General features: G+C 33.8%; 1 pseudogene; it reads left to right on the top strand.

The window, feature by feature from the left end:
- The first annotated feature begins 27,059 nt into the window (after positions 1-27,059).
- On the top strand, positions 27,060-49,508 carry LOC149561169 (DNA-directed RNA polymerase II subunit RPB1-like; annotated as a pseudogene).
- Positions 49,509-72,089: the final 22,581 nt, after the last annotated feature.

The following is a 72,089-nucleotide window of genomic DNA, read 5'->3' on the forward strand; positions in this document are numbered from 1 at the left end:
TTCCATTGAATTTTTATTTTCCATTTCTCCAACATTTGTTTGATGTATGTCATGTGTTTCTACAATGATTACATGTAGGCCTTTTGTTCTTTTGAGCTCGTTGTTGAGATGATTCACCTTCTTCTATGTATCCTAATTCAACTTTCCCTTTGTGTCTAAATTGAGTTTTCTTGTCCAACTGATTCATGCTTTCTTGAAATTTCATTATCCTCTCATTGGTTTGTCTTTCTATGTTGAGTTCATTCTATAATCTTTCATTCTCTATCCTCAAGTTGATGAGCTCTTTATTTGCATCATTGAGTTGATCAATCAGATCTTCTTATTAAAGAATTAGTTCATTAATTTCATTGTCCTTTTCTTCTATCCTTTTAGTTAGCAATATTTCCTCTCTTTTTTATTTGTCATTTTGTTCCATGTATTCACACATTATAATTAATTGAATTTCATTTTCTCTTCTTAGTTTTCTAACATCTTCATGAAGAGTAAGATTATTTTCAATTAGATCTTTGATTGCTACATCAACTTCATCTGAACTTTTATCTTGGCAAATGTCTTTAGTTCTTTTTTCATTGTAGAGTTTTTCATTTATTTGTGTTGGTAGATCTTTTCCTCTTTTCAAAGTTTGAAAGGGATGCTCCTTTATTTCCTTCATTTGATCCATGACTAATTGTAGATCTAACTTTTCATTCTCAGTAGCTTTCTCTAGTCTATATACTTCCATTAGATTTGATCTTTTCTCAAGCTACTAAACTTCTAATGTGAGAACAAAAAACTCTCATACGTACAAGTAGAAATGTAGTATATACTAGGTGATTGAGAGGGGGGGGTGGTGGTGGCTGAATTAGGAACCAATAAAACCTATACTTTACTTCACCAATTAAACCTTCACAATATAATCTAATCTAATTTGCTAGCATGAAAGATTAAAAGAAATAAAACATTCATAACACTTGACACAATATTTCATAACCTAGAAACCTTTCAAATAGAAAGTAAAATTTCAGTAGGGATGATACCCACAAGCTTTAGTGTTGAATTATAAAGTTATCCTATTAAATCTTACAATTAATCACTTCTAGTGATTTTCCCTGTTAGGAGGAATAAGGACTATTCAGTCCACCTTGTGAAAGGATTTACAACACACAATGAAGTATGCACTTAGTTAGGAGATTTAGAATAAGATTGTAAAGTCCACCTTGTTAGAAAATTTCAAGTTGATACACCTGTTAGGATGAATGAGTGGTTGATCTATGATCTGCAACTTAGTTTGCTCAATGAGATTCCTTTGAAGTATAATGATCAACTTATTGTAATAGATAAGGCTCTTCTTTTCCCTATACTTCTTGTAGCCTTCTTCTAATTCATACTCATTCTTCTTCTTACTTGTTACTCATACTCATTTGGATAATAAAATATGTATTACATATATACAAATCCAATTCATTACCTTCTAGAGTTGGTTACAACACTAAATTCAATAATCTTCACTATGTCAGCTCACTACTAGAACTTGGGTTTAGAAGACCACTCAAGTGATAACCTAACACTTGTCAACATTGTCAACTCAACAAGTTCTAGCATTCGGTTGATGTTGCTACATGGTTTATATTGATCACTCACGAGTATTTTGAACTTGGTTGGCACTTGGTGAATTGGTGAATATTGAAGAACTTGGTAGAGACGAGAGGGCTCGGTTGACACTACAATTCAATCAACACTACCTTCATTATGCTTCATTAACACTGCCAGCTTTGTAGACATTGATAAGCTCGATTAACACAATAGAGCATGGTTAACACTACTTCCTACAAGGTCTATACTAATGAGCTTGATAGACTGTGTTAAGCTTGGTGGACTCTGTTAAGCTTGGCATGCACTACTTTCTAAATGTAAGGTTTGGTAGTAACTAAAACATTTGGTGTACACTGCTCTGTATGAGAAGCTTAGTAGGAAATGTAGAGCTTGATAGTAATATAATCAATCAATCTAATTAGGTGTTTAATCACTAACTAACAAATGATTTGACCTTAAGGTTAATGGAAAAATCAATATTGTCCATTTCATATGGAAATTTTTGCAACTCATAACAATTTGTACATGCATTTTTTATGAATTTTACGTTAAATTCATCTAACTCTTCAGAATTATCACATAACAAAGACTTGAAAAATTGTGTTATGCTTCTAGGAATTATAACATTTGGCCTAAGTGTTACCATAACTTTTCTAGAAGATTGCAAATAAAAATGAATCTCAACATGGTTTCAACAACAACAAGTTTCATGTACCTTATTTATGCATACAAAACATGGTCACAACCTCTCAAACTTTCCCTGGAAAATTTTCTCATTTGCAAATTCTATTTTCAAAGCTTCAAATAATTCAAACTATGTGTTGTTTCTACAAAGTTTTTTGCATGTGCTATTTTCATACCCGTCTTTTCATCTTTGAACTATATAGTGTCTCTTCTATTGGAAGAAATACATGACTAGTTGGTCCAATATTCAACAAGCTATCTTCTAACATCTTTAGAAATTCTATCCTTTCAAGGAAGCCAACAAATATTAACCCAGTTCTTTTCAATATTCTCATCAAGAAGATTTCTCCTTTTTATGTATCCTTGAATAGTTCTTCTAAATACATTGAACATTTTAGAATTTGCTCAAACTTTTTTTTTCTTTATGAAAAGTCCTTTTTTTGGTCATAGTCATCAATTCTCTCCATGAAACACTTAAATCAACTACTTGACTTATGTTATCAATAGCATTTAATAAATCTATCAAATTTTGAACTATTGCTTCCTTGAAATTATGTTTAGAGCTTTTCTTATTGTTCACACCTAGCAACTCTAGAATGAGACTCATAAATAATCTGACAAATAATTGTGCTTTAGCAATCAGAGATATATTTTCAAAAAAATGCTCTTATATATTTTTAGATTTATCTTAACTATACTTTTAGGCATCATGTGTTTGGATGATTCAATTTCTCTAAAAAGAGAGTCTTTGTCCATCTCTAAAAAAATTTCAAATCCTAAACCATATTTTTGAAATGTCAAACTACTTTCTATAACTTCAACATGATCTTCATCAACTTGAATCAATGGATCTTCAATTGGTGCCTCTATATTACACGTTGTCCATACTATCCTTTGGTTATCTCTTACTTGATCATATATTTTTTCTCTTTTCACTTTATTTCACATTGCACAAAAACCTGAATAGAAATCTTGAAATCACCTACATACAAAAGACTTTCAAATTCAATTACATAAATTATAGTAGATCATAGACAATTTAGAAAAAAATTTATGTTTAGAAGGTTATTATATTTGACTATCTGTAAGGCTAGAAAATGTTAAGACAACTAGTTCCATTAAAGCATTGCTAAATTTAGATTAAGAAAATTATTAAATATATTAAATAATTTAACTATTTAATAATTTTAATAGTTTTCATAATGTTTAAAAATAATTAAATTAATTCTAATAATTGATTTAAATCAAATTAAGTAATAAATTTAATTAATCAATTTTAATACACAAATAATTAGAAAAATCTAATTTCCAAATATTTCTACAATAAAAATGATTTAATTCAATAAAATTTAATAAAACTTAACTTTTTTAATAGTACAAATGCAACTATGAATAAAATATACATGTTTTAAAGATTATACTTTACGTATAAAATAATAAATTATTTTAATATTTAAACCAAATAAAATATTTAGGTTGGCACATGTGACCTTGTGCGTGCGACTTTTTGTTCAGGTTCCTTTGGTCGAGTCCAATCCAGCCGAAACTGTCTATGTCATCTAATGTAGTATTTTCTCTCATGCTTTTTGCAATTATGAAGAACTTAACACTTCAAAGACTAATTTTATTGTCAAAATTAGGGTTTAAAAGAAACAAAAATACCACTGGATAGAGCTTGTAGTTAGAATTATGCAAATATTTTTCTTTTAAGAGTTACACAATATCATTTACAATAATTACAAAATAATCCAAGTTGGTATTTCAACATTGAAGATGATGCACATTTGAAAAAATATAAAAATTTGTAGATGGTATTGAAAAAATTTAAAAATGATGAATTGATCTAGAGGAGAGTCATCTTTAACAATATATAACATTTGTAAGGGTTAACATGGATTTTCTAGGAAATAGATGGTGGGAATGAAAAAATCAGTAAATTATGAAAAGTTCAACTTAAAATAGCTATAACATGCAAAATATACAATATTTTTTAATATTTGATTTTGATAGTTCTAGGTACATATGTCGTCAACAACATACATCAAATTTAGATGGGAAAACATTTATTTGTAGTTATTTTTGTGGTGGGAACTATAACCCCTAATTTGCTAGATTTTTTACATTGTCAAAAAAGGTCATTTCAAATTATAAAAAAAGCACACTATTTTTATTTTTAAAATTTTTTGAAAAATAATAGACATAAACTTCATCCTTTTATATATATATTCCATCGGTTTACACCAACTTAAAATTCAAGATAGAAATGTAACTTTTACATTGTTGAAGTTTAATATTTTTTTTGATGTTAGCCTTTTCCTTTGTAAAAAGGTGACATAGGTTTGTACTTTTATATTACTGCATGAGCTCACAAAGGTCATTAGTCATTTCCTTCTTTCACTATTTGGTAATATACAAATAGTGGTAGAAATTAAAGATTGTTATCTATTTGTATAACATAATTTGTATGTAATTCTCATCATGGCATATCAATTCCCTAGATTAATATTATTTACCACAAAAAGGGATCTCTTGTTAAATTTTATTTTGACAAGTCACACAACTTCATCACTCTTCATAATTTTTTTGCATAACTTCCACTAAAAATGGACTGATCTTTATAATGTTACCCTGAAAGAGACTAAATAAGAGCAATGGTGATCTAATCAAACTAAAAATATAATTTATAAAATGCGAAATGAGAATTATTTGAATTTACCTATAAATAAAATAAGAGTGTTAAAACTTTAGATGTAAATTCCCAATAACTAGAATACCAAAATGACTTGTAACTATAGATCTATGAACTAGATATGTGTAACTCTCCATATCTAAAACTTCACTTCCATTAGGGTTAGATTTAATATCAAGGATATCTTCTACCTCAGATTTTATGATTGAAGAAGCTATAGATAGATTATCTCTTTCCCAAGATACCTAGACCCAAATATAGACACTTTAATGGTATTCACGAATACTAACCTTCATTTTGTTGGAAATACAATAGGGAAAGTAAACTCTGGGAAGGTTGTGAATCAATCCTTCAAAATTTTAACCTTAAAATCATTCACCACACATCAAGCTCACAAATTTCTTGTAAATTGAAATAGCTAGCTAAACATATTCATCCATAGCATGAAAGAAAATAACATTCAAACATATATGACACAAGATATTTGGTAACCTAGAAACCCTCCAATTAGAAGGTAAAACTAGGGTAGGGATGATACCCACAAATTTTTAATAGTGTAGCTGTAAAACGTATCCAATGAACGTTACAATGTTTGATCACAAACTATGATCTACCCTATAAAAGGTCTGCCCTATTAAAGGCTTACAAGATTGTTAGATCTTACCCTATTAAAGGATTTCAACACCCTATTAGAAGTGTGCCTTATTAAGGGACTTAAAACTTACAATGAAGTAAGAACCCTGTTAAAGGATTTACAATATCCTATTAGGACTAATCTGTTAAGAGATTTAATTGATTCACCTACTAGAATATTTCTGAAATGATCCTACGGTTATCACTCTACTGCTAGATAATAGATCACCTCTTTGTAGGTATCCTTAATCCTCTCTAATTAGATGTATCACTTTCTTCCTCTCACTTCATTCCTTTTTTCTCCTTTTACTAATTTTGCAATGTATAACTTCATTCACAACTCCTTAGCCACCATGAATGCTCTATTTGCACATGCAAACTTCTCTCTTCGGACATCTAATGTTTAGGGTTTGTCTTCCTGTCATGACCCCTCCTAAAAAGAAATTCTACAATTATAACAAAATAAAATTATACAATAATAATTAATTATATGATTAAAACATACTATTTTGACAATATAATAATATTTATAGTCTATTTATTATTACTAATTATAAATTTATATTATTCATATTAATTATAAATTTGTCCCTAAAACTATAAAAATAGCGAAGTAATATAATTTATTAATTATTCATAATATTAGAATTACTCATATTAGTTATAAGTAATATTATTTATATTACTTAACCTTATTTTAATACATAGACAATTAATCCCTAAAATCTAATAAATATTACATAAACAAAATATCATTACATAAGATCAAATATAACATATTTGATCAGGACATGACCAAGTGGCACGTCGGGTCAAGGGACATGACTGGTCAAAGATTCAAAGACACATATTTATATGAGTCATCATCATCGAGTTTTGGGAATAACACATCGATGAGCAGTGGAGACGTCAAGCGTACTAAAGACTGCAACTATAAACACATAAAGGATGGTATGAGCATCCCATTGAGGAAAGTTGCGACAAATATAGAGAATAGTGACATTTAATCCTCCACTCGCAAGTGCAGACGTGGAACAAGGACAGAGCAGACGCACAAAGATAACTAGGACAAGTGTGAATGAAAGTTGATCTACATCTGCAAAGATTAAAATACATTTACAAATATCGAAACATATTTAAGAAAACCCAATAAGCATTTCAAAGCCGAATTGCATTGGGTGAAGCATAGTCCCAATAAGGGGGTACGAGAATTTTGGATTTCACATTGATATTGTAACAAGTGTGTTAAACTTGGGATATTTGGTTACAACCTATCAAGCCTTAAGAAGCATCACCCTTAGTAAGAGCACATGAATAGATGTGTTGACACAACATTAATGTAAAAGGGTCAATGTACTAAGAAGGACCACAGATAAAGAAGGAACCAATAATTAATTTAAAAGTAAATCACCAATACAGTAAAGGGAACATTAAGTAATAAATAAAGGGAAGGGATACAAGTTGATCTACTATTAGGAGGGATTTCTAATTCCAAACATATTCTTTATATGTATATATATTAGTTCAAGAATTTTGGTCTTATTTTAGAAATAAATACAAACTCAGTATATATATATATAGAACAATTACTTGAAGTTATTCATAAGTCCTTAAATTAAGAAACTAGGAGCAATTTGTGGTATATTCAAAACAGGACATTACAAGTGGTACCAGAGCATCTTTCTTCCCAACCTTTGGAAAGTAGTTAATGAAAAAACACCAAAGGGATCATAGAGAATTAGAAAGGGAAGGAAGGAAGTAGTCCACCAAAATGAACAATCAAATAAGTAATGAATTGAGAGCCTTCATGGAACAAAAAAATTGGACTACTCAAGCACTCATGGAACAAACTAAAAGAAATGTTTGAGCTATAACTGAGAAAAGAGAAACAAATTGACTCCTCTTAGAAGCTATATGTAATATATAAAAAAATGAGAGATACAAATTCTCACCAATTTGAAGATGACAATAATCAATTGCATACACCAAAATCACAACATCAACCCATAAGACCCACTTTTCTATCTAGAGAAGAACAAGGAGATGAGGACATGTTAAATAAAGTAAATAATATAAATGACATTATAAATGAGTACTTAAAAATTGATCCTGAACTTAGAAGGGAGATACTGTTTAAAGATTATTGTGATGCCTAGATGAAGTCACTATCTAATAAAAAGAGATGGACACACCAATAGAAGGGACTAAGAGAAGAGATAAATAAAGTAAATCTTCCAAAATTTGACAGATTAGAAAGAACTACAGCATGCTCATGGGTATGAATGTTGGATACATATCTTTCCTTAAATCCTATGATAGAAAAAGGTTCTATTCAATTTGTTGTCCTTCATTTGAGAGGAGTAGAACAAGATTGGTGGTAACATGGCCTTAGGAACCAAGGACATAAACAAATTAAGAGCTATGATGAATCTACCCAAAAAATCATAAAGCAATTTGATCGAATAAACTTGGAATTGGACTTCGAAAGATTAACCCAACTTAGACAAGAAGGATCAGTGATGGAATTCTCTAGGGAATTTGAAAGGTTATCAGCCATGGTACTTGAAATATCACAAAAGAGACCCAACTATTTATTTATAGATGGACTGAAGGAATCAATCAAGAGTGTAGTGGGAGCACATGAACCAAAAACTTTAGAAGATGCAATATAAAAGGCATTAAAATTTGATACACAACCATCAAAGAAAGAAAGCACTCCAAGGAATTTTAGAAAAATGAGTAATGTTATCATTGCAAGGAACCATGGGAATGTGGCCATAAATGCAAAAAAGAGCTCAAAAGCTATCAGGGTGAACTAAAAAGAAAAAAATTATGCTTTCATTGCAAGGAAAGTTGGGAACTAGGACACATGTGGAAATAGAGGCCAAGTTCGAAAAATAGATGCCACACCTGATGAGGAAGTAAAGGGAAGGATAAACAATAGACCTAAATATAATCAAGGGAATAATGAAGAAATGAAGGGCCGACAAGAACTAGATGAGCTGCAACTTTAGTGGTGATCCAATGATGAAAGTAAACTTTGAAAAGATGAATGTGTGTATGTGTGTGTGTGTGTGTAATAAAAGGGATTATAATTAATGAATCAAATTACCTCCTAAGTAGACCACCTTGATGGATGCCAAGTGTTGCCATCAAGGCCAAGAGGGCCAAAGTTTCACTCTTGGGCTTAGGTAGGATATTTAAGAAGGAAAATAATCTAAGCAGATCACCTTGTTGGATTACAAAGTGTTGTTGTTAAGGCCAAGAGAGCCAAAGTTTCACTCTTGGGCATAGATTGGAAAAATAATGTTAGAGATGTACATCTAAGTAGACCACCTTGATGGAATAATAGATTATTCCCATCAGGGCCAAGGGGGCCAAAGTTTCACTCTTGGGCTTAGATTGGTTAAATTAAGAAAAAATTGACATCATGTCAACTTAATTCAGTTAAGAATCTGCCAAGTAGACCACCTCATTGGATGATTGATATCTTCTAGTGAGGCCAAAGGGGCCAAATTTTTGCTCTTGGGCTTGTTAGGATATAGATTTAGAACTAATTTATCATGACTCATCTTTAGGCTATTATATACATGTCCATGCTAATAATTATTTATGTTGCATGATCCACGGTCAAAGGTGTATTGGAGAAGTATATTTTAAAAATCATTCCCTTTACTCTACCCCCTTGTGAGAAATAAATTATACAAAATCAATAAAGAATGTATGATGTGTTCGCATCATGTATGCTTCATGTCTTCATCAGTCTGCATCGTGTTTTAATTAAATATGTATATCTCATAAATTTTCTAGGCCTTTTGTATTAAATATGTTTTGTGCCCATGAAGAAGCCTATGTATGAGTGATATTTCTCGAGGACAAGCTATTTTGAGAAGGGGAGACTATCATGACCCCTACTAAAAGGGAATCCCACAATTATAACAAAATAAAATTATATAATAATAGTTTATTATATGATTAAAACATACTATTCTGACAAACTATATAGAGAAATATTTATAGTTTATTTATTATTACTAATTATAAATTTATATTATTCATCTTAATTATAAATTTGTCCCTAAAACTATAGGGATAACAAAGTAATATTACTTATAAGTACTATTAATTAAAAGTAATATAATTTGTTAAATATTCATAATATTATAATTACTCATATTAGTTATGTAAGAATTTTCTTAAGGGAAAAAATCACCTAGGAACTAAGAACTCAAACACAAGCACAACTGTAGGCTAGAAAGAGAGAGTATGATCAGAATGATGATATATTCATTCAATATACCATGTGAAAGTACACAAGGAGTGCTTGTATATAAAGGCCTTTGAGATACATCTAGAATGCCTCAAAATTAGCACCATGATATGTCATACAACCAAGTACATGTCCACTAGATATGGGTTATCCTCCATTAAGCATGAAAGTATGTGCGGTGATGAGAGGATAAGCCTACAAGGGTGTGACATGAAAATCAGTGTTGTAGACACCATGTTCTAAAATAGAGTTGTGTATTCCTATGTTGTCAACATGATAACTTAAAAAGGTGCACAAACTCCTAAGTGTATCACAAAATAAAATAATAAAATAATGCAAAATAATAAAAAAATGCATTCACCTAAGTAAACTGAAGTGTAAATAGTAAATATGTATTCACACCAACACCCCCCCTTAAGTGCAACTTAGGGAAATGCCCTTAAGCTTATGAAAACTAGGATGAAGATGCATAATGGGTCCTAGCTACTAGGCCATGTTAGGTACCCATGTACATAATGAAATGCAATCTCTCATAAAGCAAAGAAAGAGGGAAAACCTCATGGGAAAAACCCTCCCCCAAAAAGAGAGATAAATAGGGATGCATGGATGGATGGAGTAATCAAGACCCCACCCCCCCCTCTCCATTATGACATACATCCAGTATATATATAAGTTAAGAATGAGAAGAACAAGAACCTCATAAGAGGAAAAAGGTCCCCCCATAAGAAAGAAGAGGAAGTGAGACAAGGTAGTCCCCCCCCCTCCCCAAAATGAAGAGTGCCGACAAGTGAAAGCTGCTCTGAGGAAGAAGCTAGTCTAAGAATGCAGGATGATGTTCCTCCCCTTAGGAAGAAACAAAGGCAAATGTATAATCCTAAAGATGTATGTTGAAACATGCTCAAGTATCCCTATGCTGATGCTAATGTTTGCCCCATTCAACTCTGCTGAAAAGAACAAATGCAGATTTTGCAATGATGTCTGTTGAACCTATTCCACTAAACCATTTGTCTCCTCTACTAACAAAGAGACCTCCAAAAACTATTGTTCATAAGTATCCACAATCATGCCAACCTGAGAAGATTGATCATGCAGAGAATGGACATGAGGGCCAGAGCGAGCCCTCACAACAACTATAGAAGGATCACCTTCATCAATGAGAAGATGCAAGTCCTCAAGGCTATCTCCCAAGTCAACTAAAGCTGGAGCTAGAAGACTTCTACCATGCTATGTTGGACCTTTCATTGTGGCAATATAAGCATTTGGACTGGATTGATGATGTGACCTCTTACTGTAATTATCGATAGAACCCCATGTATCTGAATCTGTTGAAGTACTATCGCCGGTGTCATTATCAGTTTCCACTGTATATGATGTGCAGAGAGGAGTAGAGTATAAGCTAGGTGAACTTTCCTCAAAGTGAACATCCTCCCCTACAAAGATCTTGTGAGTCTCTGGATCCATAAGTCTATATGCCTTTGCATTGTCTTTATATTTGATGAAAGTACAAGGCCTAAGTGCTAGTGCCTTCCAACTCCTAGAAGATAGGTTTGCCCATGTTGGACAACTGAATGCTTGGAAGTGACTCACAACTAGTTTTCTATCGCCCCATGCCTCAAAGGGAGTCTTACCATCTAAGCCATTATGATGAGATCTATTAAGTATGTGAGTAGCAATGCTAAAGGCTTGAAACATCTAATGTTGAATCAAGAGACTTGGCTTTTATCATGCAACTTGCCATAGTTTTGAGAGTCCTTATCCTCATAGCTACAACATCTATCTTGTGTGGACTAAATGCTAGTAAATTTTGAAGATCAATCCCCTCAACTCTAAAAAAGTCCTTAAGTCTTCTGTCTACATATATGTACTGATTGTCCACCCTTAGTACCTTGATGGCTTTTCTTGATTTGTGTTCAACATGAGTCTTGAGGTCTTGAAGCTTATGAACCACTTCATTCTTATGATGAAGGAAGTAGACCCAAGTGAATCTTGAAAAGTCATCAACAAATGTGAGCATGTAGTGGCCTTCGCTAACTGAAGTCATTGCAAAGGGTTGAGCTAAAACCATGTGAACCAACTAGAGAGCAACTGGTGCTTTGGAGGACTTCCTTCTATCATAATTCTCCTTGAGATGCATATCCATTCAACATGATGAACATTCTCCCTTAGAAAAGTTGATGTTAGGTAGACCTTTGACCATGTGTTTTAAGCAAAGTTTCTGAAGAGACTGAAAGTCAAAGTTACCAAACCACTCATGCCATAAGTTGATGTGTGGATGTGACCGAGTCAAAAAGGCTTGAGAAGGAGACTTAGGCACAAAGCAGGAGAAGGAATAAAGCCTCTTGTTATCATTGACTTTCCCAACTACAACCAATGAAACATCTTTTAGACTTTGCACTATCACTGAATTAGGAAGGAACTCAACTTCATGACCATCTCCAAGGTGAGTGATTTGGTAAACTAATTGGAGATTGGAGCTAAGGTTTGAAATGTAGAGAACATCTTTGAATTCCCCATTTTCCATTTCCACATGTCCTTTCCCTTCAACTTCTATTTTAGTATCATCTCCCACAAAGATGTGTGGTACCTTTGACTGCTTCAATGAAGAAAAGTCTCCCTTTGAAGAACCCATATGGAAAGAGGCACCTGAGTCAAGTATCCATTCTGAAGAAGAACTTGTGTTTGCTATAAGTGCTTGACCTTTACCTTTTGAAGAGGTAGGAGTTGAATCCTTGGAGGTACCTAGCACTTGAATCTTATTCTTCCTTAGTAGGTTTTCTAACTCATCAATTCTTTTAGTCTTGCAATGATGCTCATTATGATTTGAATTTTTATAGTATGCACAAAAGAGTTTTTCCTTCTTTTCATTACTTCCCTTCTAGTTGGAAGAAGAACCACCTTGTTGTAAGTAGGATTGTTGTGTCTTAGATTGTGATTTCTACTTCCACTGCATTTTCTTCTTGTTGCTTTTCCCTCCTTGACTTGATTGGTGCTCATCACCAGCCACCAAGGCTTTGGTCTTTGATGACTTGAGAAGTCCTAAATCTATCAAGTGAGATTGTTCAATGATCAACATTTCTAAGAATGCATCAAATGAAGGCTTCTAGTAAGTAGATCCCATGGTCAACATATGAGTATTGAAAGTCAAAACAAGGGAAGCATACTCTAAAGGTAGCCTCTTTAGGATGTGATGAATCAACTTGTCATCTTTCATGGGATTTCCATAATCTTTAAGAAGTGCCCTATACTCATTGCCTTTGATGATATAATCTTGAATTGTGTCAAAAATATTTGGATCCAAGAGAAGTAGATCATCTTCAATCTAAAATCCCTTTTCTAGATTCTCCTTACCATACAATGATTCAAATTTGTCCAAAGCTTCTTTGGATTCTAAACAATTGGTAATGTGAAAGAGGAGATCCCTATGTACACAACTCTTGATAACTCCTAAAGCCTATCGATCTTGAGTTTTCCAATTAATGAGTTCTTTAGCATTAGTAGGTTTGGTTATTGTACCATCAATATAAAGACTATATCCTTTTTCCATTAATCTACTCCATGCAATATCTTTCTAAGTAGAATAGTTGTGTGAAGTTAGAGGAGGATATCTAAACCCCATGCTGCAAAAATGAAAAGAGCACAATAGAGAGACACAAAAAACATAGTACACATTCCCCCTTTTCAATCAATCAAAAGACCCCCCCAAAAAAATGCTTCTGGCACTTTATAAGTAGTGCATGTACAATGGGCCACTTATAAAAATGAATAAAGTGAACTTTCTAATTTTTCCTTTACAACTGCCTTATGAGGGCCAAATCTATCACTACACACTATAGCTCACATTTACAACAATTCTAAAAAGTAATCAAAGCATTACAATGCCGAAAAGGGCCTAATTTTGAAATTGAGAATTTTGTCCACACAACCCTAGAATCTAACTACATATCTAGAAAGTGGACAAAAAAAAATGCACTTTAAAAAAAAAAAAAACTTGAAAAGGTGACCAAATGTGCCTGTACGGAGCATTTGAAGTTGCAAAATGTAGGATTATGTAGGTACAATTGCCAAAAAAATACAATTTCTACAAAATCTTTGCACCAAAACTAGAATAAAACACAACCACTAGAAAATTTAGGAAATTTTACCCAATTTCAAAAAAAAATTGCACCTGAATCGGAGTCTGGATGTCCAAGTTATGGGCTTGGACAGTCAGACTGCCAAATTGAAAAGCAGTCTAGAGAGGGGTCTAGTAGGAAAATTGCAATATTAAATTTGACACTCAAATGACCATCATAGTAGTTGTAAAATGACTAGGTTTGACGGTCAAACGACTGTCAAATTTAACCTAGTGTCTGGTTGACGTTAGTGAAAAAATAATCCCCTACTGATGTGTTAGATAATGTGGCCATACGGTCGTACTAACAGTTACACATGGCAAAAATCTATACTATTGATGTGGCACAAAAATTTGCCATCAAAGATTATGTGCATGCTAACATGTCAGTGGTATGATGTGTCGTTGTTGGTGTAAGTCTATCGTGTGTAGGGAAGGATACTGATGTGGGCAGGAGCAATCAAAATACACTATGTGGTGTGGACTAGTGATTGCATTGCATGGCTACATGGAACTCCTTCTTTGGACACATGTCACCTATGCACCAGTGGACAATTCATGTAGGTAGCATGCAGTCATCAGAGGGATGCATGTCTTTGTATGGATTGTCGGAGATAGTGTTTTAATCCATGCCAAATTCCCTTTTAACGGTGCCAAAAAATGGAAACCGTGCATGTTGGGAAATTAGTGTTATTGCCACTGATGACAATCCATTCACTAGGTTTTGAAAACAAAATCCCACATTCAACAGATGGTGGTGGAGTGGGTTATTTAAAAGGATGCCGCTCAGGATGTAAAACAAATGCCACCGAGCTTAGTTGAAGTGGCCAGAATGTGAACCAAATATGACCGCCATTAGATTGTACAATGCCAAAATCTCAAAAATATCCACTACAAATTTGTGGCTAATGAATGTGTAGTATGACCTTCTACACTAAGGCTGAAATAATGTGTTTGTTTGTATAATGAATAATTTCCTACACCAAATAAAATATTCCACACTATAGAGCCAGGATCTGACAGCCTGGGTTTGCAAAAAAAATATTCTTTGCTTAGTGCCCGAAGGGCAAATTTTTTTTTTGATAATTCTAACGAAAAATTATAAAGAAATAAAAAATGCAGATTCAAAAATTAATTAAATATACAAAAAATGACCATGGCTATTTGATGAAAAAATCTCCACGCTCTTACACCATGTAAGAATTTGCCTTAGGAAAATTCTTACAAGTTATAAGTAATATTATTTATATTACTTACCTTATTATAATACATAGACAATTAATCCCTAAAATCTAATAAATATTACATAAACAAAATATCATTACATGAAATCAAATATAACATATTTGATCAAGATGCAACCAAGTGGCACGTCAGGTCAAGGGACACAACTAGTCAAAGATTCAAAGACCCATATTTATATGAGTCATCATGATTGAGTTTTGAAAATAACACATCGATGGGTAGTGGAGACGTGAAGCGTACTGAAGACTGCAACCATAAACACATCATCGTATTGGTATAGAGGAAGACCCAAAACACATAAAGGGTGGTATGAACATCCCATCAATGGAAGTTATGACAAGTACAAAGAATAGCAACATTTAATACTCCACTGACAACTACAAACGTGGAACGAGGATGGATTAGAAGCACAAAGACAAGTAGGATGAGTGTGAATGAAAGTCAATCTACATCTGCAAAGATTAAAATACACATACAAATACCAAAACATATTTAACGAAACCAAATAAGAATTTCAAAGTTGAATTATGTTGGGTGAAGGATAGTCCCAATAAGAGGGTATGAACATTCTGGATTTCACATCGATATTGGAAGAAGTGTATTAAACTTAGGATATTGGATTACAACGCATCAACCCTTAAGAAGCGTCACCCTTAGTAAGAGCACATGAATAGATGTGTTGACACAACATTTATGTAAAAGGATCAATGTAATAAGAAGGACCGCAAGTAAAGAAGGAACTAATAATTAATTTAAAAGTAAATCACCAATAGAGTAAAGGGATACAAGTTGATCTAGTATTAAGAGGGATTTCTAATTCTAGACATTATATATATATATATATATATATATATAGAATGACTGGTTGAAGTTATTCATAAGTCCTTAAATTAAGAAACTAAGAGCAATTTGTGGTATATTTGAAACAAGACATTACACTTTCCTAAATAGACCTAGGTGACTTAGGGTTAGGTATGAATCAACGATTGTGATTCTTCCATTTTTTTGCTTAATCCATTCCTTTAGTTGATTGGTTGTATGTACTACATAGGGATCCTCAACATATATTCATCCTTATCATCTAGAATCATGAAATAATCCTTATGTTGGCTCAAAGATGGTTTACATAGAGGTTTGTGCCATTACAAACAACTATGTCCAAAACTATTTTACTGCACACTTGAAGTCTTTGATGCTCAACATCTACTACATCTTCAATGTTGTAACTCAACCTCTAAATCACTCAACATCCATTGATCACTTAGCATTTGATTCACTCAGCATCAACTATTTCCTTAGCACTTGAGTGACTTAGCACTTACTACGTATTCGACACATACTGTATATCTCATTCGACATATAGTATTTGAACACTTATGCTTGGCATACATTACTTGATTGACATGAACTAAGTTCTATCTTGTAAATGACTTAAGTGTATTATCACTCATATGTCAAAACCAATATGGGATTAACAATATCCCCCTTTGCTCGATGAGTGGCAAAAACACTTGGTCATGCATGAACAACCTTAACTTATGAGCATAACTTAGATGATCTCCATTTAGTACTTGGCTTACATAAAAAAATTCAAAACATCAAAATTTCGTAAAACTTGTGACTTATTAGTTATACCTCAAAATTGCATAACCCCCCCTGAGTTGATTATGCTTTGTTGAATCTGACCGAATACTCCTACTAAGTAAATCTACAATACTACTATCCTAGTTATGTTTTTGTACTGACTTCCCCCTTGGTTTGGACTCCCCCAAAACTTATGCATTATCCCCTTGTGTCTTTTTCAAAATTCATTCTCCCCCTTTTTGACACTTATGTCATGGGTGGTACACAAATAGAATTTTTGTCCAAGAATGATTTATAGACCTCCATTATGAGCTTTAGTGTTGCATCCTTGTCACACACTACCTCTAAAGACTTGATTTGAATAGCTATTTGGAAGCAAGGTTAACTAGGCCTTCATGAATAGAAAGATAGGAATATTTCTTCATCAATGTTTTTACAAAGGCTAGTTCCTTGTGTAACACCTCCATGTGAGGGGTCAACATGGACTAGATGTTGATTTGTGTAGGCTGAATGTTGGCATCTTGAGCTTGCAATGCTGCTAACTGACCTTGTACTGACAAAAAATTTCTGAAATGAGACTAACATTGACTAGGGGATTGTTGTAATATTTTACCTATTGACTTCAAATCTCCCTCCAGGTGGTCAATGTGTCTCTGCACTTCTTGTGTGAACAAAGTTACATTACATGACTTGTTGTAAAGAGAGAAAATATTTTACAACACTTTCTTCACACCATCAATTTTGGTTGCTAACTCAACCTGCCTAAGTGGAATGGCACTTGATATCTTTTCATTTACCTTAGCATGAAATTCCTTCTTAGATCATTCTAGTAATTTGATATTTGTGTCTAGGTTCATCATTTACCTTCTCCAAAATGTTTGCCAACCACTCAATGATTGGCTTTGTTTCATCAGGTGTAGGTAGGTTGAATGAATAAAGAAATATTTCCTTGATGTCATGTAGTGCTTGTTTTTTCCTATGCTCCCTTTTCAATGGTTCTTCATGTTTCTTTCTAGCTAGAGCATCCTACAATATGCCCATTTCCTCTATGTTGATTGATGTAAGATAACACTTTGGGAGTTCAATCACCTCATCTAAGTTGATATCACCATAATATGTAACTTCATCAAACTTAGATGTGCTAGGACTAGGCCTTGATGATTACAAAGGTGTAGCTTCCATACTTGGCCTATGAAGTGCTTGACTAGGTGTTAGTGAATAGAGTGTATTCCAAGAAACACATAAAAATTAACTCTAAATGCTTAGATAAGAAGACTAAATCATCACTAACAGTTGGGTCACTTGACTACTAAAAAGCATAGGCACTGTCTGAATTTATCTAGGTATAGATTCCCATGTAGAATGTACAATGAATTCACAGAAATCTAAATACAAATAATTTTAACACTAAAGCACAAAAGGTATACAAATATCTATCTATAAACACAAGATAGATGTGGAAAGACTAAGTAACTGAAAAGAAATGAATAGAAAATGACACAAAGTTCATTTTCCTGATTGCTGTATTATGAAGAGAATGAAAACAAAGAATGTTTCTTCCATTCTGCTAACAAAACGAAGAATTGCAGCTTCAAAGATATCTTGAAATCAAAATGTATTCAGGAAACTGCAACATATCAATGCATTTAAAGAAAACTAAAAGTTGTACAAAGATGACAATCAGTGGGAAGAAATTTATCCAAACCCCAAGTTTTGATGTACAGTTATCTTCCAAATCTCCCTTCTCTAAAGTGTAAAAGATAACAAAGATCTTATTACACATTGCATCAAAAATCACAATCTAAAGGAAACATAAATCCTTCCCCTGCATTACATGTAAAATCAAGATTTTCCCTCTTTTTCTAACACATGGTTCAGAAAAATGAATAAAAGCTCTAGTCTTCTATAGCCCCAAAGTTTTCTTTGTTAGAAAAGAAGAAGAACTAAAAAACTCGAAAACTCTTCTCTCTTGCTGTAGCATAGAGTCTCTCCTTTAGAAAGAAAAGTGGAACCCATGATATGTTTTGTCCTCTTGGTTAAATAGAATTCTGAATAGCCCCCTTTCAGTTTCTGTACCTATTTCATGAATATTCTTGTCTTTTTACATTCCTACGAAATTTTTACTTTTTCTCTTATTTTCATACCTTTATGAAACAAACTTTATTACAAGTTTATATTTATCAACAACCTATTAAACATTATTTCCATGGGACTCCTTATAATTATAATGTTATCACAATGTTAGATGGCTTTCAAGACTTATTACCAATTTTTTAATATATCTATGTGGTTGCATCTAGCTTGGATAGATATATAAAGTTTCACTATTAGGCTTGATTCCCTTTTCAAATAATTAAAAATAATAATCTTTGCTAAGGCAGGCAGGTCCAAAAGGCGAAGTTTTAGCAAAAGGGGATAATATTTGGACGCGAATGGACTAATAAATGAAAATTATTATTAAAATGTGTTTTATTAACCCCTCTTGGACCTGAGTTAGGGTTATGCCCTCTTTTAAGCGGTTTCGAGGCATTTTGGGCTGATTCTAGAACTTGATTTTTGCTCATTTCTTTGTTGTTCTTCAGAGGCTGCCAAACCTGTAGAGAAGGAGACCCAAGAATGGGAGTTTGCAGGTTTTTAGGAAGGTTAAGGATGCTAGTTTTAAGCCATTCCATGTGCATGCTCATGCAGAGTTTGTCTTTGTGTTGAACAGTGCAGATTTGTGGGTTTTCAGGTGTGTTTTTTTTGTAAGAGTTTGGTGTTTCTGGTTGAGTATTTCATATCAGTTTGAGTTGCTGTTTTATATTAGACATAAAGATGTTAAAATAGAGCTAAATATATGTATTTGACTATGATTATACTTCTGTGATAGATTATTAGTGTTTTTGTGATGTTTTCGGCTATTTTGTGTTGTTTTCGGGAGGTCAATGAGCATTGTTTTTGTCTTTCGTTTGGGAGCTGTTTTGTAAATGTTATATAGATCTAGAAATGTCATTTTTTAGGCTGTTATTCTGCTAAAATTTCTATAAAAATGTCCACTTTCAGATTTATTAATAATATGTGAAGCTGTGAAGTTTTTGGCACTATTTTGGGCATACGCAATTTGGGATTTATTGACAAATTGGTGGATCTTTGAAATATTAGTTGTTTGATCTTAAAGATCTGATTAGAGGCTTGAAATATCATATAAAATAATTAAAGGGATATTTAGTGGTATTAGAGCTATGATCTTGCCAGCTTGAGGGTTTGTAGAAGTTTGCATGTCAGTTTTGACAACTACCCAAATCTTGCATGTCATAATTTATGGTTGCATGTTGCTTCTAATCAGCTGCATGTCAAAATTTATGGTTGCATGCTACTTCTAATCATTTGCATGTTAGTTCTTGGTGAATTTGGTGGTTGCATGTTGCTTCTAATCAGTTGCATGTCAAAATTTATGGTTGCATGTAACTGAGTGAAAGAGAAAAGGGATATTTGTAGCGAGAAAAGAATAAAGAAATTTTGATCAAACCTCCAGTTGGAAGTAAAAGTACAAAATACAAGGAAGGAAAAAGTATGGATGATCCAGATGAGATGGCAAAGAAATTCTTCCAAGACATCCAAAGTATTTGTCATAATTACTAGTTGATGTAGCTGCATATTGCGAGTAGTTTAAGTCTCATATTTGTATTGAATATTGCCAAATTAGTTGCACATTCATGTTAAGTTATTGTTTAGAAAATATGGAGTCTTTTTTTAAGCATTCTCTTTGATGCAAATCGAAACAAGAGTCCTTGCAGCAATCTGAAAAATTATATCAGTCATACGACCCCTTGCTTGCAAAGTTTGTGACAAAATGTCAAACAACTGAAGTATAAAGATTCTTGGTGTTTGAAGAAGTTATAACATATTGGGGTTACACTCTACTTTATCTAAAATGGATAGGTATAGTACAGAGTCTTAGAGGACATGATCTTGGACAATTGATATCCAAAGTCAGAACAGTAGAAAGGATGGTTATTTAGACATTCAAGATAAACTTAGGAAAATAACCCATGACATGTCTGAATAGTTGTTTAAGCACCATCGTATGATGAATGACATGTTGTCTGACCCAGCTAAGGTGGATAAGTTGACTGGATTTCTATTTGGCGGTTTTTCTCATAGGGCATATGACACACTTACCAAGAACTTGTATCAGGAGTTTGAGAAACTAGCTTATAGCTAGGTAGAGGTCTCAGACTCTACTCTGCCACAGGAGGTAGTGAGAAAGGATATTACGCAGATTGATAGTAGTGGTCAACTTGATACTCAAATTGAGACAATTGTATATAGGTCATCAAAGGGTGATGTCACATGTATTCAGGATGGTATAGTTATAACAGGCAGTGACTACAGCATAGTGGGTTCAGATGATGATTATGAGGATGTTGTTGTGCATGATGGTGAGATACCTGGTGGAGATGAGCAGACATTGAGCATTCATGAATTTTTTGAGAAAGAGTAATAGGCACAGTTAGATGCTTCATCACATGAGGTTGAGGCTGGTAGTACTTCACATGATTTGTCTAGCGAGCTGAAAGTGAACAAAGATAGTATTGTGACTTCATTATCTCATCATGACAGGTATGTGGAGTTAGTTGGTATTGGTCATATTACTTAGGTGAGGAGTTTGCTTGAGTTACCAGCTGATTCTAGTTTACGTATATGGACTCGAGATTGTTATATTAGCGTTTGGGATTTAGTTGACTAGAGATCTTTAACACTTTTTGGTTGCAATGTTTGGGTGCTATCATGGATTTGATTAGTAGATTGCACGATGTTGTCTTTTCTTGTGTCAGCAGCTTGTCCAATGTTGGTATTAGTTTTTATACACCGGTGTTGGGCTTTGTTCATATATCTAGTCGACCATACTTGCTGGAATGTGTTAATGATCTTTCATATTTGGCAGTGTGTACAGATGAGTCCCAAGATCATATTGGCATTGATGACATCCAGGAGGATGTAGTGGGCAGTTTTGAAGACTTAGTTTCCTTGGCAATTTCTTTTGGTACAGAGGAGTTGGATAGCAGTGCTACAATTTTTGATACTCCATATGTTGATATGAGCTTTGGAGTTGATTCATAGGATATGGATGGTAATACTCTAGAGACTAGTAACTTTGAGGATACTTCTTTAGACAGTGCATCAGAGGAAGTTTTTAGGAGACAATCTAGCCAGTGTCATCATGTGTCTAATCAGTTGAGAGTTAGTGAACGAGACATTGCTATCACTTGCCAGCATTTCGATGCTGCTCGTCAGTTGTTAGCAGTTTATGGATGGGGTTCTCCTACTAGTGATGAGTAGGAAGGTAGTTATCTTTCCTTGATAGAGATCCACTCTTTATGGGAGGCTATTTGGATTTTGAGATAGAATTATATGCAGTTGGTAGCTGACAGAGATTATCTTACGGAGTGGGGGAGTATAGCATATGACACATTATTGGCCAAGGAAGATGAGGTGAGTGAGCTTACTCAACAACTCGAGGTGACTTTTGAGATTCTTGAGAGTACATAGTTGGCTTTCGAGGAGTCACAGTTTTATTTGACTAAGGTGACCATGGAGTTGGAGTGACTGCAATCTTTACCAGATTCTGTACAGTCACAAGCTGTGGTGTCTAGTGATCTGAGGATGTCCATGGTCGAGATTGTCAGAGACAGTGGAGATGGGGATGCATCCATCCATGATACTAACATTGGCATATCGGGTTTAGTTGAGTTGGGTACTGCAACAAATTTTTGTGGTATGCCAGACATGGTGGTGGCCTCTAGTACTAATGGCACAAAGACTAGAGATGTTGTATCGAAGATCATGTGTGATGTTGGTGAGCTGACAGTTGGCATGGTTCCTGCTAGTAATATTACTCCCTTGGCAATGTCTTCGAAGGTAGTAGTCAATTCCAACTTGTTTAGTGATCGATTGCAGTTAGTTTCATCTGGATTGCAGTTTGAGCCATTGACTGAGATTGGCACATTCTATCAACACTACACTGTGAGGTATGCTCATCAATTTACCTTTGATGACCATGTTGATGAGATGATGATACAGAGATGTACTTTGGTTCTTAGTGCTTGTCATCAGTTATGGGACGGTTTGATGCCTCGGGATGAGAGTTGTGATGGGCATGACATGGCAATAGGTTCTATACATGACAACTTGATAATACATGACTTAGAGCAGGAGTTTGGGAGTGATGCTTTAGCAGTTGTTCTTACTAATTCTACTCCTTTTGCTATGACATCTCCTGACTTAGCTAGTGGTCAGTCACAATGGGCTATATCACTTGTTCATGGCAAATTTGGTTTAGGTTCCATTTCTTGCTCTTTATCTTGTAATATCTTTTCACCATCAGCAGTGCATGGGAGCTATGGTTATGAGACAGTGGCCAGTGATTTACAAAGTTGTGTTGACTATAGAACTTGTATAGTGTGTGGATTCTCCATACTTGGTACAGTTTTATTCAAGAGTGTTCACCATTGTTGCAGAGTTGGATTGTGCATTCCATATAGGCCAGTGGGATGCGTTGATGGTATTTACTGTGTTGGCAATTTGATTTGTCCACTGTACTTGGGTTTTGATGTTCTAAGATTTTGTTTCTCGTGGGTTTCTAACTGTGGCAGTGGTGATTTTGGAGTTTTGTTGAGCTGTAATTGTCAGTTTGATTATGGATTTCTCTTGGTCATATTGCAGAGGATATTGCAGGAGCCCGTGTTAATTAGCAATAGTATAATTCATGACTCCATTTGGGATCCAGTTGGATTGATTGGTTTATTGTTCAGCCATTTCTTGAGGACAAGCAATATTTGGGAGGGGAGGACTTGTATGTCCCCTTTTCAAATAATTAAAAATAATAATCTTTGCTAAGGTACGCAGGCCCAAAAAGGAGAAGTTTCAAAAAAAGGGGATAATCTTTGGAAGTGAATGGACTAATAAATGAAAATTATTATTAAAATATGTTTTGTTAACCCCTCTTGGACGTGAGTTAGGGTTATGCCCTCTTTTAAGGGGTTTGGAGGCATTTTGGGTTGATTCCAGAACTTGATTTTTGCTCATTTCATTGTTGTTCTTCAGAGGCTGCCAAACCTATGGAGAAGGAGATCCAAGAACAGGAGTTTTCAGTTTTCTAGGAAGGCTAAGGATGGGATTTTGAAGCCATTCCATGTGCATGCTCATGCAGAGTTTGCCTTTGTGCTGAACAGTGCAGATTTGTGGGTTTTCGGGTGTGTTTTTTTGTAAGAGTTTGGTGTTTTTGGTTGAGTATTTCATATCAGTTTGGGTTGCTATTGTATATTAGACATTAAGATGTTAAAATAGACCTAAATATATGTATTTGGCTATGATTATACTTCTGTGATAGATTATTAGTGTTTTTGTGGTGTTTCCAACTATTTTGTGTTGTTTTCGGGAGCTCGATGAGCATTATTTTTGTCCTCCATTTGGGAGTTGTTGTGTAAATGTTATACAGATCTAGAAATTTCATTTTGTAGGCTGTTATGCTGCTGAAATTTCTATAAAAATTTCCACTTTCAGATTTATTAATAATATGTGAAGCTGTGAAGTTTTTGGCACTATTTCGGGCATACCTGATTTGGGATTTATTGACAAATTGGTGGATCTTTGAAATATTAGTTGTTTGATCTTAAAGATCTGATTAGAGGCTTGAAATATCATATAAAATCAGTAAAGGGACATTTCAGTCTTATTTGTTGTAAATTCCATACTGCACCTTGCCACTCCTAATGTGGAACACAGGCATTTAAAAGACCATTGTATATTACCAAGTCAAGTTGTAAACAAGGATTCTAATGTCTAAGACAAACATTTTCCAGCTTCTTATTTGGCCCAGATTATATGCAATTCATCAGATCCAAAAGCTCCTTGATATAACTAGCTTGACCAAGAGTTATAGCGATACGTTTTAAACTCTTCCCGCATTGCATAGAACAAATTCAAGAATGGAAAGAATAGTAGTATAAATATATCTACTACCAATGTAATTTTACTACTCATAGCTGCAAAGCCACTCAATTACATGCAATGCACAGTTACAATTACCCTTACACCCTAGGATTTGGACAAGATGGTTAAATAAATTATCTGTGAACTTTACCTTTGCAATGAATATCAAGTTGGAAAACTTCCACTTTTCCATAGTTATGTGGATCATTAAACAACATTTATTATTATATCTCCAAGAATGAAGACTTTATCTACCCCTCAGGATGGACCCCGATGCAGGAGAAAAGATGCACATTCTATTTTATTTGACTTATATGCACTCTCTCAGTGCTCAATTTGAGAAACTGACCCCATTTCATATCATCAAGAGCTTAGAACATAATAGATCTGATGCATGAGGTTGAACATTGTGGCTCCCCTCTACAAATTTCATCATCATATTTTTAGTTTGATTTCTATGCCCCCGATTTAACTTGGTATGTGATATCTGTCTATAAAGAGTTAATATTTGAGCTCTATGTCTTTTCTCAGGCTTGAGCATACCATTAAACCTTTTATGTAAAGAAGGATGTGTGATCCAAACTATTGGCTTTCATAAGAGATAATCTTGACATAAAATAATAGGAAGCTAACCTTGCGAACCGCTTTTTGATAGGTCATCATAAAGGCTAAGTGATATTGTCTAGATGATGCCAATGATATTATCATTTGCTAGACATTTTATGGCTTTGAGTTAATGGATGGAATTGTTCACGTTGACCATGGATTAGAGCATGTGATATGAATAGAGAAATACTCTATATTGCTACCAAGAGTTATTTAATACTGGGAGAATTATCAACTACCCATGTTGTCTTATAGACTTGGCCCGACCCCTATGCTTTTTCATTAGATGCTTGAAGTGTATTTTGGCAAATGTATCATAGACTTCCTTTACTATCAACATTTATTCAAACCCTTGATATGTACTGTCGGTGCTCCAATTTCCTTCACTTTCCTATCGGTGTTGGAAATTAATGTTAGTGACTGCTGGTTGTCCTCGAGCCCCACTCCCATCTACCCTGTCAGGTCACTCCAGGCATTCATGGACGATAGGCATTCATTTTGGTAGGTGAGATTTTGAATTTGAATGTTGAGAGGGAAAATAGAATGTGACAAAAAGGAATGTTATTCATTCATTCAGTAGATTCAAGTGCAGATCAAGAAGATCAAAAAGAAGTTGCAGAGAAGAGCAATGAAGAAGATCAGCAGATCCAATCATCAGAGTGCAGAGAAAGAAGTTTGTTTATTTCATGCCTACAGTTGCACATCTTCTCTCTAATCATTCTGTAAGTTTATTTTTCATTGGATTCGACCTGTGAAGCAATGATTGCTCCAGGCATTTTTGTATGCAGCCATTAGAGCTACAAGTTTAAAGTTTGAATTATTGAAGTCATTTGAAGTTTTAAGGTAAATTTAGGGTTTTCTGGTTGAAGCCAAATGCTCGCAGATTTTGTATCAGTTTAGTGAAAGATTGAGTAGAAAGCAAGCAGGCATACTTGAATCTATTGATCTTCCCTTGTATGTTGCATTTGAGAAATTTTTTTGAAAGCTTGAAGCTTTGACTCTCTGGTTTTAATGGTGAATGCATTCACGTTGAAATTTTCTAAGTTATAATCTTTCTTAGTTGGAGCCGAGCTCACTCGGCATCCATTGGTGCCGAGTATTTCTTGAGCAAGTGTTGAGCTCCTCTTTGTGCCAAGTTCACTCAGCACCTATTGCCTGTCACTCGGCACCTTCATGTGCTGAGCAAGTGCCGAGTAATTTCTGGCACTCGGCACCTTTCCTGTGCTGAGCACTTTTTCTTAAGTGCCGAGCAACTTGCCACTTGGCACATTCACGTGTCGAGCAAAACTTGCACTTGGCAATTGTGAGTGCCGAGAAAAATTTTAGGGTTAGGGTTGCAGTTTTAAGTTGTGAGTTTGATTTTAATCTTATATTTCTCACATGGTATTAGAGCTTTGAGGCCCCACATCCATAGTGAGTTAGGGCATTTATTTTCTGGGATACTTGCAATGGCAGGAGATGCAGGAAAGATATGGCAGCAACCACCATCATTCAATGGACATAATTATAATATATTTGCAAAGAAGATGAAGACCATAATGGTTGTAAATGATTTGTGGGAGTTTGTGGTTAATGGATTCAATGATGTGACTAACCCAACTCAGTATGCTGCTCTCACAAATGCATAGAAGACTCATTTGAAAGAGTCAAGGAGGAAGGATGCTAAGGCATTAAGTTTGATTGAAGCACGAATGACAGAGACTATTTTTCCCAAGATTGGAGCAGAAAATTATGCAAAGGAAGCATGGGTTATCCTTGAGATGTACTTCAAGAGGACTGAAAAAGTTCGTACTGTAAAGCTATAGAACATCAGGAAGGAGTTTGAGAATCTTCAGATGAAGGAGAATGAATCAGTTGCAGACTTTAGTTCAAGGACCTCCAATGTCATTAACCAATTGAGGTCAAATGGAGAAGACTATCAAGAGCAGAGGATAGTGGAAAAGATATTGAGGAGTCTACTTCATAAATATGACAACTTGGTCATGACCATAGAAGAGGCAAAAGACCTCACTACTTTGACAATGGATGAGTTGATGGCTTCTCTTCAAACCCATGAGTATAGGATCAATAGATCCACATCTTCTTCTACCCAAGACCAAGAATTCAAGGCTCAGTCAAATCCAAGAGGAAGGGGGAGAGGAAGAAATGGCTCAGGCAGGAACTGTAGAGGTAGAGGCCGTGGAAATGGAGGACAAAGAGATGCCGCAGTAGAAAGCTCAGGAAGAGCAGATGGAGCAAGTACCTCACAAAATACTTCAAAAGGAGGTAAGAAAAACTACAAATCTAATAAGAGTAATGTAGAATGCTACTACTATCATAAATTTGGGCATTATGCAAATGAATGCTGAAAGAAGCAAAAAGATCAGTCAGGACAAGCAAATGTGGCTGATGTTAATATGGGAAGTGAAAACACTGCCTTCATCATGTGTAATGTTGGTGAAGAAGGAAGCCCTGAGGTTTGGTACCTCGACAGTAGATGTAGCAACCACATGAGTGGTAATGAAACCTTGTTTTCATTCATTGACAAGAGTTTCAAATCATAAATTAAGATGGGTAACAATGGAACCCTACCAGTTGTGGGCAAAGGATCTATTATGGTCTGCACCAAGAAAGGTGAAAAGAAGAAAATACAGAATGTGTATTTCGCCCCTGGTATGAAGCACAATTTGATGAGCATTGGGCAGCTCATTCAAAATGGATACAAAGTGTTGATGGAGAATGATAGGTGTATCATTCAAGAAAAGGATGGGAGCAAGAACCTACTTGCAGCAGTTCAAATGACCAAGAACAGAATATTTTTCTTAAGGATTGAGACATGTTTCTCATCTCAAGTTAGTGTTGCACCTCCCACACAATTAGCTCTAAGGAGTGTGATTAAAGACCCCTCATGGCTATGGCACCTCAGGTATGGTCATCTTGGCTATGCTGGTTTAAATTTATTGTCAAATAAAAGAATGGTAGATGGTTTGCCAATAGTAGGAAATTCATGTGACAAGTGTGAGGCTTGTATTTTGGGTAAGCAACATAGGCTTCCCTTTAATTCTGGAAATTCTAGGAGGGCTAGATATCTATTAGAATTAGTGCATACTGACCTAGTCGGTCCTATGCAAATTACTTCCATTGGGGGGAGTACTTATTTCATGACATTCATTGATGATTTTAGTCATAGAACATGGGTGTATTTCTTAAAGAATAAATCTGAAGCATTTAATAAATTTTTAGAATTCAAAGCCCAGGCTAAAAGAGAATGTGGACACTATATCAAGGTCCTTAGATCAGATAGAGGAGGGGAGTATACCTCCAATTTTTTTGTAAATTTTTGCAAGAAACATGGCATTAAGAAAGAGCTCACAGCCAGCTATACACCACAGCAGAATGGAGTGGCTGAAAGAAAGAACAGGACCATTGTTGAAATGGCAAGGAGCATGATGAAAGAGAAAGGTCTCCCAACTGAATTTTGGGGAGAGGCTGTGGCAACAACAGTTTACCTAATTAATACGTGTCCCACAAAGGCAGTCCGTGACAGAATTCCAATGGAAGCATGGTCATGAATAAGATGGATAGTTGAAGACTTAAGAGTGTTTGGTTGTGTTGCATATGCACATGTGCCTAAATAGCAAAGGCAAAAATTTGATGACAAAGGTGTGAAATGCATTTTCACAGGGTACAACCAAGAATCAAAGGCATACAGATTGTATGACCCACTAAACAACAAGATGATGCTTTCAAGAGATGTGGAATTTCTTGAAAATCAGTCTTGGTATGGACAAATTGATGAGTCACCAAGCACTTCAAGTAAAGTGCCAATTATGAGTGAAGAAGATGTTGATGAACAATAAGAAGAAGGAGCAGATAGAAGAAAAGGAAAGCAGATTTAGACAATGTCAGGCTCCTCTAGGCATGACCGAGTGTCAATGTCGAGTACCAGTGAAGACTGACCAAGTCGGCAATGTAGCAACAATGAAGATTCTAATCCCACACTCTCCTCCCTGTTACCAACAAAGACCAAGAGTCTTAGGGAGATATACCAAGATGATAGGTATGAAGATTATGATGAGAGTGTTAATTTTGCATTATTTTCTCATAGCGATCCAATATATTTTGAAGAAGCTATTAAGGAGAAGAAGTGCTATAATGCCATGGATGAGGAAATAGATGTTATAGAAAGGAATGAGACATGGGAACTAACTAGATTGCCTCCCAAGAAGCAAGTGATTGGAGTGAAATGGGTCTACAAGACCAAATGCAATGCTGAAGGCAAGATTGATAGGCATAAGGCAAGGTTTGTAGTCAAGGGCTACAAATAGCAGTATGGAAGAGATTATGATGAGACTTATGCCCCAATTGCAAGAATGGAAACCATGTGTGTTGTCATAGCAATTGCAGCTCAGCATAAGTGGAAGGTATTTCAAATGGATTTGAAGTCCGCCTTCCCAATTGGTGTATTGAAGGAAGAAGTGTATGTGGAGCAGCCACCTGGTTATGAAGTTGCAGATGAAGAAAATAAAGTATATAGATTAAAGAGGGCTCTCTATGGACTCAAGCAAGCTCCAAGAGCATGGTACAGTAGGATTGACTCATATTTGATGAGAAATGGCTTTAGCAAAAGCAATGGTGAGCCCACTCTTTACATCAAGGTAGCAGATGATAATGTATTGATTGTTGTCTTGTATGTAGATGATTTGATTTTTACTGGTAATGATAAGGCTCTAATTGGTGATTTCAAAGAGGTCATGAAAAGTGAATTTGAAATGACAGACCTAGGTCTCTTGAAATACTTTCTAGGCATATAAGTAAAATAAATGCATGATGGCATCTTCATCTCTCAAGAAAAGTATGGAAGGTAGATCTTGGAGAGATTTAAAATGCAGAATAGTAAGGTAGCCCCCACACCAACAGCAGTAGGTCTGAAGTTGAGCAAGGAAGACTCTAGCAAGAGAGTAGATCCAACATTATACAAGAGTATGGTTGGAAGTCTAATGTATTTGACTGCAACTCGGCCTGACCTAATGCATGCAGTAAGTCTAATTTCCATATTTATAGAAACACCAAGGGATTCCCATTAGCAAGCGGGAAAGAGGATCCTAAGGTATGTGAAAGGTACCAAGGGATTTGGGATTTTGTATACTGCATGAAATGAATTCAAGTTGGTGGGTTACACTGATAGTGATTGGGCTGGAAGTATAGATGATAGGAAGAGCACTTCTGGATACATGTTTCATATAGGATCGGGTGCAATTTCATGGGCATCCAAGAAGCAACCTATTGTTGCTCAATCTACAGAAAAGGGTGAATACATAGCAGCAAATGCAGTAGCATGTTAAGCAATTTGGTTGAGGAGGATCTTAACAGATTTGAATGAAAGGCAAGAGGATGGAACAACAATTTATTGTGGCAACATCTCATCAATTGCATTGCCCAAGAATCCAATCTTCCATGGGAGAAGCAAACACATTGAGATCAGATATCACTTCATCAGAGAGTTGGTGGAGAATGGGGACATCAAGATGAATTTCTGCAAGTCAGAGCAACAGCTAGCAGATATCTTCACCAAGCCATTAGGCATTGGAACTTTTGTGCACCTAAGATAGAGTCTTGGTGTACTTGATTTGGATCAGTAGTGATCTTTGTTTGTGGGTATCAGGACAAAGGGGGAGTGTTGGAAATTAACATCAATGACTGTTGGTTGTCCTGGAGCCCCACGCCCATCTACCCTGTCAGGTCACCACAGGCATTCATGGATGGCAAGCATTCATTTTGGTAGGTGAGATTTTGAATTTAAACGTTGAGAGGGAAAATGGAATGTGACAAAAAAGAATGTTATTCATTCATTCAATAGATTCAAGTGTAGATCAAGCAGATCAAAAAGAAGTTGCAGAGAAGAGCAGTGAAGAAGATCAGCAGATCCAGTCATCAGAGTGCAGAGAAAGAAGTTTGTTTATTTTGTGCCTACAGTTGTACGTCTTCTCTCTGATCATTCTATAAGTTTATTGTTCATTGGATTCGACCTATGTAGCAGTGATTGCTCCAAGCATTTTTGTATGCAGCCATTAGAGCTGCAAGTTTAAAGTTTGAAGTATTGAAGTTGTTTGAAGTTTTAGGGTAAATTTAGGGTTTTCTGGTTGAAGCCTAATGCTCCCCAATTTTGTATCAGTTTAGTGAAAGATTGAATAGAAAGCAAGAAGGCATACTTGAATCTATTGATCTTCCCTTGTATGTTGCATTTGAGAAATTTTTTTGAAAGCTTGAAGCTTTGACTCTCTAGTTTTAATGGTTAATGCATTCACGTTGAAATTTTCTAAGTTATAATCTTTCTTAGTTGGAGCCGAGCTCACTCAGCATCCATTGGTGCCGAGTATTTCCTAAGCAAGTTTCAAGCTCCTCTTTGTGCCGAGTTCACTCGGCACCTATTGCCTGTCACTCGACACCTTCATGTGTCGAGCAAGTGGCAAGTAATTTCTGGCACTCGACACCTTTCCTGTGCCGAGCACTTTTTCTTAAGTGCCAAGCAACCTACCACTCAGCACATTCATGTGCCGAGGAAAACTGGCACTTGGAAATTGTGAGTGCGGAGAAAAATTTTAGGGTTAGGGTTGCAATTTTAAGTTGTGAGTTTGATTTTAATCTTATATTTATCACAATCGGCAGGGGATGAGACTCGATTTATTTCCTTGTTATTGAATTATTCATCATAGACAAGAATTTGGCTTCAATGGTGATACATGACTTCATAATGCAGATTTGGCCATCTTTAGTGTTTCTAAAGCTTGGGCATGGTTTCCTTTAATGGTACCGAGCCATTGTCTCTAGATACAACTAATGCAAAATGGAGGGTGAATTGATCTGGAGAGATTTAATCATGTCTTATTTAGAACTTGATCTTTGATTCTTTAAATACATGGTGTGATTGTATGGATTCCTCCACTTTAAAACATGTACGGACATACACACTTGATATGAGAGGTCCAATGTTCTCTTTGGATTTATGTGATTACATAGGCTTCAATATGAATTCTTCAACTCATCTTGACAAAACCTTCTCATTTATGACTTAGATTCTTTTAAGACATGGTCACCGTGGGGATATCCTTCACTGTTGATTTCTTGATTCTCTCCTGAATAGATAATAATTGGGTAGCACTTGTAGCAAAGTGCCTCTAATTAAACTAGATTCTAAAACTAAACTTCTGAAGCCATCTCTTTGAATTATTGCTTCTGCATGGAATATTTGAATTGAAACATCTTGAATCTGAAACAATAAATCTACATCTTGAATTTCCATTCTACACTTTTTGAGTAGAATACTAACCTAGAACAAGGGTGTATCTAAACCAAACTCTAAATTAGTAAATCTGAGGTTCTAGCCATAGCTTTGCACATTCTAGGCACAATCCTTTGAATACATATGACCTGTCACATCGAATGACTAATTTTTCTTGGAATGCAAGATGAGCTTTTAGAACTATTGAACCACATAAATCATTGAACCACTTAGAACAGCTCTAAGCCTTAGTTCAAGGAATTTCATAATCATAAATTGAAAATTTTAAATATCGTGTCTATATTGAGTATGAACAGGGGCTCCAACTGTGAGAGTGATTTTGACTGCAAAAATAGAGAACTCCAGCAATCTTTGGCAAAAGACAAGTTCCTTATCCATTGGGAAAGAGAGTCGGCGAGAAGAGAAAATTGGGAGCTACTTGCAGAGAGGGCAGAGGGGAGTAAATCAAAGCCAACCAACCAAAAACTCCTAAAACTACCAGCAAGCATGAAGTTTGTACATTATTCAAGCTAACACTATGCACACCAAAAGAATATTTAAAAAATATATACATAGGTAGAAAGAGACCCTACCACAAGAAATAGAAGAAAGAAAAAGAATCACATGAATCCATTTATTGATTAGGAGAAGTAGGAGGCTTTTTGCATCTACAAACCATGCCTCATTTGAGCAGCTCCACACCATTGCTAGCCAGTGACTTCTTCAATGCCAAACCTCAAACTAAAAGCATACATGTATATGTTGACCAAGCACTTCTTCCCAAACAGCCATAACTCATCATATCACTCCTTTTCATCCAAGAAATGATCTTTCACATTCATTAGATTAGATATCATTTCAAAGTAAAAAAAAATGAAAAGTAGAAACCTCATCAGGAGGAGGTGTATAATGTCTGAAATTGTTGTCGTCAAAAGTCACCTTTCACATATGGATTTTAGCATTATGATCATTTTGCAGGCAAAGGGATGCTTCCTCTAATATAGGATCAATCCTTGGGTATGTGATTTTTGAGTCATCATCTAAATGATGATCAGGTTTGAGAGATGATAGAAATTTGTTTATAATTTCCTCTTCCTTATTGAGAAGGGCATTCCTCGACACACCAACCGAGTCATATTTAGGCTGGAAGTCAACTTCATACATCTTTTTCTCAACAAGAAATTTAGCAAGGAGACTTTCATCCAACGAAATCTCTACCTTATCTCTATGAAGGATTAGACTGTCATGAAATGAGCTAACTTGAGAAAGCTTTTCTGGCTGAAGAGACAATAAGAACTTGCTTATGATTTATTCTTCCTGCTCAAGTAGTGTCTCCCTCCCTATTTCAACTAGGTAATCTATGGGTTGAGTGCTAGCTTCAACACCTTTTTCTTTAGATAGATTTTTAGCATGTACTTTCACCTTGTCATCTTTAGAAACTTCATCTTTAAACTAACCAGATCTTTCTATGGTTTGATTATGGATTTTCAAGCATGAGGGATCATTTTCATTTTCCATGAAAGTGTAAGATTCAATCTCAAACTATAGGTTATTCTAAAAAAATTCACAAAGAAGACTCTTCAAAGAAAGATGACCAATATCATTTTCATCCATTTCATTAAAAGTGAAAGATTGATATTATGATATCATGTTGTTATCAAGTTTTTCAAAAATAGGAACTTCTAAAATGAGATGATTGTCATCACTTCCAAATCTAAAACTTTCAAAACATGGAGAGAAAAAGGATTCAGGACAACCTTTATATATATTTTCCTAAGTGTCAGCATGATCAACATGAATAGAAGGGTTGTGAGAAGTGGAGTAAGATGGTATCACCAAAGATTCTTCCTCTTCAACTAACAACTCTTTTTTATATTCATTGTCACTGCTACCATGATTTTCACTTTCAACTTGAAAATCATTGTGTACCCTTATCTGATCTTCATGAGGCTATAAAATTTCTTGAAGTAAGAAAGCTTGTTCCTATGATTTTGTTTCCACATTCAGCCCTTTGGTCAAGTATTCAGTCCCAACAGAATCTCTTCCAAGACAAATTTCAGCACCATCTTTAAAATCAACATTAACAATAAGATTTACTATTGCATTATTTCCAAAATGAAAGGATTCCAATATAGGGTCTTTTTTAGCATTCACATATAAAGAGTCACTATTCTCACAATCTCTTATGATATTTAAAGATTCTTTTTCTGATAAGGAATTGCTAGAAAGCATTTCAATAGAATCTTTAAGAAAAGAATGATCATCATGATCCTCAACTGTAAAACTTTCTACATGAGGTGAAGAAGAAACTCGAGGCAAGATTTCATTATCAGTGCTTACCCTTTCTCCATTGTCAGCTATTTGGAATCCTTTCTCACTCAGGACTAAATAATTGCATGAAATGAAATCTAAAGATATAACTGGGGCTTCATCATCATCCACCTCTAAATCTGTCATCAATAGAGACATTTTCTTGTCAAGCTCTTGCAAGTCTTTCAACTTATGAATTCTCATTTAGAGGCTTTTCCATAGCAGCCAAGATGAGGCATCATCTTCAAGACTTATATTGTTCTAGACACCCCGAGAAAAACTTTCTTTGTAGCTATCCATTAATTCACGCAATACTTTATCATCCATTTGATAAAGTTCTAGGATCTTTTCATGATTTTATTATTTGGCAAGGTCTTTCTACAGTCGCCAATCTCCTACACATGGAGATAATTAGAAAATTGAGAAAATAAATATAAATACTGATTTTCATTTCTATATCCCTAGTAGAGTCACTTAAAAATCTATTAGTGAATAGATTGTCTTCCAATAAACACATACAAATTAACTCTGAATGCCTAGATAAGAAGACTAAATTAGCACTAACAGTTGGGTCACTTCACTACTGAAAAGCATAAGTGTCATTTGAATTTATCTAGGTATAGCTCCCCGTGTAAGATATACAATAAATTCATAGAAATGTAAATACAAATGCTTTTAACTCGAAAGTAGAAAAGGTATATAAACATCTATCTGTAAACACAACATAGATGTGGAAAGACTAAGTAACTGAAAAGAAATGAACAACAAATGACACAAACTTCATTTTCCCAATTGCTGCATTATGAAGAGAATGAAAACAAAGAATGTATCTTCCATTCTCCTAAGAAAATGAAGAATTAGAGCTTCAAAGATATCTTGAAATCAAAATGTATTTAGGAAACTGCAACAATTAAATGCATTTAGAGAAAACTAAAAGTCATACAAAGATTACAATCACTGGGAAGAAAATTGTCCAAACCCAAAGTTTTGATGTACAGTTATCTTCCAAATCTCCCTTCTCTAAAGCATAAAAGATAACAAAGATCTTATTACACATTGCATCAAAAATCACAATATAAAGGAAACATAAATCCCTCCCCTGCATTACATTTAAAATCAAGATTTTTCCTCTTTTTCTAACACATAGTTTAGAAAAATGAATAAAAGCTCTAGTCTTCTACATCCCCGAAGTCCGCTTTCTTAGAAAAGAAGAAGAACTGAAACTGGTCTTCTACATCCCCAAAGTTTGCTTTCTTAGAAAAGAAGAAGAACTGAAAAACTAGAAAACTCTTCTCTCCTGCTGTAGCATACAGTCTCTCCTTGAGAAAGAAGAGTGGAACCCCTATTACATTTTGTCTTCTTGGTTAAATAGAATTCTGAATAGCCCCTTTTTAGTTTCTATAACTGTTTCTTGAATATCCTTGTCCTTTTATATTCTCAGGAAGTTTTTACTTTTTCTCTTATTTGCCTACCTTTATGAAATAAACTTTACTACAAGTTTATATTTGTCAAAAATCTATTAAACATTATTTCCATGGGACTCCTTAAATTTATAATGTTATCGCAATGTTAAATGGCTTTCTAGACTTATTGCCAATTTTTAATATATATTAAGTTGCACTATTAGGCTTGATTCCCTTTTGTCTCATTTGTTGTAAAGCCCATATTGCACCTTGCCACTCCTTATGTGGAACGCAGGCATTTAAATGAGCATTGTAGATCACCAAGTCAGGTTGCAGACAAGGATTCTAATGTCTAAGAGGAACATTTTCTAGTTTCTTATCTGGCTCAGATTACATGCAATCCATCAGATCTAAAAGCTCCTTGATATAACCAGGTTGACCAAGAGTTACAATGATGCTATGATAGGTAGGCATATCGGGATATGTTTTAAACTCTTCCCGCATTGCATAGAACAAATTCAATGTCTCAGTAGGTGCCCAAGCTTTTTCAAGAATGGAAAGAATGATAGTATAAATATATCTCCTACCAATGGACTTGTACTGCTCATGGCTGCGAAGCCACTCAATTACATGCGATGCACATTTCCAATTACCCTTATACCCCAGGATTTAGACAAGATGGTTAAATAAATTGTCTGTGAACTTTACCTTTGCACTGAACATCAAGTTGAAAAACTTCCACTTTGTCATAGTTATGTGTGGATCATTCAACAACATTTATTACGATATCCAAGAATGAAGACTTTATCTATCCCCTTGGTATGGACCATGATGCAGGAGAAAAGATGCACAATTTGTTTTATTTCACTTATATGTACTCTGTCGATGCTGGATTTGAGAAACTGACCCCATTTCATGTCTTCAGTTGCTTATAACATGAAAAACGCAATGCATAAGGATGAACATTGCGGCTCCCCTCTGAAAATGTCGTCATCATATTTGTAGATTGATTGCTATGCCACCGATTTTGCACTTGGTATGTGATATCTGTCTATAAAGAGTTATTATTTAAGCTCTATGTCTTTTGTCAGGCTCGGGCATACCATTAAACCTTTTATGTAAATCTTGACGTATGACCAGAACTGTCGGCTATTGTAAGAGACAATCCCGACATAAAAGAATGGGAAGCCAACCCCGCGAACCGCTTTTTTATAGGTCTTCATAAAGGCTAAGGGATATTGTCTAGATTATGGCAATGATATTATCGTTTACTGGACATTCTATGGCTTTGAGTTAATGGATGGAATTGTTCATATTGACGACGGTTCAGAGCATGTGATGATAATAGAGAAATACCCTATATTGCTACCAAGAGTTATTGAATACTGGGAGAATTATCAATTGCCCGTGTTGTCTTATAGACTTGGCCTGAGCCCTATGCTTTTTCATTTGATGCTTGAAGTGTACTTTGGTGGATGTATCATACACTTCCTTTACTATTGTTGGTATTTAGTCAAACCCTTGATATCTACTGTCGGTGCTCCAATTTCATTCACTTTCCCGTCGGCAGGGGATGAGGCTGGGTTTATTTCCTTGTGATTGAATTATTCATCACAGACAAGAATTCGGCTTCAATGGTGATACACAACTTCACAATGCAGATTTGGCCATCTTTAGTGTTTCTAAAGCTCGGGCATGGTTTCCTTTGATGGTGCCAAACCATTGTCTCTAGATACCAGTGATGCAGAATGGACGGCGAATTGATCTTGAGAGATTTAAGCATGTCTTATTTAGAACTCGAGCTTCTATTCTTTAAATACGTGGTGTGATTGTATGGACTCCTCCATTTTAAAACACGTATGGACATACACACTCGATATGAGAGAGGTCCCGTGTTCTCTTTGGATTTATGTGATTACATAGGCTTCAATATGAATTCTTCAACTCATCTTCACAAAACTTTCTCATTTATGACTTCGCATTCTCTAAAGACATGATCACAGTGGGGATATCCTTCACTATTGATTTTTTGACTCTCTCCGGAATAGAAAATAATTGGGTAGCGCTTGTAGCTGAGTGCCTCTAACGAAAGCAAATTCTAAAACTAAAATTCTCAAGCTGTCTCTTTGAGTTATTGCTTCTGCATGGAATCTTTGAATTGAAAAATCTTGAATTTGAAAAACTAAATCTGCATCTTGAAATTCCATTCTACACTTTTCAATTGGAACACTAACCTAGACCAAGGGTGTTTCTAGACCAAACTCTGAATTACTGAACCTAAGTTTCTAACCATAGCCTCACACATTCTGGGCACAATCCTCTCAATACATGTCTTGTCACATTGAACCACTAATTTTTCTTGGAATGTGGGATGAACTTTCAAAACTATTGAACCATTAGAACTATTGAACCACTTCGAACTGCTTTGAACTTTAGTTTAAGGAGGTTCGTAACCATAAATTGAAAATTTTAAATACCGGGTCTATATTGAGTACTGGCTTCAATGGTGATACACGACTTCACTATGTGGATTTGGCCATCTTTAGTGTTTCTAAAGCTCAAGCATGGTTTCCTTTAATGGTGCCAAACCATTATCTCTAGATACCATTGATGCATAATGGAGGGTGAATTGATCTTGAGAGATTTAAGCATGTCTTATTTAGAACTCGAGCTTCCATTCTTTAAATACATGGTGTGATTTTATGGACTCGTCCATTTTAAAATACATATGGACATACACACTCGATATGAGAGAGGTCTTATGTTCTCTTTGGGTTTATGTGATTGCATAAGCTTCAATATGAATTCTTTAGCTCATCTTGACAAAACCTTCTCATTTATGACTTCACAATCTCTGAAGACATAATCACAGTGGGGATATCCTTCATGATTGATTTCTTGACTCTCTCCTAAATAGATAATAATTGGGTAGCACTTGTAGTCGAGTGCCTCTAATGGAATTAGATTCTGAAACTAAACTTTTAAATTTGTCTCTTTGAATTATTACTTTTGCATGGAATCTTTGAATTGAAAAATCTTGAATTTCAAAAAAAAAAATTATATCTTGAAATTCCATTCTACACTTTTCAATAGGAACACTAACTTGGAATAATGGTGTTTCTAGATCAAACTCTGAATTACTGAACCTAAGGTTCTAACCATAGCTTCACACATTCTAGGCACAATCCTCTGAATACATATGTCTTGTCACATCGAGCCACTGATTTTTCTTGGAATGTGGGATGAACTTTCAGAACTATTGAACCACTTCGAACTGCTTTGAACCTTAGTTCAAGGAGGTTCATAACCATAAATTGAAAATTTTAAATATCGGGTCTATATTGAGTAGCTACACCAAGAATAGGAGTAGCAGTATTAGGTAGGGTGACCAGTCTCTGAATAGCTATCACTTCCTCTGGTTTCATATTCAAGAATGAATCTTCAATCCTATCATTCTCATTTTCTATGATCTTTTTATCACCTTGTGCTTGTGTTGTAGGTGCAAGACTAGTTTCCCGACCTAATTGGATTGGTGTCCCATTTTCTCTACTATTGAAATTGAATATTCTAAAACATTTGACACCAATGTGCTAACATGTGTTGACATTGTGTCCTTACTTTGATATAATACCATAGGTATGGTAGATTTCACTTCTATATATTGAGGGGGGGACAATGGATAGTTCTTGAGTTTTCTCCCCTACAGATGCCAATTCATCCTTCTCAATCTTGTCCACACTTACCAATACAAGATGAATGCATAGTTATGCCTTGGTGGTGGTATCAATCAATATCTTCTTCATATCCTCCTCTGTTAAGGGTTGATGTTAGGAGTGGACTTGTTAGAGACATCCCTAATCTTTACTATTTCTGCTTGCTGATATGCTTTGTTCACATGAGGGGGGCTGGCACTCAGCATATGTACCTCTAGTACATTTTGTTCTTTTTGTTTCTCCTCATCAATTGTAGCCTTTTTATCTACTTCTTTTATTGTGCCTTCCTCATGTCCCTCCCTTATCAATTCATCCTTTGTTATCTGACGAACTTGTTCTTCTTTGTCTTCACCTACTTCCACAGGTGTTTATTTGATTGGCTCATTTGTTGTCAACCCATATATCAATTTCCATAGCTAGGTGGTTTTTTGGACAAAATCCTCAATATTGTTTTGTAAAATGATAAAGGATCTATATTTTGGAGAAAATTTACCTTTATGCTTATTAATTGCCTTTTCCATTAAATATGTGTCCAAGTCTGGCATCACTCTTTCTAGAGTATTCTCTCTGACGGTCCTTTTAGCTGAGAGACTATATTTCCACCTTTGCTCAACTCTATCACATAGACTTTTAGCTAAAGTGTTGGAAATCTCAATTGGAGTGGTCTTAAAAGTTTCCATCATGGCACACACATATTCTTCTACTTTATTCATTTCTATTTTTCCAAGTTTATCAAATTCAACATGTGTGAACTTTGATAAATCAAGATTATTCTTGATATTATCACAAAAATTGTCCAAATCAAAAGAGGGACTATGACTTACCACTTTGAATTGGTTGTTGTCATCCAACTCTATCCTCTCCTCATCTAGTTTAGCTGGAGTTATATATTTCATCCTTTGCTTCTACTTAGGTTCATCTTCCTTAGTAGTTGTACTAGCTCTCTTGCCTTTCGGCTTCTCAACCTCCTGAGTCTTCTTCACAGTAGATCTTGTGCTATCCCTAGTGACTAGAATTGTAGGCTTTTGTTGCCAAGGTTTCACAACATTCTTGAGTTTTCTTTCTACTAGCTTCTCTTATTTTATCTTCTTCTTTTATGTAGCAATAAGTGCTTCATTGGCTTCTTCTCCCTTAGCACCTTCATTAAATTCTACTTCATCTTGTCCTTGGTCCTCACCTTGACCTTGTGTGAGAGAAAGTGGTGTTTAGGCAAGTGTATCTCCTTCATCATCTTCATTATCCTCTTCTTCGTCATCTCCTTCTGTCTCTTCACCAAATTGTTCTTTGAGTTTTTTCACAATTTTGTTCTTTTTCATCATCATAGAAGTTGTCTTCAAGTCCATTGTGATTTTAGACTTGGCTACACCATAATTTACAAATACAATGGTCTTCTTATCTACTTCTTCTTCTAGTAAAGCAATGATGGATACAGATGCCTCATCCACATTAATTTCATAAGGCAATGGCCTAAGCCACCTAGCCCTTTGAACAATAGCTTGAACATAAGTGAAATCAACATCAACTAAAAACCAAACACCATTGAAATGTTTCTTTACTAGTGATACTGGTATTCTTAGTTGTTATTTCATTGACTTCTTGAAGTCTTTAAAATAACTTGTCATCACAATCTCAAAATTTTCTCCAAGTTGCTCTATGTATTCTCCAATTTGCACTTCAATAGACCTATTGGTCTTCGAAGGAACTTTGCCAAATGAGGGGAAAAATTTTTTCACATAGAAAAATATACAAACAAGTATTGAACAAAATTTGCATTGCTCAATATTTTTCTTTCTCATCGCTCCCAAGTTTTCTGATAACTATTGGAGTTGTAACTCGACAAGGTCATAAGAATGGTCATTCTTTACTATCTTATAGCCTAAATTCACAACAATACATGGTACATTGTTTAGTCTACTAGATTGAAAGAACTTATATTCAATGACCACTAGTAGAATTTTGGCAAACAAATCACTATGTAACCAAAAAATTTAGTCATGAGGCTAATATTTTTGGCCATGTGACTAAATCGATCAAATTCTAGTAATTTTTTCAATTTATGAGTATAAGTGATTAAATAAATGACTAATTTGATCGTTAGATAAAATCACAAGGTTTAAAAAAAAAAGCAACTAAATGAATGACTAAACAATTGGTCTCTAATAATTAGTCACCCAAAGAAATGATTGACTAATTGATCAATGATTTTTTTTAATCATTTGAATACAATTTTTAACTTTTTAAAAACTTTTATTACTTACTAATAGAGTTTTTGACCTATAAATACATCATTATCAATTAAATTCCTTGAAGGCCCTATCAACTAATATTTAACTAGAAATAAACTCAAAACCACCCCAATCTGCACTTAGACTCCTCAAAATCTATCTGTGAGCTCATAAAAATTTAAAATTAGTTTGGAATAAAGAAATAATATACATTGAAAGAGCATGACAAAAAACATATTATTAAAGAAAATGTGACTTAAAATTATTCAAATAATGATAAAATCTATGTACTTTACATGTATTTTAATTTATGATGAGTAATAGATTGAAGCAAAGATTAACTGTCACAAGTAAATGTTACATTTTGGCTAAGTCTAATTGGTCATTATTGGTCAAAATTTTGACCAATTCTAGTCCATCCCATGACTAGGATGCCATGGTTATGACCAAAGGGTTGGTCAAAATTTTGACCAGGTCTTGGTGGAAAACTTTCAAGAATTGGTCACAATTTTGACCAATTCTAGTCCATCCCATGACCAGGATGCCATGGTCATGACCAAAGGGTTGGTCAAAATTTTGACCAATTCTTGACTGAAAGCCTTCAAGAGTTGATTTGTTTATTTTTTTAAATATAGCGAGTTGTAGTGGATATTGATTGCCATCAATATGAAATGTAGCTACTATAGAAATTTGATACGTATGTGAATACCCCAACAAATGCCTACTAGTGGAATCTCTCTTAGATCATCTTCTTCAATCATTTGACTAGCTTAATTTTGCAAGAGGCTTGGTAGCATCTGCCATTCTATAGTGCATCTATTGAATGATTTTTAAGCTGATCTAATGGTGAGCCCTCATCTAGCATTAGGTGGCTACTTTCCAGATTTTAAATATTGGCATTGGCATCCTTTCTCTTGGAGGGTCATGAAGCATCTTGATTTCTATGCGAGGGCTCCCCAAAGTCATCTCTATGCAACTTCATTGGTAAAATTTGAGGAATGGTTCAGTAGAAGTTTTCATTCCAACGTTTCATTGTGGTTTCTTCGAAAGTGATCTAAAGGGTGAGTTGTCATCTAGCAGTTGGGCTACTTATAATGAGTGACAAGGGAGCTTTTGTTATTGGAAGCTACCCATGGCCATCAAATGGAGTCATTGTTTGTGTGAGAAAAGGTTGAATACAGTCACAAATTCCAAATTAAATCAATGACATCGGATCTATAAGAGTGGAATGAAGTAGCAACTTGTTTTCTATGCATGGCTCCCTAAAGTTTCCTTTCTTTCTCACTCCATTGCCACAAATTTGATAGTGTGGTTCGATAGTGGTTGTTATTCTAGTGTGTCATTGCAGTGATCTGGAAAGTGATGCTAAGGGCAGAGCTTGTCTCTAATAGTTGGGATGTTTGTGCAAGCAAGTATGGGAGCTTCTATTATGCAAGCCTAGTTAGACAGAGTAGAGCTATTGATACCATTAGCAACCATAAAAAAATCATTAAGAGTAGAGTTTGAATCTATGAACCATTAGGGGTGTCAAGTTTGATCTTCTTAGGAAGGTCCTTCAAAGAATCTACCACTATGAGTATGCATATGAAGATCTTCCATGACAACAAGGTTTCAACATAAATGCAATAACCTGGCATGTGCTGAAGATAACATGGCATTCTCAAAAGGCTCAAAAGATTTCATATAATTGAATTCAACAGCAATTTCCACACCTGTTAGATAAATTAAAGTTGAATGCTTCTTGGACTAAATTTGACTCAAGATACATCTACATACATTTGATAGATGTAGTCATTTATTAATAATATATCAATTTTCCCATGATTCCCCTTTAATTAAAAATAAATCAATTTGTCAACAACTTCCCTTTGACTAATTTGTCAATATTGTTTTTCCTTTCATCAATTCAAATTCATGCTAGACCACTAAATTTAGATGTCACATTTCTCCATTGTGCTAATGTTTTTGTTAGATATGCATCTTCATGGAATTATTGTTATGACAATTGCCAAAATTCAAACTCTCATTGGATTACTGCATCCATAGGTTAGGTATCTTCATTAGGCTAACATATCTATAAGAGATGTGTCTTCATGGGACTATTATTCTCATAGGTTGTAGGCTTTCATTTGATTGCAATAAGAGCTCATCTTTTTGACACATGTGCATTACAATGGTCAAGTCATAACATTGTTATATTAGTCATGGACCCTCATCAGACTATAGAGTTCATAGGTCACGTGTACCATGGGAAATGAGGCCCTCAAATTCATATTATAGATCAATTATGTTTATGGATTAAATAAGGATCAAGTACGTAATATGTTCATGCCAGCACAATGTCCCTTCTTGTTCTTTGATTGTAAAGTTTTATGTAAAAATTTTCCCCAGTATAATGGGACATTGTGTTATGTACAAAGGTCCATATACCCAACATTATTTTAACTACTTCACCCCATCCTTGCAATAATCACAAATAATTAAATCTCAACAGAAGATCTATCTCATGTTCATAAAAATAAAAATAATGAGGACATGGTTAGTATAATTTGTAGCATAGTATTTTTGTAATTACTAGTGAAGAGTCACATTATAGGGCCTATTTTTGTTCACATCAATGATAATATTATCACCTTCATGAACATATATAGTGGGGCCAAGAAACTTTCCATTCACTATCATAAATGTTTATGTGTTGTACAATCTAGTCATATTTTGTGTTCCAATCTATAACACATTGTAAACAACATAATTACATTAAACTCATGGATATTACATTGTAAACTACCATAAAATAATATTCAAATTATTTTATTGAGCCTTATTTTCCTAAGAAAACATAAAAAATTAAATTCCTTTATTTATTTGTCAAACATCTTAACCATACAAGAGGTGGACTTCATCATAATGTTGATTTCATCCTCTAAATATTTTATATCAAATTAGCCTTTCAAGTTAACTTTCGTGTTCTTGTGCTCTTTTCTTTTCAAAATGTGTGCATAATAAAAAGAAATCTATGCCTTCCAAACTTTTCTTTAGTATTTTATTTCACAGTGTCGAGAAATTCTCATAGTATTTCCATTTTAAGTTAAGGCTAGTTGAAAATAAAAATTACATCAAAGGATGAATGGATTTTTATTTTTATTTCATTCAAATTGTTAAAAAGCTATCCAAAACCCATATTTGTGATTAAGGTCAAATCATATACTCATACTTGGATCCTTCAATGGGAGAAATTTCTAAACCATCAGAAACAAAAGAGAAGATGTGTTTGTTAATGGTGGCCATCTTTAAGGAAAAGTAAAATAGGTGTAAAAGAAATTCTAGATTTTTGAGAAAGAAACTACTAAGTCACAAGAAATAGAAATCCATTTGATAGAGATATGTAGATAATTAAATGTAAATGGAAGTTGTCATAAAGGAACACAAATTAGTGAACTAGTGACACCTTCTCAACTCTTTTTATTTTCAATAGAAATTATAAATTCATTCGAGCTTTGTGTTCTTTAGTTAGGATAAAAATCTTGTGGATTTGATATCCTAGAATAACTAGTCTTAGTAAGCTAGCACATCAAGGGATAAAGTGAAGACACTAGACAAGCATTTTATTTTCCTTTCAGAAGAAACTCTAAAAAAACTTAAGGGAAAAAAAAAACTACTACATGATAGAACATGTACAACCCTATGATGGTGTGCACATTACAGAAGTACGCACACGTAACATAAATAATGCCAAGAAATATAAGAATATGAGCACTATAGTAATGGTGAGAAATATAAGATTACAAAATAATTCTAAAAGAATATAATTATATTTTGATACTTGTTGTTCTAGATGTATTCCATAGCTACACTAATATATTTGCATTTTGCAAGGAGGAAGTTGGTCCAGATGTTGCTCGTAAGTTTTTAGGTCACACACAGTGGGTTGTAAACTACTGGTTGCTACAACAAGGTTTTAGTATTGGTATAGGATACTCAATTTTTGATGCTACAACCAGAAAAGTCATCAATGAAATGATTTCGAATGAAAACAATGAAGTCATGCAACTTATTAAAGTTGCTTAGGACAATCAATTAGAGGCAAAACCTAGCCAAACAATGATAGAGTCCTTTGAAAATAGACTAAATTAGATATTTTTAATCAATTAGATATAAACAATTTCCATTAAAAATCACAACTTGAATCATAGTTCATTGAAGTCACAATTTTTAGAAGTACATTTTTTAAACATTTAAAATTGAATTAATTTACAAACTTATGATAAATTTTGAACATATAGCTCATTTGAAAAATAGTAGAAACTTAGCAACTTATAACATATTAAACGTTAAGATTAAAGTAATTAAAAGAATCATAATATTTATATTAAATGTATATATATAGTATATCAAATATTTACTTAATTCACTGCCTTGTACTTGTGTGTCTTCTATTTTCTTTTTTAGGTGTTAAATAAGGATCGTGATGATGCAGGAAGTAGTGCAAAAAATATTTTATCTGAGAGTAACAATTTGATGCCTATGGTTACTGTTGGGTCTAAAAGAAGTTTCATTAGCATATCTTAAATGACCGCTTGTGTTGAACAACAAAATGTAGAAGGGAAGTGAATTCCTTATGGATTTGATGGAAGAACTCTACCACATTTTATAAAGGATGATAAAGGCCCAAAAAGTCAAGGATTTTTGTAGAATTCCTATCTGCATGGTTTCACTCCTGGGGAGTTGTTTTTCCATGCAATGGGAGAACATGAAGGTTTGATAGATACTACAATGAAAACATCAGAAACAGGGTATATACACCATCATCTTGTGAAAGCTATAGAAGAAATCATTGTTAAATATGACGGGACTGTTAGGAATTCACTTAGTGATGTCATCCAATTTTTGTATGGAAAGGATGGTATGAGTGTCATCTGGATTGAGTCACAAAAAATTCATCCTCTAAAGATGAAAAAAGAAAGAGTTTGAAAATGTTTATAGATATGAAATTGATCAAGAAAACTACAATCCTAGCAACATGTTACTAGAACATGTAGATGGTTTGAAAACCATCAGGGAGTTCCAAAATGTTTTTGATGAAAAATTGTAGAAACTCGGGTTAGATAGATGTCAGTGAGACATTAAGATTGATCTTAGTGGTGATAACTCATAGCCAATGCTTGTAAATATGAAAAGGCTCATCTAGAATGCCTAGAAAACATTCAAAATTGATCATAGGAAATGATCAGATATGCATCCTATGGAGATTGTAGAAGAAATTGACTACCTAACCAAGGAAGCATTTGAATGGGTAATTGGTGAGATTGAATCACATTTCCTTCTGTCTCTAGTAGCCCCAGGGGAGATGATTGAATGTTTGGTAGCGTAATCTATTGGTGAACCAGCTACTTAGACAATGTTGAATACTTTCTATTATGCTAGTGTTAGTACCAAAAAGGTTACTTTGGGTGTTTTGTAGCATAGAGAAATTATAAATGTGGCAAAGAAAATAAGAAAAACCATCAATTTCAGTGTATCTAAAGCTAGAGGTTAACAAGACAAAAGAAAGAGCATAGAATGTCCAATGTGCTTTAGAGTACACAACCTTATGGATTGTTATAAAGGCTACTAAAGGGTGGTACGATCCAAATCCAATAAGCACTATCATAGAGGAGTATGTTGATTTTTTCTAATCTTATTATGAAATGCCAAATGAGGATATTGCACCTAAAAAAATATCTATGTGGCTGTTGCATATCGAATTAAATAGAGAGATGATGATTGATAAGATGCTAAGTATTGCAAACATTGTAGAAAAAAAAAAGCTTGAGTTTGACGATGATTTGACATAAATTTTTAATGATGATAATGTAGAAAAAATTATTATACATTTATGTATTATGTATGATGAGGCTCCTAAAGGTGAAGTACAAGATCAAATTTCTAAAGATGATGTTTTCCTAAAGAAAATTGAGAGTAATATGCTCATAGAAATGGCTCTTTGAGGTATTCTAGATATTAATAAAGTGTTTATAGAATCTATAAAAAATAACAAGTTTGATCAGAACAAAGGATTGAAGCCTGAGATAGAATGGATGTTGGATTCATAAGGGGTGAACATGTTAGTTATTATAGGTCATGAAGATGTTGATGCTACAATGACAACAAGTAATCACTTGATTGAAGTAATGGAGGTGCTTGGAATTGAGGCTATGAGAAAATCTCTTCTAGATGAGCTTTGTGTTTTTATTTCTTTTGATGGGTCATATGTGAACTACATGGGTTTAGCCATTTTTTGTGACACAATGACATAACAGGGCCATCTAATGGCCATTACTAGACATGGTATCAATCATAATGATATAGGGCTAATGATGTGATGTTTATTTGAGGAAATAGTTGATATTCTTTTGGATGTTGTTTTTTTCGCTAAAGTAGACCCTCTAAGGGGTGTTATAGAGAACATTGTGCTTGGCCAATTGGGTCTAATTGGTACAGGTGATCGTGCTCTATATTTGAATGACCAAATTCTACAATAAGAAATTGAACTCCAACTACCTAGCTATATGGAAGGAATGATAGGCTTTGGCATGAAACAATCTTGGTCCCTAATAATGGGAACGCTACACCATGATCCAATCATATCACCTAGCTATTTGTTGAGCCCAAGTCTCTGTAGTTCACCAATTATAGAAGCTTTATTTTCTCCCTATGTTGTTGGGATGCCCTTCTCACCATCTTCATCTCTGGCTACAACTCTTCATCCCTAGGTTATAGCCCCTCGACTCCTTCATATAGTTCCACATTGCCTAGATATAGCTCCACATCTTCAGCCTAAAATTGCACATCTCTAGGATATAGTCCTGCATCACCATCCTATAGTCCAAGTTCTCTTAGATATAGCCCTATGTCTCTAGTATATTCCCTCACTAGTCCTTCTTATTCTCCCACTTCACTTAACTACTATAACCCTACACCACCAAGCTACAACTCTACATCTCTGAGCTACAACCCAACTTCTTTGAGTTACAGTCCCACTTCCCTAGCATACAATCCCACTTCTCTAGCATAGAACCAAACATCACCTTCATACAACCCCACATCACCTTGATACATCCCAACATCACCAGTGTACAACCCAACATCACCAGCAGACAACCCAACATTACCAACATATAGTCCCACTTCACCTTGTTCACAGTGTGGAGAGAAAAATAATGAGAGAAGTTGTGAAAATTATCTCTGAGCCTCCAAAGATAAAGCCCACCAATGTCAATGTCAATGAAGTTGTGAAGGGCACTTCACCAGTTGAAGACATCAAGGAGTCCAAGGATTCTATAGCATCTAGTGACTGAAGCTATAGGACTGAAGCTAACAGATTGTCATCAAATAACATTGACAAGGCAAATGATTTTTTGTCTTCTAGTAGTAGGATGGAGTTCAAGTGGGAACTATAGAGATAGGGAGCACATAGATACCTTGCTCTCCTTTATGCAAAAATGAGGATTTAGATTTCCCTTATTCTATTTCATTCTCTTTATCTATTATTGCTGCTAGAAAAAGTAGGCTTGGCTGCCCTTTTCTCTGATGGAATAGTGTAGAAGATTCCTTGGCATGATCGTCCTCTATTTATTATCATCAAGGATTTCAAATTTGAAGTCTACATGGTAATATGGGATTTGGAAATGCTAGCTCAACAACGAAAGCTACTAATAAGAAGAATAACAAGTTTTCCTTGCCACAGACTTTAGGCAAGAAATATTTAAATATAAAGAGAAAAGGTAATGAATTCCATACAAATGATATTCCAAAAGGATTCACAACAAGATATAGGGAAGAAACATTTGCTAATAAAGGTCTAGTTATTCTAATAAGGACTCATATTCCTTTCAAAAAGACAGGAAAAAAAAATGGTTAAAGAAGACTTCAGAGAAAATAAAGCATGCGAGAATAGAAACTAATGTTTCCCAAGAAATAGTTGTTCAATATTTTAGGGTATTTTCACATCAAAATAGAATGTTGGAGGTAGAGGCACTCCTTTGAGTGATTTAAATTTAGAAGAATGGTTGAATAAATCACCACTAGTTGATATTTATATTTTATTATTCTATGAAATTGTCCCTTTAAAAGAAAGATGTCCTAAAAACAGAGGATACTAGTGCTATACATAAGTGGTTTGGACTCATTTGTAAGATATTCAATAATCAGTAGGGTGCAAAGAATAACACAAGTTCTAGAAACCCTCTATCACCTATTAGTGTAAAGTACACAAACATGAAACACCAAATCATAAGTTTGGATTCTGATTTTTAGGGTTCTACATCAAGTAATACCACAAAAATTTTCCATAGGAGACCATTTGAAGACTAAATGAAGCCTTTTATAATGTACATGATAATTCCTTCTACAAATAAATAAAATAAGAGAGGCAGTTTCATGTTTTTGATCAAGTCTTGACAAGATGAGCAATTGAAAGGACAAATTATGATAATAGCATCAAATATGCATCCTTTTATGATGAAAATGGAATATGTTTAGGTGATTAACCTTGCACCATGGCTTATAAAAACCCATGATTTTGATTGATGGAAGGAAAGAATGGTAGTTTGTGTATTATCTGCCAGGTGTTAGTGATGATCAAGGTAAGTCATTTGTGATGTCTTTTCCTCTCTTTCTATCAACCATGACTTGTACGAAGGACATGTCCATAGAATTTGGACTCAAGAATTTTTTATTATAGTATAGCAAAAATTAGGCCAAAAGATAAATCTATGATTATAGTTGGCATAATTTATATGTTTATGCCACAAATATACTTGCATAAATTATTGAACTTTGTGACTAGTCTAAATGATTTTTTATTACACACATGTAAAGGAAGATCCATATGATAGTCAATTTTGAATTTAGAGGAAGTGGATTGCAAATGGAAAGGATAGCCAGTCTTCACAAGAGGTGAAGGAAAATAGACCTTCATGTTCTTATTGAGGACACCAACCCAAGATAGAATAGAATGGAGAACAAGCCTTCTATGCTCATAGACCAAGAGGATCAATGGAAGACTGGTCTTCCATAATCTTGAACTTGAGCAAGGATGGAGAGCCTCCAAGGTGATAATATTGAACTTGAGCAAGGATGGAGAGCCTCCATGCTCTAACACTAAAATGGTGATAATCCTTGATATTGCAGTTTGCAAATGTTTCAATGAATTCCTAATGAGACAATTATGGGTTTCCACATTGACTATTGCCTTAATTTGATTTTTAATATGAGTAATGTTAATATGATCTCATGATCCATACTACAATTAGATAAAATAGATGTTATATTATCTTATGACTTAAATATAAATTTCTAGTCACTATTAATAAATGATAGCATAAATAATCATGCACCTTCTTGTGCAACCACCTTAGGCAAATATGTTGCATTACACCTTGTATTATTTGGATGAGTTAACTCCAAATTCATACCATGCTTCCAAACCTATAGGCATCATAAACAAGATTAATACAGGTAGAAAATATAAAACTATCTTCAAAATAATAATCAATACTAAATAGAAGACCAGAATGCCAATCCATTTTCTTAGAAAGGTCAATCGATTCACAAGGCTTGGACAAACTAGTTTTATGGTTTCTCAAACCAAGCATCTTAGTTGGATAATTTATCTTTAAAAATGTCCACACACATGATCAAATCAAGAAGTGAATGAAATTGTCCAAATGAATGAATAGTATTGTATCAAGAAATACATCTCCCAGTCTAGATAATTAGTTGTAGGCTCATAATCTATTAGTATAAACACAATGCATTGTAAGTATAGTATTTCCCTAACCTGTATAAGTGAGAAGTGATGATTATGTAAAGCGTTGTAACAAAAATTGTTATTTCAAATTTCTTAAGCTAAGGATAACATAAAAGATACACAAGGATTAATGTATATTAAACTTTAACCAACATAAGATCTGATGTAAAAAGTAATCAAAAACTTGAAAACCTTCCAAATTCTAATCAATTATACATCAAGCTTGAAAACAATAACAAAATTTTATGGAATTAAGAGGTGAGGCAAGAAGTAGACAATATTAAATAGTTTATAATTAATTTATTGATGCATATGAATGAATATATTAGACAAATGGAATAAACCCCAAAACTTGACCAATTTCTATATATTAAAAAAATTTCATCCAAATTCATCCGCTCTTTTATTACTCCTTTCCCACCCACCAATCAAGTCTTCACTCAGCTCCTAAAAATTATTTTGACTGAAAATTTAGTTTCATTAGTATATTGCCAAAGACAAAAACTTGACCAATTTCTATATATTAGAAAATGAATTCCATAGTTATTCCCTCTAATGCAAATAAAGCTTCCCTTATTTACCTTTTGCCAACCTTTTAGCTCAATTTAGGGCAAAAGTATATTGCCCCAAGTTCAAGCAATTTCTAAATATTTGTAAATGACTACAAGTATCCTATGTTGCCAAATCAGATGTTTTACCTACTAAACCCAAGTATGAAATTTTCCAAATTGGATCTGAATTTAGACCATTCACACATATTATGACCTTTTTCTACTCTTCCAAAAATGTAAAAGGTGAATTAACCCCTAAAATGTGATGTGATCTTCATTTTCATTCATTTTACGAACACATTGAATGAAAAATGTAGCGAAGAATGGTTTTGTGGACTAGAATGTTAGTTGACTAATAATATAATGTCCCCTCTCTTTGAAGGATATTGAAGAGTTAGTAGTGATGGAGCCCTAATTTCTTGCAAAACAATTATGGCCTCCATTTAAGAGATGATGTTGAAGATTTGATGAAGTATTATGTCTTGACAAATATATTTATTATTTTCATTAGAATTTTTTGATTCATCCCACTTTAATATCTCAATTCTTTACCAATAATCTACTAATACAATTGCTTACCATCTCTCTCTATATCAACATGCACTAAAAGAAAACCACATCAAATGTAATAATGTTCATCTTAACAAATTTTTTGTTGTACCTTCTAAGATAAAAAAAATTATATCTGTCTATAATTAATAAATTTGTTCTCACTGATTTTATGTGCAAACAATTTTCTCTCTACAAAATTTTATATAAAATATAAAATATGTCTAAATCACTAAATATAGTTGTCTTTGAACTAAGGATCTACTAGGTTGTAGTATTTGAGAGTAAAGATGGAACTCTAACTGCTCAAATATCTGCCTCATGGTGGGTCTATCTTTAGGACTTCTTTCAACACACCTCAGCCCAATTTGACCCATAAACAACATCATATCTCTATTATATGTCTATATCATAAGAAAAGGTTCCAAAATTCTCTCTAAATTGCCTTATACAAGGCTTCACATAGCCTACCAACACAAGCAAGAAAGAAAAATATAATTGAATTTCAATGCTAGTAGAAAAAAAAGTGAGTTTTAGTCCATGAAAAGAGAAGGATGTGAATGGCATGAACATATAAATCACCTAGTCAATGATGTTATAGAAAGGTTGCCTTTTGATAGGTTCAATGGTTGGTCTTGCAACAACCAACTACAAGCAGATGACACCAAAATTTAGACATCACTGAATGGTGTAAGATTGTAACTTGAATAGTAGTCAGGATCCATGCAACCATATGTCCTTTTAACAAGGCTTCTCACATGTGACTCACAACTTAATGGACCTGCCCTTAGAAGCCCAAAATTAGATACATTTGCTTCCATTTCATTGTCCACTAAGATATTGCTAGGCTTAATGTCTCTATGGATGATGGTAGGCTTGCACTCTTCATGCAGGTGATTAATCCCTGAACTTGACCAAATGCTAAAAAAGATTCATTCTTTTCTAATGGTAAGATTAGCAATAGTAGTTCCTATTAGAACTACACAAATTTAAGTTGATTTTTTTAATTGATTCATATGAAATCATTTTAGTATCTCTACTAAAACCTATTTATTAGTATAATTTTACATAATCATCTAAGAAAATCAAAATCTAAAATGTGTCAAGTAAATCTAGTTTTAAGAACAATATCAGTAAACAATTTGTCACCCAATTATGGGTTAATGTGCTCATTGTTCAAATTAAAAGAAATTTAAAATGTTATCAAATGAAGGCTACCTTTAAACATTGCATAATCACACACTACTTTCTCTTCTACCATCGTTGAATAGCAATACCAATTCTGAGCACTAAAAGAGAAAGAGGACAAATTAGTTTAATAAAGTTGGAATATGGATATAAGTTTACAAGTCTTTTCATGGTATAAAAATACAAAGTAAATGGGTTACCTTGGTTTGGATATAATAATGAAGGTTTCTCCAGCAGTCCTCATTGACTATGGTTTGTAGATTTCTATTGGCGTCAAGGTAAATGGCGTCGATCGAGGACATGAGGTATTTAGAGAAATTATCAAATGACTAGATTTTAATTATACATTTTATAAAACAAATTTCAATTAAAATTTGAGTGAACATCTTTATATTTTAACATGTTCTTGTGTTATAACAATAGGTTATAGAAGTTGTTCACTTTTGTTAGGCTTCAGAAAAATTGTGGTGCTAGCTTAATTTAAGCTTTCTATTGATGCCTGATGTCATTTTTTCCTTCTCACATGTAAACACCATCATAATAGGTTAAAAAGGATCCTAAGTCATTCTCAAGGCAAAAAGATAATAAAGATCAACCTCATCCAGCACCATGAGGCTTGTCTAACTTCATCCAACACCCTCCCCAAAGAGTCTCTCCATTTTAGTGAAGGAAACAATGGAAGGAGTAGTTCTATTTCCTTGGTCATTTGCTATGATTTAAACTCTATCAAAATGCCAAACACCCACATAGTTGTAGATGGTGCCCAGAGTAATGCCAATAGCTTTATCTCTTGCCATTCCTCTACTTTGTTAAAATAATTCACAGGTAGTAACATACTCATGACATGATCAACACTTACTACTTTATAGTCACAACCATTAGTACTATATTGAACTACCACAACCAATAAAACATGTTGTGCTACTAGATCATTTCCACTACTACCACATCAACAATAATTAGTTCAATATGTACCTGCTAAAGCAATCTATGAGCTAACTTGGTTTTATCAGAGAGACTAAATTGTGATTTTGACAAGTCGAATATTCTAAGAATCAAAAAGTGATTGAGGAAAAAAATTTATTGCTCCCATGGATGGAGCTAACTGCAATATCAACAAGTACTTAGAGTAGCTAACTATAATATCAGCAAGTATTCAGAGCATTGACCTATACATTTATTAACCTAGTGAAGTGAAATAAAAGGTTGGACAAGCCTCATGGTGTAGGATGAGGTTGTGGCCTATCTAAGATAATAAGGATCTTTTATGAAAATAGGTTAAAAATGGATCCTAAGTCAAAAACTTGGAGACCTGGCCTAGGAAAGGTCAATGTTTCCAATGTGTTTGTTGATGTTGATACTATTTAAGCTATAGCTAGTAATTACAAATTTGAAACAATGATTGTAAAAAGAATAGATAGGAATGATTTACTAGTCATGTATGTAGATAATATTATAGAGAAAATATCACACTCAACTTAATATACTTTTCAATGACCTAACTTGTGTTTTGAGTTTCATATTATTGCTGAAATTGAATGGACTTTGTGTAAGAGGATGATGCATTGGAAGAAAAATAGAAGTTTGAAGAATTGCACTTTGTTATGTCAGTTATTATTATTTCAAGAAAGTGTTATCTTCCATCACTCAATGAGATTAACCATGTCACAGAGAAGTGGAGCAAGGTTACCAATTCAACTTTGGTGTAGAACTTGAGACAAACTTAGTAAAGGTCATAATCATGGAATGTTCCATGAATCTCAATATGAATCTGTGTATGTCATAATTATAATAAAGATACTAAAAAATATTTGTATGCATGTGATGATAGAAAGGTGAAAGAAAAGGATCCTAGATTGATCATCTTAAGTTGGTGAGTGAAGAATCACCATCAAGGTCATAGAAGTGATCTAGTAAGCACCTAGAAAGAACTAGGAAGGAAGGAAGCCTTATTGTTACATCAATGATGCAAAATTTTGATAATGGAGAACATGACCTATTTTGGTCAAACTATTGAGGTAGTTAATGGGGGCATTGTGAAAGTGTGGAGATGGAAGTCTCTAGACAACATCAATATCCCAGATAGAGAAAAAGAGGTGTTGATCAGACTCTTAGGATCTAAAAAATGTCATGTTTCATCCAAGGCAGGATAAACTAGTTTTGGTTGGCATGAATACTGGAAATTAAAACACTAAGGAGGGCTATAATTAGCTAATTAGAAAATAGATAAGCCCAAAGAAAAACATCTAATTGTGACTGTATTGGGATAAAAAGTGCTTACCTAAGGTAGGATTGTTCTCATGGTTGACACTAAAAAATAAAATCCTTACAGTTGATACATTCAGAGAAAAAGGACATGTAGGTCCAAGAAGGTACCCTTTTTGTCAAGAGGATGGAGAAAAAGAAGACCACATATTATTAACCTACAAATACTCTCACCAATGTTGGAGCTGGTTACATAACAAACTTGGATGGAACTCAAAAATACCAAAGTCAATCCTAAGCATGTTTCAAGCTTGGCTTATTCAAAATAAGGGTAGTTTCTATGGTGGCTTATGGACTACAACACCATCTATTATCATATGGGAGTTATGGTAGAAGAGAAATAGACACATTTTTAAAAATAAAAGGATAGTGTAGGAACAACTTACTAACAAGATGGAGGTTGTCATTATCAAGATTGTGAATAATAGAATATTAACTATGCAAAAAGTGGTAGAAAAGATGACTTACTAGGATGAAAAGATGAGAGGTAGATGGATTGGGTTTAAGATTCCTTGATATGTTAGTTTGAACTTCACTTGGTTTCGAGAATACTTTAATATTCTCTACTTAACAAGGTCAACCACATGAAGGTGGAAGCTCATCTAGCCTCACCCCCCTCCCCCTAATGTCAATATAAATTACCCATTATCATCTAATTACATACTTCATTCATTCATTCATCCATTTAGGAACTATAACATTCAATCAATACAATCACATAACATTCATTAATATGATACATAATTCATTAATACCCAATACTAATCAAGACTTCATTAAAACATAAAAATATTCATCAAAATGAAATAAAAATAAGTATTAATATGTAAAATTCATAGATAATTACTTAAAAAAAAGTTCTTTCATTATCCAATAAAGTTTATCAAACAAGGTTTATCAAAGAGAATTTTTTAAAAATCATTTCTTCTTTTTATTTTTCTTAGCTCTGTTAAGAAAAAGGCTGATAGGAGCATCAATATCTTCCTCATTCTCCTCCTATTATGGTACATGTAATATCAAATTATGATGCCTTCTCCTATTTGGAGGAGTAGGAGATTGCTACACTAAAGGGGGCTCTATTGTAAGAATAAGTAAATGGGTTAAATTGGGCTCTATTGTATGCATAATTAATTTCCAATAGCAAATTAATACCTCCACCACTATAATGCACATGATGGCCTTCCTCATGAGTGGGTTCTATGATAGGATATGAAGGCTATAGTCAAATGTTATGCACATTGTTATGTAGTCAATTTATCTTCAAAACTAACATCAAATTTTATTTTTCTCAACTGTTCAATTTAATTTACTTTTCGTCTGACCAATTCACCTATGTCTCATTCAGTGCACCAGATTCTTGGCAAAGGAGTGCAACCACAACTTTATAGTCTTCCTTCAAGGTAATTCTTTTGTCTTCATTCGTGAGCTTCACATTGAATTTTGTGCCCTATATTATTTGTTTAATATTGTCAGTTTTTCATGTATGGTTAGATTAAAAATAATTTTTTGCAACATTATATTAAAAAAATTATATAAAATTTCATTGTTGCTACTTACAAGTCAAGATTGAAAATTCATATAGCCACCAGAGCCAAATTTGTGTTGGACAACCTTTTCTAGTGTCTAGTTTGTAGCCATTTATGTGTCCTATAGTTTATGAATAGTTTGAAACATGTTAGATTATATATTTACAAAGATCACTAATTAATGCATGATTACATTCTACTTAATACTATCATGACATACCTTCTTTTCCTCTCTTCTAGTTTGTTTCATTTATTATCACATAGCCTTTTCTCCTTTGCATCTTCTATTATTTCATTCCACTCCATCGATGGAATCATAGGAGGATGATCATACTTTGGGTTCTCCTTTAGGCCCCTTCTATATTGATCCCTCATAGTCTTTATATGTGTTGATGCTCTTTTTAGAAGTAAGGCAGTGTCAATAATGGTTTTTCTAAATAGGTCCTCAAAAGATGTACTCATCTAATTTTTTAAATTCAGAACCCTATTCTTTCCACATTTAAAAAAAAAATTCTTAGATCAATAACTTTAATATAGTATAATTAATGGAAAATAAGAAAAATATTGTGGCAATGATATGAAACTACGTACAATTTACATATGGTGGGTCCAAATAGCCTCAATATCATATTAAAAAGATGATCAAAGAAAACATTATTTCCTACAAAAACATAAAAGGATTATCAATCCAAAATGAGTTATGTATAAGTAAACTAAAATCACACTTTAAATAATAACAATTTTAAAGCACCTCGAAGCTTTTGTAATTTTAATGGAAATATAGTTTTCTTGTTCAGCAATAATGTCCTTGCAAATGAACTAGTACTAGTCACATAGACTGCTCTAGGAAATGGATCAGCTTCAGTAGTATTGTTCTTTGTTGCTCTATTAGCTGGATGTCTATCTATTAGTTCACAAAATAGGTACATAAGTATAAAATCCACCCAACAAAAAAAACAATGCATGATTAGCACATTACAAATTATAGAAAAACAAGGTTTTACCAGCTGTAGTGGGCATAGACGAGGATGCTTGCATGCTCTTAGTTGCCAATAATGCGCTCGGCAATATTGAACCACTGATCAAAGGAGGCATCTACACTTCATCATGAGATGAAGAATACAATATTGTTAGAAATAAAATTTGCAATGGTTAAAGATCAAATGGGATACTAGCTAGAAGCATCCAAAAGTAAAAGTTAAGTGTTATAATATTGATGAAAACAAATGATGTTGAACTAGTTTTACTTTCAACATTAGATGTCCTATTTCACCAATTAGTAATTTCTTTTTAAATAAACTCAACATTGTAATAATACTGTATTTATAAGTAATACGTTGTAAAAAATGGGTTTTACTTACATGAAGGTTGTGTGCTACAACCCTCACCATATTCACCATGTGGTGTCACAACTATCACATATTTTTGTAGAACACATAATATTTTAGATGATGATCCATAAGATATTATAAAATATAAACAACCATTGAAATTCTATTATTTTTCGAGATTAAATACTACTTAACTTCAAAAATTTGACTCTACAACCCAATTCTTCTTTTAGTACCTCTTTCTCCTTGCTTGTGTCACCCTCAATGATAATGTTAACAATTTCATCATTGTATCTTTGTTTGAGTTGTTGGCCCTTGAATATAGGGTCAACACTAAGGGTGATGTCACATAGAAATGAGGCCTATATTTTAGATCGTATTTGATTTGCTATCATTTTAGCTTTTCCTTATTATTTTTGACATCAATATCAATAAAATTCCATCAAAATAACTCCAAAGCCATAAAGAAAAGAACATAACAATATGACATTTGTTTCTATATAATTTGAACAATTACAATAATTAAGGTTTACCTCCACTGAAGAAGGTGTGTAAGATGGTGCATCCCCACCTATGGGTGGTGGTCTATCCATGTCACCCTATGAAAAATATTAGTAATTCTTAGAAATCATTAATGAAATGAAAGTATTTGACCTGTTGTACTTAATGTTTATATCTGCACATATAGTTTTCAAAAAAAAAATTGGTGTAACTAATGTGTATATCTGCAAAATTAAATATCAATAAAATTCTATCAAAATAACTCCAAAGAAATAAAGAAAAGAACATAATAATATGACATTTGTTTCTATATAATTTGGACAATTACAATAATTAAGTTTTACTTTCGCTAAAAGAGGTGTGTGAGATGGTGCATCCCCACCTATGGGTAGTTTTCTATCCATGTTGCCTTATGAAAAATATTAGTAATTCTTATCATTCAGCAACAAAATGAAAGTAATAGACTTACCAAAATAAATAATAATAAAGTAGATTGTATATTGGAGTTAATATTAATTGGAGTCAATTGGTTTAAATGTTATACTTACCAGTCCCATGATAGGGATTTTTTTTGTATCTACACAATTCAAATTGTAATCTATCAAAAGCTCTTCCATTGCACTTATTTATTTTATCACATATACAAAATTATAATTTCCCTCGCATTCCTTGAATATAAAATTTGCCAACTTATTAGTTGACACAGGTTGAGAACTATTTATAGATCCTACAATATTCCCTATTTCTTTTGGCCTTCTATCAATATACATAGAAAATATTTTATTTTGATCATTTTCTTTGAATTGTATATAATTTGGTGACAATGCATACCTACAGATAATTTTTTTTAGATTGCACAATCCACATCCAATTCTTGTAATTGTAACAAGGTCCTACATACTCCATCAATTCAACAACTTTATTGTAACAGACCTTTATTCCATCCATGGAAAATAGGCCCAAACCATGTAATGAAGATGGAGTTATGAAATATATCCTTTCATTAATAGAAAAACCAGTGTTAGCTGGAGGTAGTTCCTTGGGTACCCATTCTTTCTGAAGATGTTTGTACCTTAAGGGAACCTCCCTATCACCTTCACTCTCATTATCATCAGAACATGACCCCCCCTCGACAAGAAAAAATTGCATTTGTTTGTTGGATTTTCTTCTATTCTTTTAACCTCTAGTTGATCTCACTATTTTAGACCTACTAGCTGATGTCTCACTTTTGTCTTGTATTCCTACATTCTCCTCACTCAAGGAAGAGAAATCAAACAAATACCTATTTGGTGATACCTACAATCCATAAAATGAGAGACACACTAAGAAAAAAGTTGATGTTGATGGTAAAGAGAAGATATGCAAATAAAAAATTATATCTATAGGGTCTATTGACATATACTTGTCAATCCATGTGACTATGCAAGATCTTGGTCAAAGGCATTAAGTAGCCTACATATGTAAATCATTTATCTTAAGTTAGCCAAAAATTGGTCTAATTAATGTGTATATCTAAAAAATTATTAGACATGTTGTACTTAATATTTATATCTACTCATATTGTTTTGAAAGAAAAAGTTGGTCACCTCACTTATCAAATTCATCCATATTGTAATGAATAAAAAGTTGATTTCTCAAAATGCTCTATAAACTACAAATTACATAGAATACAAAAATTACATGATGCCTTCATCAAAATCAAACAAATTTCTATATTTAAAAATCATGACCCCATCATACTTGATATTGATCATACCTCAATAGATGTTTCATTGATCATGTCATTGATCATCATATTCATCCATGTCATCATGATCACCATCATCGCACTTGTCACTTTAATCATCATTGTCGACACTACCACCTTCATCGCCATCATGACCATCTTCATCACCATTATCATGACCATCATCGCCATGATCATCACCATTTTCATTAGCATGATCATCATCATCATCATCATCATCACCATCACTATTATCATTGGCATGACCAAAATCTTCATCATCATTGGGTACTAGTAATTCATTATCATCATTTACTTCATTTTATAAATCTTTTGTATCTTCTTCTTTCATCACATTATACTTTACCAGCCTTCCTCTTAGATCATGTCTAACAAAAAATGACCAACCTAATTTGTGTGGAATGTCAAAGTAAAACACTTGCGTACATTGGCTTGGAAGAACATAGGGTTCATCTCTAATTAGCTCAAATGACCTTGTATTAATCATTGTAAATCCACTATCATGTTCAATAATAGTCCTTTTTGGATCACTTCGATTTAGCCATAGCCTATACCATTTGACAATAAATAGAACTAATTTGAATGAATTAAAGTTGCATCAAGTATATCATTTAAAATTTCATAGCTTTAATTTTTAGATTTTTGAGTATGTATGTCATTTCTAGACAAAATATTGGTGACCATGAAGATTGCATTTATCCTGAAATCACAAGTTTTTTTCATTTCATTTGACTTTTTTGTGCAAAATTTATGGCCATGGTAGTACATAGATTTGTGTTGTTTGACCTATAATTACTCAAAAATGTCAAAATTATTTGCATCAATCTATGAGTTGATATTAAACTTATGCCTCATTATTAGTAATCTTCTATGTAGCTTTGTATCTCTTAAGCCATATGCTAGATCAAGTACCATTGGCATAACATTGGGATCTCCATTACAATGAGCATCTTTAAAAAATGATGCAACACCCTCCCATGTTAATGAGTGACCATTTTTTTGAGACTAATAAATCCATACCATCATCCAATTAAGATAGTATGCAATATACAAATGTAGTGCATCTCACTCACCACAAACAATAAAGAAAATAGTTAGAATAGTTAGAGACAACTTATATTGATGATGGATAAGAATTAATTAACTACAAAAAATAACTTATAATTACATCTCACTCTCCTTAATCTACCTTTCCCCATCAAGTAATCCTCTTCAAATTTGTTAATAGAGTTGGGATTCCAAATGCGATCTACATAGATATTTGCTACAAATTTTGGAAGGTATTCACTAATGTACACCATGGTCTAGTATACCATATATCCCTCTACCATAGAACCCTCAAGATGTGCTATTTTTTGAACCAATCCCTTCATAAATTTCAAGTGCCTCTCAAAAATCCACATTGACCTAGTTTGTACAAGTCCACACAATTCAATCTCCTCAACTTGATGTATGAGATAGTGTTCTTGAGCATTGAAAAGGGTTAAATGTAGACACTTTTGCATTTCACACATACATTGTGAAATTTTTCTCTTTCAATATTTTATATATTTTTATCACTTTATTTAGATGATAACCACCTGAAAGAGATTCAATATGCAAGAACATATAAATAAGATTTTAGATAAACTTATACAATAGATTACATACAAAGCAGAGTAAGTCATAAATATAATATATGTGTAACAAATCTAAGAAAAAACACTTCTAACCTTATGTATTTTTCAAGATCATATATAACTTATTTAATATTTTTTTCAAACTGGTGTGGGAGGGATAGAGGTAGGGCATACTACAATCATTAAAAAATGATAATTTCAATATATTATTCAATAATGCAATAGGTAGTACATTCAATTTTATAAATATATTGTAAATAGAGAACATGACTTACCTTCACGAAGGTATGCCACTCATGTGTTTTCAACCCTAGCCCAAAATCACCATTCTTTGATACAAGAGTGCTTATATTTGTAGCAAATCTTATGGAATTTTTTTTTTTATGACTTCTTTAAATGCCTCACTTTGTTGCTCCATTAATAACCAAGGAAGAACACTCATATTTATGTAGTCTCCATTTCTATTTGATTCAATGAAATCTTTTAATGCATGATTAGATTCATGAATGTCAGTAAAAATTTCTGCAATTTTTTCTCTATCATGCTTTCCATTCAATATTTTCTAGTGTCTTGTACATTCTTTTCAATATGCATAGCATCAAATAAATACGTGATTGGGAGATCCTTGTAGTATAGTAACCTACTAAATTGAGTAGGATAATTTTCCATTCCTCTAGGAAGTTGGTCATTGATGTCTTGACAACCTTCATGAGTATAAATTATATCATTACTAAATATAAGAAAATATCAAAATATAAATTTCAAACTCTGGACTACCAACTAGACATTACGTTAGCGATTTAGTCAAACATATTCCAACTTCCATAGATGAGGTGTGATTCTTCATGGCCTTAATGTTGTCTTTTCTTTCCCATTAAAAAGATGTTTTTCAGGGGTAAAAGTACAAAGCTATGTCATCTTTTAGACTGACTTATCAAAATGACTTAATTTGAGTATTTCTATGTAAAAATCTATTTTTCTTAAACATATGATCTAGATAAATTAATTCTAGCTAAGTTGTATATGGTCTCACATTTTCCCAATTGGAAATGTCTATTAAATGCATGTGTTTATACTAGTTTGTATGCAATTACTGAAGAAATAAAATTATTTTAGAAAAGTGGTCTATCAATAACTCTAACTAATTTTTTATGATATTTTTTTAATAATATGTAAACACCATTTTATAGTGCTCACAGTCAAGAATATTATCATATAGAATTTATAGTGTTTTAATTAGATACAGTATATTATAGTTAAAAAATTCTACAACCATGTATTTTAACACTTGAAAAGATGTCCATTTTGAGAAAGAAAAAAATATTAAATCATATCAAAAAAAATTTAAAATTATATGATGTTCTATAAGAGAGTTTCCTCTTCTAGAATGTATAATTTTTCTCGTCGTAATAATAGATTTTTTTTGAAAAATGTGGTGGGAGGTGAAAACTATTGATTTTAGGTGAGTTGATATTTCAATCCTTATAAGATAGAAACTATAGGTCTGAAGATAATTTTTATTTTTGATTGTTCTAGATATATATGTTATCTATAAAATAATATGATATCAAAGGGAAATCAATTTATTTTCAAATAGTTTTGTGGTGGGAACTAGACCCCTAATTTTTAGCATTTTCAACACCTAAAAATTTATCTATTAAAATTAGGAAAATATATCAATTCTTATTCCAAATAATTATTAAAAATTACAATCTTAAACTCCATCCATTTCTACACATTTTATTAGTTTACTCTATTTCCAAATTCAAAATAATAATACCAATTTTATGTCATTGAAGGTGAATAGTTATACTTTTGTTTGCCTTTTCCTTTACAAAAAGGTGATATAGGTTTATGCTTTTACCCTTTGAAGTAATTTTATACTTATGATTATTGTGGATAAAGTGTCTAAACTCATAGAAAATCTAGTTTCCTAAACTTCTTGAATGATGACATTTCATCTTTGGACCACAAATTGGACATGTGAATTTTTCCTTTGTCTGAAGACCTAAAAGATCATGTACAATTGGATCATGTACAATTATCATATGCAACTTAAGCATAGAACAATAATTTGTAAGCACTATGACAAACGAAAAATATGTGACTTTAACAATATAACATACGACAAAAATAAGTTAGCCCAAGGGCATCATTTATTGTCCACACAAGCATTGCGTGGAATTGAAATTGTCTTTGTCCTATTGGTTTAGAGATGTCATACATAGTGACACCATACCATAACTTCAACAACTTGTCAATTAGGGGCTCAATATACATGTTCATATCATTAATTTGGTACTTACATAGTAATTGAATGAATAGAAACATTACATAATTATTATGATCATTTTCATCCACTATTTATAAATTAATTTAGATAACTATTAAATGAAAAATAACCTAGCACAATCATTTACAACATTATGTGCTCCCTCGTTATGGACATCTAAGGAGGAATGTTATTGTTAGTAACAAAAATAGGCCACACTAAGTAAATAGATCTCATATCTCAAAATTTATTGACATTGTTCACTGCCAATGAAAGTTTGAGATTATGAAATTCTTCTTTAAAGTGTGACCACGTTTCTTTAATATCTTTAAGTGTAAAACCATCCACATGCATTTACATAATGTCATCTTGACTTTTATTTCATGTATGGTAATCCATAAATTGTGTCAAGCTAGTGCACTTGAATAATTGTTGAAGACGTGGAATAATGAGAATGTGCCAAGGAAGCTTGTGAGGCACCTTTTCTATTATTTGATCTAACCAATATCTACTAGTATAACAATCAGGGCATTCTATTGCAAATTTATATCTTTTGTGATATAGAATGTGATCATTGGGACATGCATGTAATGTCTAATTCTTCATTCCAATTTGATTCATAATGGTAGATAATTCTTAGTACAAGGGATGAATCTTTAATGTTTGACGGTGGTAACAAAAACTCACCTATCAACCTACAACAACAAATATACATTGTTAATATAATAAATAGTAATGGTATGCTAGCATTGAAGATGATAAAAATGACATACCTTAGCATACGTGACATTGCTACATTGGATAAATGATTCATAACCTTCAAGTTCACCAACAACACTATAGTAGAGAGAAGAGTTGTTTGGGAGCCTTCATATAGGCGCTTGTGTGTCTTCTTAAGTAAAGGTATATCAAGACCATCTTATTATCATTATCATATGTGCTAGTACCATCATTGTGAGCATCTTCATCACCTATGCCAATACCATCTTCTTCAATAATGTCCCCTAGCATATTATCATCTTCTTCCATGGGAGTGTTATCCTCAACTTCAATATTTGCACCTCCATGTTCCTCTAGTAGGAAATCGACATTCAGCAATGGATGAAAATCATGGCCCCCTTCAACATGACCATTTTTCCTACAATGATTTTGTTTTTTTGTGATTAGAATTCATTGATTCTTTAATCCATTACACTTTTTTCTAGGAAAATTACATTTATCAACTTTTCTTTGGAACTAAGACCACAATGTAGCCATTGTCTCATTATTTTGTTGTGGGTTCATATTGTTAGGGTTGGTCTTTCTTCACAAAAAATAAATCTACAAAAATATTGGACATGTTGTACTTAATGTTATATCTACACATATGGTTTTCAAAGAAAAAATTGATGTAAGTAATGTGTATATCTGCAAAAATATTGAACATGTTGTATTCAATGTTTATATCTGCACATATGGTTTTAAAAGAAAATTTTGGTGTAACTAATGTGTATATCTACAAAAACACATGGACATGTTGTACTTAATGTTTATATTTGCACATATGATTTTAAAAGAAAAATTTGGTGTAACTAATGTGTATATCTGCAAAACATTTGGACATGTACTTAATGTTTATATCTACACATATGGTTTTGAAGGAAAAATTTGGTATCATCAAGAGTTCAATTGTTCTATGAAAGTCCTAGTTTATTCATACTTATCCAAAAATTATAAACTTTCTATTATATGTTTTGATAGATTGGTACTCACATTAAAATTCAACCCTTTCCCTCTACATGATTTAGTTTGTAATATAGATCTTTTGGAATAAATTTTATTCTTGGACTTAGAGATTTTATCCATCCATAAATAGCACCATCAACTTCTTCTATGTTATATTGGACACCAATATCGATAACTCTAAAAATCAGCAATGTAGGTGTCTACTAAACAACATTGTCCAAACCAAGCCAACTTCTTAAAATTATGTTTAGGGTCAAACTTGTCAATAAGCCTCTTAGTGAACTCTTCATAAGAGGTACTCTGATCATGTCCCATTATGATCATTTGGCGGTGCCACCAATGATGAGCAATAACAACCAAGTGAATAGCAACATATTTAAATGGCCTCATCTTCTAGCATGGGGATAAACAAGAAATAGGTATATATTTTTAGAACCCATGTTCTTATCATTGTCTTGCTAGGCACATCATAGTAGAAGAGGATCAATTTTACAAAATATTCATTGTAGTATCTTCTCTTGTCTCTATCACCCATATTCACTTCTCTCTATTTTATGACTACTATTTTATTTTAACTAAGCCATTTTCAAGACAGGCAACGAAGACTAGCAACCAAAAAGTTGTGGACAGTCTGTATAGTACTTTCTCCAATTTTTCTAACCCATTGAAAAGGTTTTCCCATCAATTTCATAATTTTTCAAAATAGTTAGATCATTTCAAACAAAAATTTTCAATATCTTGCAAAAAAGTTTCTCTCAGCAAGAAAATGTTGTCATGACAACATGACAACATTTTATCAACTTTTTCCCAAATTGGAGTGAGACCTCCAAACTTGTTCCAAAGAGCATATGAGCATATAATATGCATTAAAGGACCTCAAATAACATATCCAAGGCCATGGGAACCTTAGTAGACCATTTTACCCTTTCTAGAACCTAACTCACCTAGTTGACAACATTTTGCACTTTCTAGCAACTTGGCCATTTTGGGTCTTGCCAACTCTCCTAAACACACCTAAGGACCAAATAGGACCTCTTATTAGACTAGAGATGTGGCTAATAATCACTACAAGAAAAAAAAAAAGGAATCCCTAGGTTTCATAATAGCTTACCTAGGTGCACCTGCACCATCTAGTAGCTCACATTGACAAACTAAGAGAGCGTGTATCTTGGATGCTTAAACATTTCAGCTTCCCACACTTCTTGTAATGCAAAAATCAGATATATGGATGCAATGCAAGACAATACTTTATACCATGATAGAGTTAGTTACCAAGATAGAATGAATTTATTGATTCTAATTATATGCAATACATTCATGTTCTGTTGGAACAAAATAGTACTACCCAAGGCTAGGTGCTTTGCATGGCAAGAAATCAAGCATATAATTCTTATAAGTGATAAACTAGCTAGGATGAATATTTCCTCTCCTTTCAAGTGTGTTTTATATGGTGAGGAAGATGAATCAATTGACCATTTGTTTGCAAGATGTCAGTTTGCATACCAATGCTGGATGTTTGTTTTAAAAAAAAAAAATTATTACTCCCCACTACAAAACAATATCTGGGACATTTTTTAGGCTTGGCCAGTTTTTTACCCCAATTCCCTTTTTATAAGAATATAGAAGTGTACACCTACTCTAGTTATTTGGGCTATTTGGTGGGAAAGAAACAAGATTGTTTTAGAAAAGAAGTATCATCTTTAGAGAAAGTGCTCCAAATCATTGAAAAATCGATCTCAGAAGTTACTAACGCAAGTGTCAATAAATGCAGATTTAATCTAGTTATCACTTCTTGGGATGGAAGTATCATTCAAGAATGGAAATAAATTTTAATCACATTTGGAACTAGTACTTCATCAAAGTTGCAAACTCATACATATAGATCTATAGTCAAAAGACAACTGCCTTTGCCTAGCTTTGTCAAACTCAACTTTGATGGAGCATCCAAAGGTAATCCAGGACAATCAGGATTGGGAGCATGCATTAGAGATTGTATAGGTAAAGTCTTGGCAATTAAAATAGCTCCTATTCCTATAGGAACTAACAATATGGCTAAGGCTCAGTCATTGCTATCAGGGCTAATTCATGCCAAGAAAGGGAACTTCCAAAAAGTGCATATTGAAGGTGACTCTCAAGTTATAATCTTTGCTTGTATTAAGAGACAATCATCTTCCTGGAAACTCAAATATGTGCTCTAGAAAATTTGCAATATTGTTGATCAATTTTAGGAGATCAGAGTTTCACAAACATATAGAGAGGGAAAAAAAATGGTGGATTATTTTTCCAACATAAGATGCAATGAGATTACAACTTTCACACTAAACCCTTCTACACTCATGGAGGATTATAAAGATTTATAGAAACTAATGGTCACTGACCTTTAGAAGAAGAGTTTATTGTTTGTACCGAGCTATTTTTCCTATTAGTGTTGAGTGACTTTAGGTGCCAAGTGTGCTTCATGTGTTGAGCATTTATTGTGTGTCAATTAATAGCTAATGTCAGGCAAGGTTGGGACTTTAGGGGCTGAGTGGACTACATGTGTTGAGTAATTCTTATATGTGTCAAGTTGCTTTAAGTGTCGAGCATGCTTCATGTGCTGAGTGATCAATATGCACTGAGTCATAGCTGATTCAAGGCAAGGTAGGGACTTCAGGGGCTGAGCGAACTATATGTCCTAAGTAATTCTTATATGTGCCAAGTTGCTTCAGGTGCCAAGTATGCTTCATGTGTTGAGTGTAACATACTTCATGTGTTGTGTACAATGTATGTGTCAAGCCAACATTAATATAGGTGCTAAGTTACTTCTGATGCTAAGCTAGAATTCTTATAGGTGTCGAGTTACTTCAGGTGTCGAGCATAATTCATGTGTCGAGTGATCAATATGTGTCAAGGCATAGTTGATGTTGACCAACTGAGTGACCTTAGGTGCCAAATACAATATGTGTCAAGTATGTTAGTATGGTTCATGTGTCATGCAAACTAGTATGCTATATGTGCCAAGCAAGTTAGAATAGTACATGAGTTATCCTAGACCTATCAAGCTGAGACCAAATTCTTATAGGTGTCGAGTTACCTTTGGTTCCAAGCCAGAAGTTGAGATACTTCAAGTGATGTGACGAGTGTGCTTTTCACACTGAGTGATAAATATTTGTTGAGTCATAGTTGAGGTTGTGCAAGCTAGTGACTTCAGATACCGAATGGGTTACATGTTCTGTGTGATCTATACATGCCAAATTACAGATGATGCCAAGCAAGCCAGAATGTCATATCTGTCAAGTATTCTATAGTGGACATTCTAACATCACTCGATGGTCACTAAGCATTATCCAAATTGGGCATTGAACATATATTGATGCTTTCATAAATTAGGCTCCGATGTGCGAGACTAAGGTAAAATCGTGCTAAATCTTCATCATTGAGCCAAATTTCATTGGTTGACATCAAAATTGAGTATGATCTTGTTTTAGTTTGGTCATGTGGCACTTTGTGCTCAGAAAAATTAAATTCAACATATATGGCTGCAATTCAATTTTCTCATTCTTCAATTTTGGGGGCATCAAATCTATACTTTTCCCTTCTCAAATTGTGATGCAGGAGCATCCAGAGGTATAAGGGCAATCCTGTGTCACCCAAAAAAATGTACTTAGACTTAGTTTCTATTTTATGTCTTTACATTTTTGGATACCCATTTGGCTCAAATAAAGGTTCCAACTCTCATAGTTCAACTATCAGTGCATTTAAAAATCCCGAAAAAATAGGAGCATGCAATTTGACCATCATTTTGGTGACCTAGAAGGTGTGACTTGGCCAGATGAATGTAATCGAGATTTAGAGCATTCCAGAAAAAGAATCAGGTCAAAAGGCCCCACGGTTTGAAAGTTATTGTAGTTTTTCGGGTTTTGGAGACCCCCTAAGAATGCTTCAAAGTCAGGTTTGGGGCATTAAATGACCTCAAAAAGGGTCGAAAAATGGGGGACGAGCAAAGCTCGTCCATAGGGCTATAGAGCGCTTCGAGAGCTTTCTGAAAATGTAAACGGTTCGTCAATCGGAGTTACGGTTCAAAAGTTATGCCTCCCGGAAGTTCGGCTACCGTTTCTGGATACTTCTAGAATTGCACCGACTTCTAACGCAGCTTCCGGAACCTTCTATTTTGTCGGTGGATGCCTACTAGCACTTTCTAGAATGTACTCCTAGTCCTTAACCCTCCGGGGTCTATTTAAGGAGATTTCTGGCATTGTAAAAGGCAGTTCGGATTGGAGCTTGAGAGGAGGTGCTAAAAGGAGAAATATTCTCCAGATTTATGCTATTGTAAGCCCGCAGGGCATGTATTGAGTTTATTTTCTCTGCACTATTTGTACCAGCTTATTTTCTCAGTTAATATAATTTCCCCTTTCTATTGTGTCTATTCTGGTTGTTGGGTTGTGTCCCCATCAAGTGGTATCAGAGCGGGTTTTCCTGAGTGTGTAGACAGAGCGACGACTGTGAGGCAGTTTGCACCAGGACTGTGTGGTTGTGGGTTCGAGTTAGAAGATGCCTCCACGAAGAGAGCATGGTGGAAGGGCCAGAGCTGTCGATCCTGAGGAGGTTAGAGCCCTCCAGAGACAGGTACAAGCATTGCAAGAGGAGCTTCGTAGAGGAGCAAATATTGCCGCAGATGACAATAGTGAGGATGACAATGAAGAGGAAGTAATGGAAGTTGACGGGGAAGTTCTGAATCCTGTAGAGGAAAGGCTTTTTAGGGCCAT

Source organism: Cupressus sempervirens, chromosome 4 (genome assembly GCF_028749045.1).
Source record: "Cupressus sempervirens isolate cs-2001-9-10 chromosome 4, ASM2874904v1, whole genome shotgun sequence".
NCBI classification, from domain to species: Eukaryota; Viridiplantae; Streptophyta; class Pinopsida; order Cupressales; family Cupressaceae; genus Cupressus; species Cupressus sempervirens.